Source organism: Solanum verrucosum, unplaced genomic scaffold, assembly GCF_900185275.1.
Source record: "Solanum verrucosum unplaced genomic scaffold, falcon-dt-bn FXZP01000160.1, whole genome shotgun sequence".
Lineage (NCBI taxonomy): Eukaryota > Viridiplantae > Streptophyta > Magnoliopsida > Solanales > Solanaceae > Solanum > Solanum verrucosum.
The window spans coordinates 311724-383812 of NW_026020443.1; the positions used below are offsets into that span (position 1 = coordinate 311724).

Genomic DNA, 72089 nt, shown 5'->3' on the forward strand with positions numbered 1-72089 from the left:
AACTAACATGAAAAAAAACTGTACAAGTGTAACATAAAGAGAAATTAAGAAGAATTGGATTCTTACTTTACATTTTGACGTTTTGTATAATGTAAAGTTATCAACTCAAAGTTGTTGTAAAGTATTAATTGAAGGCTAAAGAGCAACGGCACTAACCAATAAGGTACTGTGATTAATATTTAATATTTATGTATGGATAAAGTAGTAAATTACTACCGTTCTAATGGGTTATTGGTTTACTCAATAACTCAATATTAAAAAATCAAACCCGAATTGATAGTCAAATAATTTTTTTAATATAAAACCATTAAAAAACGTTACCCCAATATTCCAATAACAAAAAATCAATAGCACTTTCTCGATTTAATTTATCGATCGGTTCAATTCTTGCACACCCCTAAATATATACAATAATACTGTATTTATTGTATTGTTATTCTAGGGTTGTACAAGTCAAATCAAACCGACAAATCAAGTCAAACTGGAAAAAAATAATTTGTGATTTGGTTTGGTTGGTTTGGCGTTGAAAAAAAATGACCACTCTTGGTTTGATTTGGTATTAAAAGAAAAAAAGTCAAACAGAACCCAAATCAAAGAATATTATAATAAAATTTTTAAAATAAATTCCTCACCTACCACACTACCACCTACCACACTACCAAAAAATGCCCTCACCTACCAATAAGATGAATTTCGCACCGAAAAATGGTATCAGAGCTATGGATGATAAAAAAAAATATTAATTATAATCTAATTGGTTAATACATTTTTAATTAGTCTATAATTTCAATGTTTAGATATGTTATTTCAAATTTGGGCTTGTATACTTTTGTAAATAATTTATTTTGTATTCAGATCGAAGTTACAATTATACTGTTATAATTTTTCAGATTCGAAGTTAACTATCTACTTTGTAAATATTTTGTTTTGTATTCAGTTTGACTATAACCTTTAATCTTATAAATTTAACATAATGAACATTGATATTTCAATAAAATTATTTTGTACTCATGTGAATTTTACCATTTTTTTTTAAAGATTTATATTCATTTAACATTTTATAATATGTGGCAAAATTTTAAGTCATTTTGCTTTCCTTATCCACCATTCCACGTGAAGGTGGGGGAGCCCACATAATCCAAATTATTTTAATCTAATTATGTTTGTACTTTGATATTAGCCATATATTAATTTTTAAATATATCATAACTAGGTAATTTGTCTGCGCTTCGCGCGGTCATAAATAATAATTGTATTAAACTGGCAAATAGTCATTTAATAATATCCATACATTAAAATTAATGGATAAAATAGGTTCTTAAAAAAATATTAGCAATATTTTGTAATGAATTCATATTGTATTCAAATGGATAATTGGAATTACACGTACAATTATAAGATTTCATCATTCTCAAACTAGTAACCAATACTTCCAAAGGAAGAAGTAGAAATAAAAAGAAAGAATGGGGGAGGTTCCAGATTAACCTAAGAAACTAAGAAATAAGAGACAAGTTCATAGCATAACCCTAATTGAGTATTTCCCTCTTATATATATAGGAATCTTCCTAGGGCCCCAAATGTAATTTGACATCTTCTCACATAGGTCATCCAGCTAAGTTATATTCATAACATATTCCAACATAAATTTGATTATTTGTCATTATTACATAACCCAAGAACCTCTAATGAATGAATTATTCAGAAAATAATAAATCATTGGTTCTTTAATCAACATTAAAAGGAAAATAAAGAAGAAAATAAGAATATATATATATATATATACAAAGGCATTTCGTAAGAAAAAGAACACATTTAAGTTGCATAGATTATACAATTGTGATATATGTCTCAGGAAAAAATTCAAAAATTTGTTAACAGGTTCCAAAAAAAATTACACTTGAATATGAAAGCAATTATAACTTTTGAACTTGCATAATGAATTTCTTCAATTGATAAGTGAGAAACTTCATATCTATGTAAAAATAGATAATATGTAAGTGTATATGTAGTACTTTTAAGTTATAGAATTTTATATAGAATATCAAAACATGAACTTTGAAACTGAGTACTATAATTCTTTTCTACACAATGAATATACCTACTATATGTGTATATGTTTAATATAATCGGAGACAATAACTTTGCAGCAACATAAACAACAGAGTTTAAAACATGTACTCAAAAACAACAATTAATATCTAATGACTGTAAAAAAAAACATACCATGATATGTAAAAGTATAATGAAATAAAACGAAAAAATCGAGTCCATTGAATGCACATTGTCCCCTTAAGAAAATTATTACCCTCTAATGCCTGAGGTTTAAAGAATTAGATCCTCTCAAGATGGAACGATTTTATTCACCAACGTATTGATACAAAAATAATGGTGTCAGTAAGCCACTCAACGGGAGCAATGTACACGAATATTAATTGTGCATAAGAAGAAGAAGAAGAAGAGGTTTTGAAATTTCGTTGTTTTGAAATGAGAGGAAATCCCTCAATTTATAGACAACAATGGGTAGTGTAAACAAATGTCTATTGTGCCTTATCAGAAATGTCACAACTCTTTGGAAAAGTCACAACCCTTCGGAAAGATCACAACCTTTCATAAACGTCACAACATTGCGTAAAAGTCGCAACTCTTCGTAAAAGTCGCAACTTTTCATAAAAGTCACAATTTTTCATGAAAGTCACAACTTTTCATAAAGGGAAGGCTAGTTTTGGAAATAAACAAATTAAAAGGGAATCCTTATTTGTGGTGGCGTCACGTAGACGAGTTTAGGATTCTCTTTTATATATATATATAAAAAAAATATTTAGATTTATTATCTTTCATTAGGATATTCATAATTGATAGAACTCTTATAAAAATAAATTTATCTATAAATACTATATAATCAAAGAATTTTTCAATGAATATTTAAGAAATTTTAAGAAGTAATAAAAATATTTTTATTGCTGGAATTTTTATTTATAACTGATTTTTTATAAAATTTCTAAATTTAGGGTCGTATACCCTTTAACACTAAAAATATCCTTTAGCAGTTATATATAACTTTTTCAATTTTAATTTGTTTATCTTTTTAATATACTATGTATTAAAAAGGAGTATTTATAAATATATTTAATACTCCACTCCCTCCGTCACTTTTATCTTTATATCCGTTTTTTGAAAGTTGATTTGATTAATTTTCAAAATTAAATTAGATTACGTTAGTTTGATATTTTAAATAAAAAATTCATATATTCAAAAATTATACGAAAAATATAATAAATTACAACTTTTTTTATATATATTAATATGATGAGAAAATACATCATAAAATATTAATTAAATTTTTATAATTGACTCTAAAAAAAAAACTATGACAAATAGAAGTGGACCATCGTAAACCAATTTGCCCCTTCCTTATCATTTTACTACTTATATAGAAAGAAAGGTGGTACGACATGTACGCCGACGGGTCAATGTCGGAAATATCCTTACAAGGACTTTCCGGTGACCAGCCAGCAGATTTTCCGGCATCCTTACAGGGATTCTCCGGCAACCAGCCAGTAATTTTCCCGGAATCCTCACAGGGAGTCGCTGGTGACCAGCCAGCAGTTTTTTCAGCATCCTTACAGGGAGTCTCCGGTGACCAGCCAACAGATTTTCCGGCATCCTTACAGGGAGTCTCCGGCAACGCCGATCTTTTGTCGGAGATTCTCCTCCGGCTACCTCCAAAATCCCTTCTCCGATTCCAAGCCGTTTGTAAAGACTGGTTTTCGATCATCTCAAGCCGTACATTCCGGCAACTTCACTGCCGGAGAAAACTCACTTCCGGCAAAGTTGACGGACTATTCTTCTGCTGGTGGGTCTATGGTAATAACTATGTTGACTTTATCCCTCTCAATGGGATACCCAAAAAGCAAAGGGGTATGATTCCTTCAGCACTCAAAAATATTGCTAATTCTACATCATCAAAAATTGAACAATTACATTCCTGTAATGGGTTGTTCTGTATAAGTTTCAATTTGGGTATTGAAAATCTTGATTATTATGTCTATAATCCTAGTACAAATCAGCATAGATTGATTCCACTCCCATATTTAGGTATAAAAGCTTATGAGATTGTTGTAATGAATTTGGCTTTTGATCCTATGGTATCTGATTGTTATAAACTTGTATGTGTGATGAAATTAAATGGGGTATATGAAATTTTTGTATATTCATCAGAAACTGAAGTTTGGAGAGATTGTATGGAGATGGAGATGGAGATGTTGAATCAACATTGTTTAGGTCAGGGTGTTTTCTTGAATGGTTGTATGCATTGGGTTAGTGAAATGTCGTCTTTCTTAAGGTTCGATTTGGATTTGATGTGTTTTAGAGATATGCCTAGTACTGATATTCCTGTTGGAGTGTTGAAAAGGAGTATAAGGTATTTTGGGGAGTCGGGTGGACATTTGCATCTAATTGAGGTACATGGGTTAAGGTCGATGAGTTTTGAAGTTCTTGAGATGGAGATTGATTATTCTAAGTGGTTTGTGAAGTATCGTGTTGATCTTAGTTCGTTGCATACTACTTATCCGTTAATGTTGAGTGAAGAACTTGATTTACTAGATGTGAATGGTCGTACTTGCAATGTTGTATCTTTGGTTGTCAATGATAAGGAAGATACAGCAAGGTTTTTGGTAACCACACCTGATGTTATCATTGAATATGATGCTCATCTTATGACTATCAAGGAGGTTGCGGACATAGAGATAGCAAAGATCCCTGTTATCTGGGAAGATGTTTCGGTGTTTGAATGGTATGATACACATCAATATGTTGAGACAATGGCGCGTGTTTGATATTGCTATGGTTTCTTGTATAGAAGTTTGTTTACTTAAAGAAAGGAAGTGGTGATGGATGAACCATATTCATGTATATAAACGACGTGATCATGGTCACTCTGACTCATCATTGAAGACGCGCTTATGATGTTTGTGGTCTATTTGCTGGAAAGAAATCTTGTTTTTTGCATAAACTTCATCAGAGAATTGTATTTGTGCAGTTTGACTCCATCTCTAGTTGCTTTCTTCATTTGTAAATGTTTTGTAAAATTACTAGTTTCCCATGGATGTAATTGTCGTGTAAACGACTTGTTGTACATTGACAATTCAAGGTGGATGATATATATGATTTTATGATTTGGTGTGCTGCATATTCTGGGAGTTATTTGCTTTGATTGTAATCTTACACTTCTTGATTCACACAAGTTTCATGATGTAATATTGAAGAGAAAATTGAGTTAACTTTTCTTCCCCTTGTACCAACAACATTTGAGTTTTACCATTTCCATTTAATTTTTTCATTACTTTATTGATCTTAACAAGCTTATCTAACATCATATTTACTTGTTTAACAATGAAATAATAAGTTCTATAGAATCATGTGCTCTTGATCTCGTGACAATTTTAACTATATCGATTTTCAGATAAATAACTTAACACTCATCGTGAGGCCAAACCAGTCATGATATGGTTTAACTCAATGCTCTACTTACTCACTTGCTTTGATTTGTTTATTTTTTATAAATAACTTATAACAATTGTGAATAACAACGATGAAAATATGGCACAAGGGTTACTTCCTAATGTTATATTATCCAGGACCAACATTTCGTCATGAGGAACACTTCACCATTCGTTGATTAATGCAAAAAAAAAATGTCGAAATGATACAATGGAACCCGACTTGAAGTATTTAAAATGAACAAGATTTACTTAAGGTATCACCATAAGTGAATGTTGGCAACAACTTCACGATGAATTTTGCCTATTATATTTAACAATAGGATTAAAACTTCCAACCAAGGATAAATAATTCCTGCAAATTCAGCCGTACCAAGCTACCCTATAGACATGATTGTTGAGTTGTCAATGGCCCACTATATATTATTGTGCAGTTCATCATTTTGTCTGGCTTATGAGTTACGTATGGCTATGAGCCTGGCCAACAAAGTACAAAATGTGGCAATGTGAGCATCACAAGTGACAAGAAAATTTAATATTATATAAATAGTTATGTAATGTATCGATATTATATAAATTGTATGTAATTTTATATATATATATATATATATGTGTGATATATAACTATGTATCAGTGATGTATATATATTTATAAATATTGTTTATACAATATTATATATATTGCAACAGTTCATCTTTCTCAATGAATTTTTTTTTTTTCAAATTCCAACCAACTCAAATCTCTTCTAAGCAGTCCTAAAATTTAAACATGATGTCCTCGCGATATTTCAAGTCTTTTGATATGTTATTCACTTGAAACAATTCACGTGGGTGTTTTAACAACAAAAATGATTTATATAATAATAATAAGTAGGAGGACTATTTATAGAAAGAAAATGAAGGGCTTGTAAACATTAAGCCAAATTGGAAACTTCTCCCTTAAATGAAAATTCCGGTGACCGTCAAATGGATTTCCCAACATCAGTTATCAAAGTCACCGGAAACACTGAACTCTTAACGGAGATTCTCCTCGGTCTACCTCCAAAATCTCTTCTCTGTTTCCAAACGGTCTGTAAAGATTGGTTATTCCATATCTCAATCCAAAGATTCCGGCTACTTCATAGCCGGACAAAACAAATGAGTTCCCTCAAAGTTGACGGACTCTTCTTTTGTTGGTGGGTATATAAAAAGAAGTACGTAGACTTTATTCCCATCAATGGAATGTCCGAAAAACAAAAGAGTATGATTTTGAAGCATACTACATCTTCAAAGATTGAACATTTGCATTCATGTGAAGCTCCGGTGATGGAAATGATCAATTGTACTTTGTTTAATTATAATCCGAGTACAAATCAACGTAGGTTGATTCCACCTCCATGTACAATTACAAACCCTAGTCATCATGAAGTGATGGTAATGAATTTGGTTTTTGATCCTATGGTATCTGATCGTTATGAAATTGTGTGTATATATTATGAAATCAGACGGGGATTACAATCAATATTATGTATATTCATCAGAAACTAGAGTTTGGAGAAACTCTACAGCGCGTACATTAAAGCAACAATATTTTTTTTATCTCAGGGTGTGTACGTACTTGAATGGTTGTATGCATTGGGTTAGTGAAATATCGTCTTTCTTAATTAAGGTTCGATTTGGATTCTATGTGTTTTCGAGATATGCCTAGCACCGTCATTCCTATTTGAGTGTTGAAAAGGAATATAAGGTATTTTGGGGAGTCTGGTGGACATTTGCATCTTAATTATTGAGGTACAAGGGTTTAGTTCGATGAGTTTTGAAGTTGTTGAGATGGAGCGAGATTGATTATTCTAAGTGGTTTGTGAAGTATAGTACTGTTGATCTAAGTTCTTTACATGTTACTTATCCGTAGCGAAGATTTTGATTTACTAGATGTGAATCGTTGTACTTGTAATGTTGTATGTGTTGTGGTGGATGATAAGGAAAAGACAACAAGATTTTTGGTGAGCACACCTGAAGTTATCATCGAGTATAATTATCGTTGTACCACAATCAAAGAAATTATGAAAATAGAGAAAGGAAAGATCCCTGTTACGTGGGAACAAGTTTCAGTGTTTGAATGGTATGATGCCCACCAATATATTGAGACAATGGCTTGTGTCTAGTGATATTTTTATGGTTAATAGATCTTCTTTAATAAGTATTTATAGTTGCTCGTTAGGAAGGAAATTAATTCCAGTATGTATTTATATTTGATAGGTATAGATTATGAGTCAATTCATATATTATTTTATTTAGCATAATAATTACATCAATAATTAAATCTTACCTAACTAGTATCCTACAATAACTAATACTAACAAAATGACTATAAAGTAAAATCTAGTGTAATAGATAGACCACATCACATGCCTGTGTTATCATCGAGTATAATTATTGTGGCATGACAATCAAAGAAATTATGAGTAGGGCTGGACGACATAAAATATCAAAAATCAAATTTTCGAATCGAATCGAAATACTTGATAATTTAGTATGCGGTAATTATTGGTATTTGGTATGATATTCAGGAGTAATATGTTAGAATTATGGTATTCGGGTTTGGATTTTGTATGAGATATTAGTACCATTTGATATTCGGTATTTCCTGAATACCGGATTATTTACTTAATAAAGGTCATATATTAAGATGTTCATTGCTAATTAGTATAAGTTCAAAGAGAAAGTTAAATAATATACATAAACAACTCAAAATCACATGTCTTTTAGTTGTATCAATTTGTTTTTTTAATGTCTTCTTACTTGTTGATTTTCTATTATATCGTGTCTTCACATAAAAAATAGAAATAATTGGAGAAAGAGTATTAACTTTGTAATACAATCGGCTACAAGTGTTACCGAATACCGTACTGAACTAAAGTTAATTTACGAATTATCGAATTACGAAATTTAAAATTTTGATATTTAGTATCAAATTTTAACTATCAATTACCGAATTATCAAATTCAAAATTTGAGAATCCCGAAAGAATACGGAACGGCAACCCTAATTATAAGAATAGAGAAAGAAAGGATCCCTATAAAGTGGGAAGATATTTTAGTGTTTGAATGGTGTGCTACCCACCAATATATTGAGACGATGACTTTTGTCTAGTGATATTACTAATTAACGTTAATTTCTTCTTTAATGAATTTATTTAATTGGTTAGGAAGTAAATCAATTATTTAGTAAAATTATCTTAATTAATATTGATAGATATAGATTATGAGTAAATTTATATATATTTTTTTAGCAGAGTACATTGAAATAATAAGTACATTAATAATTAAATCTTTACATAATTAATACCCTACGTTTATCAATAACAAATATCTTTGTAAAAATTTGGTGATAGATGAACCACATCACATGTATGCAAAGGAAAATCTTGTTTTCTCTGCTTAATAATGATAGATGGACCATATCACATGTATGATGTTTTCATCGAATATGATTATTATTGGCTTAAGTCATATACGGACCCTTAAAGTTGTCCTCATATTTCATTTAGCCACTCCAATTTAACCTTTTACCTATTGAACACCTATACTACAATAAACTTGTACCTATTAAACATTTTTTGCTGACATGGCAGCATGTGTGTAATACACACACCAAAAGAGCGTGGAAGACATCATTTACTTTTTAAAAAAAGATTTTTTAGAAAAAAATTAAAGTAACATCTCCTCTTCTTCTTTGACTCAACTCAACCACCATTGCCACCAACTTTCCGCCATCGCCATTCTTTCTCCGGTCATCTTCTTCCCCTTTTATTTTCCAAGCCATCGTTTTCTTCCCCTTCTTTCACCACCCACCACTTACACCACCAATATCTAAATTTATTATCGTCAAAAATAGAATCAAATTGCATCAAAAATAATTTTGAAGGAACTCCATTTTTTTCGACGAATCTGAAATTATTTTCTTCGAAATCGTTAAAAAATTTAAATCCTAAAAAACTCACAACATAGAAGAAAAAAAGTATTAACAAATCTAAATTAATGTTTAAGAAAGTAGTGAGATTGGGAGAAATATCATTTACAATGTTGAATAAGATTCAAGGAGAGGGGTAGGTGGAAAAAAAAATCATATAATTTCGAATTGAAAGAAAAAAAGCTGAATTGCAAATGGCTATCGAAATGTGCTTTGATTTTGTCTCTTTTGATATAGAAAATGGGGAACGGACATCATGGGGTGGGTGGGGTGTTCTGGGTAGAAGAAGAAGAAAAGGGGAAAGAAAGATTTGTTTGTTTTTTTAATTATTATTTTTTTACTGAAAAAATAGTTTTTGTTTATTTTATTTTTTTAATCTATGTTTAACTGTTTTTTATGGGCCCAATGCCATATGTCTCTTTTTGATTAGCTACTATGCCACGTCAGCCGCGAGTGTATGACACACTATCTTTACTTTTAGTTGATTGTCAAAAAAAAAGTGTTCAATTGGAACAAACCTAAGATAAGGTGTCTAAATGAAATATGCGGACAACTTTAAGTGGCTAGAGATGACTTAAGCCATTATTATTTATCGTCGTAGGACAATCAAATAATTAATGATATGAATGAGTTTTTTTTTTCAAAATTACTTTTTTGGAAAATACTTTTGAGAAAAATCGTGTTTGATCAATAAATTCCCCCCAAAATTACTTTTTCAAAAACACTTTTGAGAAAATATACTTAGAAATAATTTTGACTTTGTTACTTTTTTAAACTTCGTAAAGAGGGAATAAGCAATGTGTGTGCTTCACAAAAAGTAATTTTGACTTTAGGTGTATTATTATCATTATTTTTTTTAAAAAAACTTTATTGTTTCTTGATTCATTTATCATCGAGATAGATGGAGAACATATATTATTTAAAAATTACGTAAAAGGTACTATAAATCAAAATAATCAACAATTTCAAATATTTTATAATATATTAGAAATTTATCTAGTCTCAAAATTTCACATGTGTCGCATAAATTGAGACAAAGAGAGTAACATAGTACCATAAATCATAATAATTAACAACTTAAATTATTTTTAAAATATATTTAAAAAATGGACTCTTAAAATTTCACATGCATCACATAAATTGAGACATAGAAAGTAACATATATTATTTGAAAATTACGTTAAAAGTACTATAAATCTCAATAATTAACATAGAATATTTAAAAATCATGCAAACATTTGGCTGACTCTCCTAATTTCATCCGTTCCACATTAAGAAAAACTTAGGATCAGTCGAATAATTAACTGATTTACCCTTCTGCTTCAATATTCTACTCATATTTGGTGCTTTCTCCATTTTATTTATTTTTAATTATGATATGTATTTAAAAAATTACAAAAAAAAAAAGTAGTACCATAAATCAAAATAATCAATAACTTAAATATTTTTTAAAATGTATTAAACAATTGGTTTACTCTCAAAAATTTTACTTGTGTCACATAAATTGTTACAAGATGAGTAATATATATTATTTAAAAATTATATTAAAAGTATTATAAATCACAATAATTAATAACTTAAACTATTTTATAATCATTCAAGAATTTAGTTGACTCTCCTAATTACATATGTGCCACATAAATTAAGACTTATGAAATAACAAAAGGACGAGCTCTTTGTATCTAGTCCAAATAGAAAGAAGACAACAAATTAAAGAAGGGAAATAAACCAAAGGGAGAGAAGCATATCAACTCAGGAGTAAATTTGATTAATATGTAAAGCTAAATTAAATTATATCAACTCAATAGTTCAAACTTCTATGTCTATAACGACCTGACTCGGTCGTTCGGATCGCGGGCCAATAGGAAAAGAAATTAAGTCAATTTTTTTTGAGTAGTAACTTAAATTTTTTTGACTAGGTCAGTTTCAGACAATCTAGGCTAGGTAAGGTGTAGCGTCATCGGGGAATGGGTGGAATGTGATTTCGAGGTTTGGTAGATATTTTCATGTAGCCAAGAAATTAAGGAGTCCATAAAGGCCTTTCAAAATTGAATTCGGGTAAGGAGAACTCCCTGAATTGAACTTGACGTGAAAGGTATGTGTGTCGGGATGTCAAGGGAAGAGTTAGTATTATAAAAATGACCTTTTTCGAAGTTTGATTTTCTGAAGTTTCGTTGAGGCCACTATAGCGAGAGGCATCCCGCTAGCGCAGCGTGTGTAGATCGCTATAGCAGGGAAGTTGTCTCTATAGCGGCAGGGCTAAATCAGGACTTAGTGCAGAAAATAACCCAAAATCCTATTTTTTACACTTTGAGTTCTTGGACTTGGGGGTGGGCAATTTGGGGCAGTACTTAGCACTTGTTTTCCCACGAAATTCATCGGTAAATGTAAGAATTCAACTCCCAACCATTATGAATTGATTCTTAAGCCTTAGTATCTACATTATTGTTATTGGGGAAGGATTTGACATGATTCCACGGTGGAAAAGAGCCCTAAGTTGGGAAACATGATCATATTTTGGTCGGGATTAGGATTTGTTAATAATTCCGGTATACTAATAGGTCATTAGTGATTATTGTTGTTTATAATGTTTGTTTTAGACCAAGAACAAGTCAAGACACTTTGCAAGGTCAGTTATTTAGAGTATTCAATATACTTGATTCAGAGTAGATGATGTGGTTATATGTTTTCGATTTATGTATGTATGCATGCATGTTTACTGGCTTACTGTTTTGTAGTATCATTTGTGCAATGCATGGTAGGAAATGTATGAAATGACATCATGTAGATAATCTCATGCAATGAACTTGAGATTGTATCTTGCATAGTAGGAAATATATGAAATGACATTAACTATGGATGGTTCAGATACCACACCGGTACAATGACTATGGATGACTCGGGTGCCACGCCGGTACACTAACAATTTGAGTTTGAGTTCCGTGAGAGGACCAAATATGTGATTGTAGTTCCATGGGAGGACCATACATTTGCATTGTGATCATATAGGACATGTAGTCATATTATATCAGTATTCAATTTTTTTTATTAATCTAATTAAGTATAGTATTGATTGAAAATTTGAATAGGTACATTTTAATTTAATAAAAATAAAATTTAATTAATAGTTTTATGATAGATATTTAAAATAATCTTAATATTAAAAGTGCATTGATACTTGTCATTTTTCATAATTTGACTCTCAAAACTATTTTTTTTAAAAGTTAGTCAAACACAATCCATTTATCAAAAACCCTTTTCAAGTGAATTAACCTAACACAAATTGTTTTTTTTTTTTTCAAAAGCACTTTTCTGAAAAGCTATTTTAAAAAAATATTCATCAAAATAAATAGTTTTTAGTAGAAATGTCAAACAGACTCGTACAATCATGTACTAGGACTAGTGATATTTGTATCATTTTTGGTTGATTGGTGAGCGGTGTAATTATATTATTAGAAGTTTTAGATTAAATATTGTATAATAATTTTTGAATGATGTATTATCTAATTTATTTGGATAATACATAAATACCTCTCTAAACTGTGATTCAAAATTTTAGCGAAACACCTAAATCTAACTAAAGTCTTACTACCCTTTTAATTTATGTTTAGATGGAATAAACATACCTCAAAAGCTGACATAGCAGAGAGAGTGTACATAATTTTTTGAAAGCAAGTGAAGACCTAAAAAGTTGGACACAAGCCCCTTTTTAATTGGTCTATCTATAATTAGTTAATAGGCATAATTATTTACATTAAAACTTATATATTTAACTATTTTCATTTCTTTCTTTGTAAAATATTTATTTTAATTTTTTCCTCACTTTAAATTTTATATTTTTTTCTCTTTCACTAGTTTCTGATCTTTTCACTTTTACTTATTTTTAAAAAATTATGTGTAATTTTTTAAAACAATTTATCAAAAAGTGTCCTTTAATTTATAACTTTTTTTATGTTTTATTTGATCTTGTTCACTTATTTTGATATCCGATCGAAATTAGCTTATTTTAAATACAATTTTGAATTGAATCAAAAGGAAAGACAAAGAAAATAATAAGAATAAATAAAATCAATAGAAAAAAGAGAAAAAAATAATAAATGAAGGTAAAAACCATGAAGAAAAAAAGGTTTAAATACAAGGCAAAAAATAAAAATAAATTATGTGTATCGACTTAATTTAAATACAAGATAAAAGAAATACAAAGATTGTTTAAAAAAACTAAAAAATAATAATTACATATATGGCGGACGCGTGTGGTACAAATGCAGTCAATTTACTTGGTTGAATGTGCCACATCAATATAAAAGTAGCACGAAAATACAGAAAAAATTGAGTAATATGATTCTGATTAAGTTATGATGCATGCTTTAATTTTGGTCATAATTTAGGGGTACATATGCATTATCTCATGAAATAATAATTTTATACCAAACTTATAAATTATGTTTTTAATAATTTTTAATATTTATAAGTGTATAAATGTTATCATGACTTTAAAAAGGTGAAGTATGATTTTCAAAAAGAATTACAAAACACACTTTAAAACTTCACCACAAAAATATTTGAAAATGTATTCACAAACCTAGCTTAGTGGGAATATATGTCATTTATAAACTTTTCCTCAACCATACTCTCAATCACCAATTGAGTGTACCGTTTTTGTGTTCACTCACAATGGCGGGGACTCTCCAAATTCTATTCCTCAATCCTCCGGTCACCGGGAACTCACTGTCTCGGTGCCGGAGTTCTCATCTTCCGACGACCCACTTCCCGTTTTCTGGCAACTGCCCTTCGATAATCAACTACAGGTTGCATCTTGGTTCGAAATTTAGTTCACCTGTTAGAGCCAGTTCACAACATTCAAATAAGGTGAATTTGCATTCCTTAGTTATTGTATGTTTTCTCCTTCAATGTTGGGGGCTATATTCAGTTTTTTCACAACTATAATTGTTACTATGTCAATTTCAATCCCACAAACATCCACTTATCTTATTCAGTTTTTCACTCACTTTGTAAGTGGCTGCTAGATAGAAAATAATTATCTTTTTTCCTGTATAAATTCAAATATACTGAAATTTTAATGAATTTTTTGTGCTTTTATACTTCAATTCGGTTCTAGGAGAGTTTATGTTTTAACAGTGGCATCAGAGCTCTAGTTGATCTTATAGGATCAAAAAGTTTAACTTACAATGCAAATGACATCCAACAACCTACCTTTTTAACTCCACCTTTTACTTTCATCAATAAAATTATCAAATTTGGTCTGTGAAGCTGCCAACTTTTTTAGAAGCCTATGACTCGGGGAAACTGTGACAGATGATTGATCAGTACCTGTTCTACCGGCAAATCCTACCATGGCTCAAATCAAATTCAACAGTGTAGAGAAGGAAAAGAAATCCAAAGTCAAGTCGCTTATGCAGAATTCTGAGGCATATTCCATGTTCTATAGAACCATTGATTGTAAAACAACAAAGGAGGCTTGGGACAAATTGAAATAGAATATCAAGGTAGCGATCGAACACACGAGTTTGAGTCTGTGAATATGCAAGAGGATGAAACAATCAGTAAGTAAGCAGATCAAATCTCCTTAATTGTTAATAACATTAGGCTTCTTGGTGAAGAAGTTACAGAATACACAGACAAATGGATTGCGTAGAAAGTTCCTGTAACTCTTCCCGAGAGGTTTGAATCTAAGATCTTCTCTCTTGAAGAACCCAAGGAACTAAGCAAAGTCTTATTAGATGAACTAATGAGTGCTCTTCAAGCACAAGAGCAAAGAAGGACTATGAGATAGGACAAGTTCACTTAAGGAACTTTCTCTGTGCAAAAACAATACTCTGGTAAAGGGAAGCATAAGTTCAATTAAAAGAATAAGGGAAAGCAAGATGGTGAAAATAACATTGGAGATGTAAAGGAGAAGTTCCCTCCGTGCAAACATTGCAAAAACTACACATTTGGAAAAGCACTGCTGGTGGTGGATAGTCGATGCTATATGCGATAGCTATAAGAAGATGGGGCACATATCCAATGTTTACAAATAAAAAATAAAGGCCTCTAGAGCTTTGCAAAGATAACTAGCAGAGATTGTTGATGCACATGAGGAGTAACTCTTTGCAGGTTCATACTTTTCAACAAATGAATTCTCCAATTTCTTGGCTTCTCGATAGGGGTTGCACACATCACTTGTGCAATGATGCGGGAATGTTCAGCTTCCTTGATGATACTTACAAATCCAAAGTAAAAGTGGGAATGGTGAGGCCGTAGAAGTCAAAGGTAGAGGCACAATTACTGTCTCAACAATCTCAGGTGTTTTATACACACTTGATATGATTCAAATTTATTGAGTGTTGAACAAATGTTTGAAAAGAATTATTCACTGTATTTTAAGAATTGTGAATGTTGTCTCTGACCCTTTTGGAATAGAATTATTGTGTCAAGATGAGTAACAAAATGTTTTAGTTGATTGGGAGAAATAGCTGAGCATGCTTATACTAGTACTTCACAAACATGTAGAAACATATGGCACAAAAGGTTTGGTCACTTTAATCAGAGAAGCATCACAGGGATGACAAAAGTAGTTAGTGGAAAATATGCTTGAATTTCTTTCTAATGGTCAAGTTTGTGAAACTTGTCAGCAGGGAAAGAAAACAATACAGTCATTTCAAGCAAATCAACAAGCTAACCAAAAACTTTAGCTCATTCATATGGACATTTGTGGCCCAATGAAAACAGATTCCATGAGTGGTAACAAATATTTTCTCCTTAGTATTGATGACTGCACCTGTATGTGTTGGGTTTATTTCATGAAGCTGAAGAGTGAAGTCTTTAATGTTTTTAAACAGTTTAAAGCTTGAGTAGAAACTTATTGTAATCTCACTATTAAAGCTTTAAGGTCTGACAATTGAGGGAGGAGAATATACTTTTGCTCAGTTTGTAGAGTTTTGTAATACCACAAGTATAGAACACCAATTGGCATTACCATACATGCCACAACAAAATGGCGTGCTTGAAAGGAAGAATATGACTGTAATGGAGATGACCAAGTGTTTTTTGCTTGAAAAAAGATCCCAAATCAGTTTTGGACAAAGGCAGTTAATACCTCAGTATATTTGCTGAACATATTGCCCACTAAGGCCTTGCAGGACATGACTCCAGATGAAGCTTGATGTGCGACAAATCATCAATAAACCATCCCTGACTCTTTGGGTGTATATGTTATTATCAAGTTCCTGTACCTAAGAGGAGTAAGCTAGACAACAAGGCTTAGAAGGGCATATTTATGAGCTATGGTTCATCATCCAAAGGCTATAGTATTTTCTGTTTGAAGATAAAAAAACTAGTTCTCAACATAGAAGTGAAGTTTGATGAAGTAGCTACTTAGGATTGGAAAAATCAGGAGACCTTTTTCCTGATTTATTTTTAAAAGAGTAACCTCAAGTTGTAGAAGATGAACTAGTGGATGACGTACCAGTGCAGTGAACCAGAATCTTGAAAGACGTCTATCAGTGGTGTAGTTTGGTTATATCTAAACCAACAAGCTATGGTGAAGCACAATTTTTTCCCAGGCATGGAGGAGAGCTATGCAAGCCGAATTAGACATGATCGAGAAAAATGGAACCTAGCAACTCATTGACTAGCCTAGAAATCTCAAGGTGGTTGGTGTAAAATGGATTTTCATGACAAAACTCAATCATGATGGCTCAATTTGCAAACATAAGACTAGATTGGTGGTGAAGGGACAAGCACAACAGTATAGTGTGGTTTTTCATTTCCTAGAAAAGAGGATTAGGTATATCTCTTAACGAAGGCCTTGTGTGACCTAAAACAAGCTTGGCACGAAAGGATGGACAATCAGCTCATCCAATTTGGCTTCAGTAGAAGTCAAAGTGAGTTACTTTGTATGTGAAGTTCATTGGAGGTGAGTCCTTAGTTCCAATTTATGAGAATGACATGGTTGTGACAGGAAACAAAATTGAACTAATCCAAAGGTTCAAGGATGAAATGGAGAGTCTTTGAAATGATTGATCTTGGAGTCATGAAGTACTTCCTTGGCATATTGCTGCAGTCCAATGATGGATTTCTTATATGCAAGCAGAAATGTATTTCGGATATTCTAAATAGGTTCAAAATGCAAGACTGCAAGCCTGTGAGTACTCCAATTTCTACTGGTGTGAAGCTTGGCAAGGATGAAGATTTTGAAGAAGTGGATGACAATATGTATAGAAGCTTAATTGGCAGCCTTCTATATCCAACCACAAGCCGATCTCACATTCTATTTGTTGTAAGTTTGCTCTCTTGGTTCATGCATTTGCCTAGAGACACATACTTCATAACCGTTAAAAGAGTGTTAAGGTATATAAAAGAAACCATCAAGTTTGGATTTTTTTTTTTCCAGCATCTGCAGAAGTGACTATAAATCTGGTTGGTTACTCTGCTAGTGATTGGGGTGGCTGCATTGATGATTCCGGAAGCACTTCTGGATATCTGTTTTGTTTGGGCACAAGCTGTTTTAGTTGGAGCTCTAGGAAACAAGAAACTACATCTCAATCAATAGCAAAAGCCAAGTACGATGCTGTTGCATCTGCTGTGAACCAAGCTATCTGGCTAAGGAAGACGTTGAAGGACTTGGGCCATGAACAAACAGAAGCTACCAGGATCATATGTGATAACAAGTCAGCAATTTCAATCTAAAAAATATCCAGTATTTCATGGTCGAACTAAGCACATTTCATTTTATTAGAGAAGTCCAACAATTTAAGGAAGTTTCACTAAGTTACTGCCACAGGAAAGGTTTGAAAATCTGAGGTAAAGAATTGGTGTTTGTCACAAAAATGCCAAGGACAATTGACATTTTTACTTCCAACTTATTGTTTTTACTGTTTTTTGCTTATTTCAGTTTACTGCATTCCTATTTTCTAGGAAAAGACTTGGTCAAATTTAGTTGCTTAAATTTCTAAAGAGTGGTCCTTTATGGCTGTTAGTTGTATGTTTTCTTATTCCCTTTTTCATCAACTAATACGTATCTGTCAAAACATAAACTCTTCTAAAACTGAATGAAGTATAAAAGCACAAAGAACTCATTATAATTCCAGCATATCATTTATGAGTTCTTTGTGTTTTTATACTTCATTCAGTTTTAGGAGAGTTTATGTTTTAACAGATACGTATTAGTTGAGAATGTATTTTAGACATGTTAGCTATTTCGTAGTAAGTCCTATGCATTTTACGAGTGTTTTAGCCTTTCAGTGATTTTTAAGTTTAGAAAATATAGACGAACTTCTATCACTTTTCATTTGTGTTTCTATAATATTAGCATGAGATGAGTTTAAATGTAGTAACACGGTCAGTCATATAGCTGACCCCAACTTATTTGGAACCGGGCGTAGTAGTGTATGATCTATATGATAAAAGAGTTGTGTATTTGAAATTAATTTGGTGTTCAAAACTGCAGAAATCAACTTTAGATGGCTAATTTTGAATGAAGGGAGTAGGTTACGTTTCCTTGCTGATAAGATTTATGGTATTTTTCAGGGAAATGGTTGTGGAGACGATCTTCCTCGGGCTACTGCAAAAAACTCTGATTGGTTAAAACCACTTTCTGGTTTTGTATCCAACAATTTTTTGCCTTTAGGTCAGCTTATCCAATCTTCCTTGAGAGAATTTTGATATTGTGGACTGGATTTCAGATTGATATATTGTTTTTCAAGCTAGACGATGATGTGTGGCTTGGATTGAAGGGGAACTTTGGAACATTATATACCTTAATTGTTTAGTCTCGGCAGTGAATTTCGTAACTTTTGACCTGTCAATTGAAGAAACATATCTTGATGGTTTCTTAAGTGTACCAATTTTGCTCTTTGTTTTTTTCTTCCAGTTTCTTACATGAACTTAGAAAGACATGCATTGGAACATTACGTACTTCTTTAGAATAGTTTCTGGGAATTTCGTAACACGGGTTTATGGACTTGGAATGTTGAAGTGTGTGACCATCTCATCCAAAAGCTTAATCTATTAGAGAGAACACACTTTTATTAGTTAATTATATATTCTCAACACGCCCCCTCGCGTGCTGGCTTGATTCTTTTTCATGGGCCAAGCACGTGGAAATTCTTTTTAATTTTGGGTGGCAGTGAGATTCTATCTCAGGACCTCTGCCTTCTCTGATACCATGGAATATTGTGTGTATTATCCAGTTAGTGAATCATAGGTGGTTCATTTACCTTTTTGTGATAATGATTCATAGGTTGTGCTTAAGGGGATATATTTCTGGGAATGAGGTACATTTTAACAATTTGGGTCTATCCGTAGACAGATGATTAAGAGGGTGTTTGGATTGGCTTAAAAGTTGGTCAAACCTATTTTTAAGTCAGTTTTTGACTTTTGGAAGTGTTAGGCAAATATAAACATAACTTAAAAGAAGTCAAAAAATGACTTAAAATAAGTTAGGAAGTGTTTCGCAATGTTAAAAATAACTTAAAATAAGTTTAAAATGGCTTAAAATAAGTTAAAAACTAAAAGTAGGTCTCCCCCTACTTTTTATTTTTTGACTTAAAAAGTCTTAAGTTTGACTTTTTATTTTTGACTTAAAAACTACTTTTTTAAGCCAATCCAAACGGATGTATCAAAGGATTTTTCATTTGTATATATCTTTTAGTCTGAAAATTTTTCGTTTTTCATTTTAATGTTTTTATCTACTTAACAAGTGCCTAGACTTAGGTTAGGAATAATATTTCCGAAGTCAAGAAATTTGACCTTTTACAATTCAGTGGCTCACAAGCTTTCAACATGCTACATTCTAACTCAAGAGGAGGTTTTATCGAGAGAAGCACTAGTCTTAATCGTGCAGTGTCTGTGCATGATGTGCCTTAGTTTCTGGTGTCTTCTAGTGGTTTTCTCCATATCTCCAGCACTACAACAACAACATACCCAATGTAATTCTACAAGCGGGTCAAGGGTGGGTGGATGTACACATATTTCACCTTACCTTTGGTGGGGTAGAGAGATTGTTTTTGTCTTTCCGGTACACCCTCGGGTCAAAAGAGAAGTTTTCGAAGGGTCATAAGAAAAATATGACAGCAAAATAACAAGATACCAAGAACACGAAGCAATGGATAGTAATACACATTGAAGAATAGAAACAACGTGATTACTAAATAATACTACTAATAAGGAGAAGTGTAAGCTGCCTCTCTTGCATAAAGTGCGACTAACACTCAGTTACCTACTAGCCTTCTACCATAAATTCTCGACCTCCATTCCTTCCTATCTAGGGTCATGTACTTAGTAAGTTAAAGCCATGCCACGTCCTGTCTAATCAACTCGTTAACCCTCCCCCATTCTTCTTCGGCCTATCTCTACATCTCCCAACTCCTACTACAACTAACCTCTCACATCTCCTTAATGGCTCCATCCGCACACCTCCTATTCACATGCCCGAACCATTTTAGTCTTGCTTCCTCATCTTGTCCGCTACAAAGGCCACTCCCAACTTTCCCCGTATAACTTCATTCCTAATCATATCTCTACTAGTATGGCCACACATTCATCTGGGCGTTCTTGATTGGCCAACACTCTGCCCCATACACCAATGTTGGTCTAATTACCACTTTATAGAACTTACATTTGGGTCTTTGTGACACATTCTTACCGCACAATATACTAGATGTGAGCCTCCATTTCGTTCATCCCGCTCCAATACGATGGTTTTTGAACCATGAGTTTTGCCCTATTATAACATGTTTTCTTGGTTTGCCAAAAAGAGAAAAGAAAAAGAAAAAGAAAAGAAACAAACCCCTATTATCAAGTTTGCCTGATTGTGGTTTTATTCTATGGAGACACATTAATATCGTTCAATCAACTATTCTTCAATCCCTATTTAGTTAGGATCCATTGTATGAATCTTTTGTATCCAATACACTGTATTTAGGTCTCTTACTATATTCAAAAAGATTTGTAATAGTTTGACTATCTTTACTGTCAACCTAACACAATCATCCTTTTGTTTGTGTTTGGGACTGGTACGCCTGGAGAAAGCTCACATAGAGGAGGTTGCAAGACAGATTAGCAATCAAATAAAATGCTGAAGGAGGTTAGTAATAGTGTAGTGCATATGTGAACAGTAACATAAACTTGTTTATAGCTACATATCCTACACAAATTTTGTATGAGTATTCAGGACGAATAAATGCAGTAGGAATAAGTTAGATTGTTCGTGGTAGGTCTGATTTTTGGATATATATACAAGTGTTACCTTATCAAGAAAATTGTCCAAATGACGAACGGTTTGAACCACTGGAAACTAGACTCAAAAGGACTATAGTTTTTGTTCATAAATCATCTCCAAATTCGTTGTATATTAGGAGATATGCTCTTGTGAAGTCATGCCATGCGTTATTTGAACATTTCTTCGCCCCTAACTCTTTCCAAACCAAATCCAAGATACTTCTCCCCACACCTAACATCCTTATAACCCTCCAAACCACATTGCAACTATATTCTCATATTCAAATGATATTATTCTCATTTGTAGCAATTGTTGGAATGCAAATAAATTCGTTAACGTACTTTAAGGAGTCAAAAGCTTAGGAAATTATTCCAGGTTGTTACACGTCAGGACCTGGAGCATTATCGTTTGCGCAACTCATAATGATATTAGAGGCAACTTGTTCTTCGAATGGTCTCTGTAATAATTTCTTTTCTCTATTTTAGATTGATCTCCCAAACAGTAGCTAGGTCTCCAATCAATTGTTTCTGAATGATGGTTCTTGTAGTAGCTGAGAATTTCCCCTTTTATACTCTTCTATCACCTCATCCTCCACTATCAACTTGCCAATTTGGTCGTACCTTCTGTGTGCATTTGCCATTTTTTTCTTCTGTACTCCTGTCACCCTGTTTCAGCCAATTAATCCTGGATTTTTGTCTCTAATGTATTTACTCATACTTGGAAATATCCCCCAACTCCATTTGTAGCGTGGCCCTCCTTAATAATTATTCTTCCTGCAAAATCCTGCTTTCTTGTTCAAAATCCAACTCCAACACTTAATATCTGGTTTCTTCTTATCAATGTTTCCGTAAGTGTCAGCATTCCACTCCTTCAGTTTGGCCTTTAATAACCCTCTTGGCAAGAACGGAATCTGGTCTGCCCTCAACACAGAAAGAAGTCACCAGTCTTTCACAAGGTCTAGGAATCCATCTACTTCTAGCCACCAATTTTCAAATTTGAAGTAGGACGGTTTTTCCTCTCAATCCCCACAGAGAAGCATAATAGGAGAACGATCTGAGGATATCCTAGTAACTGAATGGGTATTGGGTAGTTGGAATAGAAGAAGAATATGTTTTTTCTTCTTTCCTAGCTCTACTTTTTTCCTTAAATTTTTTTTCTATAAGAATGAAATAGGTGATGTTTCAATCAAAGTAAAACTCAATTTTTCATTAGATGAAAGTTTGTGCTGCAGCTAATAAATTATAATAGAGCAAATACAAATACAAGATGCCTTTAATCTGTATACAGCTGATGCCACATGTACTGTAATTTGGTAAGTGTAATAGCCTCGCACACTTAACACCTCCCCTTGGGGCATCAAGATGAAGCAGATTTCTCTGCATCCATAAACAGCATGTGCAGCTCCAGATCAACAGCATAAAATTGTCTGATTGTGATAAGAATTTATATGTCTATGTTTTGTTGCTTTGTCCGTCTCTATCTGGCTCATTATCTTTTCAAGAGATTGAACATAACTAATTTTCTTTTATTGAAGGCATTATGCCCAATAAGCTGATGCAGGAAGTGTTCCTGCACAGAGTTGGTTGGACTTTATGTGATATTGGAACAGTATTATGTACTATAAGGGTTTAATGTTCTTGTAGTTCTTAACTATACCAATTGTGTTGTAATTTTGGTCACAGTGTCTACATAGCTCTTGAATGTTTTTACCATTTTGAGAAAGAACGAAAATTGAAATGGCTGTCAAAGGCATCAACTTCTGCCAGCCAAAATAACCATGAATCCTTAAGTGTGCACAACAGTAGAGTATACAGGAACTGGGATTGTTGATTACCATGAGTGATACCTGATTACACTAAAGCGTGTTGTTATCATGAAGGTCTTCTTGATATTCTGGAACGTTATTTCTGATGTGGATGTTATTACATATATCCTCTAAAATTCTGAATTATTTTATGCTTACTGATTGAAAGGATTTGTAGTACCAAAACTCATGCGTTCTCAATCACGTTTGCAGCTTTAATTGGTGGAGTAGCATTAGGGCTTGCTAATCCTACCCTTGGTTGTCTGGCTGATAGATATTATCTGTCCAAAATTAGCACCTTTGGCATATTTATAATCTCAGGTAGAGTTCTGGCTTTTCTCTTTGTCAATTTTGGTGCCCAGTAATTATTTGTCTTCTTATGATACAGGGATTACATTGCGTAGTGATGAAGTAGGTGCTGCTGCTGAAGCTTGGCCTGTTGGGCTATTTGGTCTTGTATGAATTCAAACTCTTCTCTATGCCATTTTAAATTTTGTTGGTTCTCCTTGTCATCTCTGTCTTCTTTTTGTGTTCTTATGGCCGAATATAATGATAATGGCACTTGAACTGCTTTCACTGCTATTTTGGATATTGATTTGTACTTCAAAATTCTTCACTATGTATGATGTAAGAAACACCAGATTGAAACTGTCACGACCCAAATCTGAAGGGGTCGCATCGACACCTAGAAGGTTATGTCAATAGGAAAATTGTATCTCTTATGCTACTGTAAAAACTATCACCATAACCTTGAATATAACAAGTACTAGTAAGTGACAAAAAAATCTACCATAAAATCAAAATATACAACTCAATGTGATTTAAATTTAAAATGCACCCACTACTTACTTTATGGAGCATGATATCAATGAAAAATAGCTTAAAATAGTTGACTCTAGCACCCCGAAGAAGCAGTGGGGCTCACCAAACTCTGGTAACACGGGCAGCTACTAACTCATCTGAAGAAGTAACTTCGAGTTTGCATAAAAACATAAGGGGGTGGGTCAATCTACTGACCCAGTGAGATAACCATCCATAACTGTTGGAAAAAAGTTAGAGAATAACATGTATGGAATACTGAATCTGAAAACTGAGTAACAGTAAGTATTTGCTGAAAGTAAATCTATATCACTTCACTGATTTTGTCTCTCTGTTTGTAGCTGAAATATCTTCTGACTCTGTATCTAAGATACACACATCTCAAGTATCTGAAACCACACGCACTAGAAATTCTATCCCGCTGGTCCAACCCCAACTAAGTTTCATATGCCTCGTATGTACATCATGAGGTCTAACACCACCCCCACTCGGATAAGGTTGCTAGCATAATCTGAATTTACCATCTGTGAGTAGCATAATCTAATATCGTCATACCTCTATGTACGTTATGTGATGACGCCTCACGGGGGAAAGTAAACATCTACTCAGACCCTTCGAGCTTTCTCCCAAAATGTCATTTCATCCAAAACATATGTATTTTATGGTGTGGCTTAGAACACTTGAACAATAGTTAGTTAAATAGCGACATGTGTCTAAATTGTTTTTTCAAAAAATCCAAAACATACTTTAAAAAGTAATCATAAAAAATACATTATATGGAGAATCATAATTACAAAATCAAGCTAATCACTTATTAACTAAAGCTGAAAATACTTTGACAAATACATGTAACTGTCCCCACATATGCAAGGTCGCAATACATATACTCAACATTTTTTGAAAAAAACAACTTAATTCATTCTGTCTTAAAACATGAACATTTTTATAAATTATGGAAAAATCAGCAACAGATCTTTCAACTCCTCCTGGCTTGACATTACTATGGTTTGATCTCACAACTTGTCTATAGCAAACCCTTTGAGAATCTATCAAGAATAAAATAAAACAGGTTATTTTTATATTCGATTTATCCTAGTGGTGTCTCTCAAAGACTAGGAAGATCTAAGTCAAGGCTGCTATTATTAAATAGTATTGCTTTATGCTTATATTGCAAGAATAAATAGAAGAATTTGTATGTATCTATGTACATGCATGCATGCAAGCAAGTGTGTTGAGACTTGAGAAAGGTGTTTTTCCAGTAAAAAAAAGTTCAAATTAAGTTAGAAGTAAAGGAGGGGGAGTTGGTGAGTACTGACGGAGGTGTGAACTTGTAACATTACAATTGGGTTTGAGGCGAGGTGGTTTTGGAGAGCTATATCTATTGTCTCTAAATAGGAGACCATAGGTCAGTTGGATTTAATCCAGGAGCATTTTAGTGGCAGGTTGGTGTTTGATTCATTTGAGTCAGTTGCAATGTTGCTTATTTTTAAAAGAATTATGAAGTTTAAGAAATCTTTGGTCACTAGGTAATTGCTATGGCGATCGAGGAGTTTCTAGATTAGGTTCAAATTAAGTATGCTACAACAAAAAATTTTAAGTTTATTTCTAATTTAATTAACACCAAATAGCAATATAATTACTAATTGTTATTAATTACTTTTTACACTTCAATCATAAGTGCCTTGTGAGTTAATAGTTTATTACTTCCCATGTTTCAATTTATGTGAATCTACTTTAGTCCGTTCAAGAAATGCCCCCTTTCTAAATCTAAAAACAGTTTAATATAAACTTTTCATTTTACCCTTAATGAAACACTTCTATTGTCATGCCCCGAAGCTACCCCAGGGCGTAAACACGGGACCTAGGATCACGAGTGACCCCAAGCTAACCCCGAGCTGGCATATCATAAGCATACTTAAAAGAAATACTGTGCGGAAGCTAAATCATGGTAAAACTTAATAGTGATGGGGAATACCCATTCGAAGTCTGAATATATAATAAATACTGAATGAGAGTTTATAACACTGAAGAAAACTCAAATACTAAAGCTGAATCTAAACTATGTCTGAAATATGCCTCTAACTGACTAGAGATGCTGGTACATGCCCCCAGCTAACTCTAGCAAATATTGAAAACTAGAATGAAAAGACTAGCTAGAGAAACATGTTTATTGTCCTCGAAGAATGAGGACTCACCACTGAAGTTGCTGAACTGGAGATCGGGAACCGATCTATGCATGATCTGAATGCTGAGGACCTGAACCTACATCACGAGAAGATGTAGCGCAGAGTATGCGTCAGTACTTGAAAAGTACTGTGCATGCAGGATGGAATAAAGTTGAATAAAACATATAACTGAACAAAGCGATAAAACAATGATAGAATCTGAACATGACATAAATACTGAGTGCTGAGCTAACTGAATACAATGACCAAGTACATGACATGCTGAGACTAAATACCGAACTGTAACTAATAACCTGGTCAATACACTAGAATATGTGGGAGCTACTAATAACCAACATAAAACCACATGAGCTAAATGTGGAGTCTGATGTATACGTCCCATCGAGAGGACCCAATATATCCTGCCAGAGGTATAGAGGCATGACCGGCGTGATCACTAAAATGTAATGCCCACGGAGGGGACTTATAAACCTACGGGGACATGTAGTTCTGGGACTATTTGGGTATGTTGAGCCCTAGTCCACTCGGTCTAAGCCTACTCCCAACTAGAATGTATATATACAATATTATGACTGAAATGCTGAAATTCTGAATAGCTCAAAGTTCTGAATGCTAACTGAAAATGCACATTAATGTACTGATAATGAAACATTCGAAATCTGAGGCATGTGTATCTGTATAAACTGGCCTAGCAAGTGTTATTCATGAACTAAACGAATTTACACAACTAGGGTTCTGAATATCATGCAAGGAACTAAGCAACAATATGACAATTTGATTTGGATCATTCTAACAGCTAAAACCCAATAATTTCTAACATTCAAGAAACCCTAGGTCTAGATAATATTTAGGGAATCAAGATTCTAGCTGAATTCTAGGGACCTAATGGGTGAAAGGAACCCACTAGTGAAATCCCACATACTTGGTGAGGCTGGAACTTAAGAAAACTTGTTGTGTTCTTGAAAAGCTTGGTCGACTCTTTCTCCTTTCTGGTTCTAAGTTTGATCGATTATTTGGAGAATTAATTGACTAGGGTAAGTTCTAATTTAGTTACAAGGCTAAAATTGACTAAAACAACGTAGTTTAGGGGTTCAACACATAGGAAAAAACCAAACGACCCCTGACTTAAAAGCTGTCGGGGCCAACCGACGGATTGATTGACGGTCCATGGACTGACCCACGGTCTGTCGTGTCAACCGTTGACTGGCTTCAGAGAGGGGGTTCTGGGGGTCTTGATCCACGGACAAGGACCACGTGCCGTGGTCTGACCTACGGTCCGTAGGTACGGTTGTGGGTCGACCCTTAAAACCATTTTCTGGACTTTTCTGGGAGGGGCTGCAGGTGGCCATCCACGGACCCCCACCTACGGTCCTTGGGTGGTGTCCGTCAGTGGCACTTGCAACTTCTGAAATCTGCATTCTGGTTTGTCTAGGATACGGGGTGTTACATCTATGTCCATACAAATGTTTTTTTTTTTTTTTTTTTTGGTTAAAACAACAATTTATTATTTAGTATTATGCATCATTAACAAACACAAGTGGTTGCATTCCTGCTAGCACAACACTGTTTTGGCCGAATAAGATAGTTACAACCCAAATTACATAAAGGCTTTATATGCCTAGCAAAAGTAGTTCCATTTTTGTCCGCTTCGTTAGTTTTCAAAACAAACAACCCCGGGGATGGGGAGTCCACAAAAAGTTGGTTCTTTGTTAGCTTTTGGCCTTGTTTGGCTATAGCCAAGTTATCCACCTTGTTCTGCTCTCTAAATTCATGCATGATTAGGAGGTTCCCTAGCTGGTGGAGCAAATCCTTGCATTCATGTTAAACGTTTGACTTTGAGTATTATTTTTCAATTGTAAAAGTTCAATCACCTTTTTTGCGTCTGTAGCAATCTCCAGTTGTTGCACCTGCACCTTATGAGGTAATCTATGGTCATATGAGAAGGAGTATAATTTTGAACCTAAAGCATATTTCATATTAATTCTTGCACTAAAACCTGATATCCATTCTCCTTTTTTTATCACGAAGAGAGACCTCCGATCCTACATTTTTTGTACTATGTGAATAGGAGCAATCGATGTTCAATTTTGGGCCAAATTTCGGAGGCTCCCATTTTCTAGACGCATTGCAATTATCATTTTTCCTATAAACTTCCTCATTCCAAACATAGAATGGAAAAGCCTGTTCCCGGTTAATCAAGTTGTTGATCTTTTTATACTTAATTTTTCGACAACTGTTGAGCCAATCATTATCATTTGAGTCCTTGATATTTTGGATCTCTCTGGCCAGACCTAGTTTCTCCCAATAATTTTTTGCAGCAATGCTTTAAGACCACAAGCTTCAAAAGTCTCATTGTCAGTCAAATGTTATACTAGCATGTTTAAGACCACAAGTTTTGATAGTCTTCATTTCTTTCTTAAACTTTGTGCTCATTCAAATAGGTTCACATAAATTGAAATGGATGAAGTGTTTTTTATACCAATATCCAGGTAAGCTACCGGTCCAAAACAGTTTTTTCTCGCTCCGCATATGTCTCCTAATCTATTCAAATCAATGAATATGAGGGTTGCTTACATCTATTGGACTGATCTTTAAAGTTTATATTTTGGTCAAAGTCAAAGTCAACTCAAAAGGTCAACTATAGGTCAATGAGGTCCAAACCCGAAACAAATTACATGAGTGGATTACCCATAAGCTAGAGAGTTCAAATCAATAATCAAAATATATACTTGACTTAGTTTACTTGGTCAAATCTCAATTTAGGTGACACCCCATGTCCCAAAACATCTTACCAACCTATACAAAGTCTAGAAACGTGAAATGAACGCAAATACTCAAAGCGAGGGGTTGAGTTATTACTTGTTACACCTCATGAATGATCCTTTTGTCTTCTCTCTCCTTGCATAAGCTGATTTATATTGTTGGGTATTCTGGCAATACACTCTCGACACAAGCTTTTTTGCGAAGCCATTTTTTTGCTATGCACCTCACTTGCAATGCAAGAAAGGGTTGTGCTGTCTAAATCCCTTCTTGCGAGGGGGCTTGCGATGGACAATAGGTCATTGTAAATGGCCTTTGCATGCCCCTGCTGATGCTCCCACGCAATAAAGCTCGTGACTAAGATCCTGACTTTCCTCCAAGGCCTCCCCAATATACACGCAAGCGTACGTGGTCACTCAAGTAATATAGTTTCATAAAGAAACGAGTTGTCGTTCCCAAGGGACTTGTGATCAACTTATATTTAACACTTAACTCTACAAATAAAATAAAAGTAACCGTTTAAAGAGATGGTGATGATTGTTAACTACTAATTCTAATTATGCAGTAAATTAAAAGTAACTAATTGTGAACGACTTTAAGATGGTGTTTAAGCAAGTAAAAGGCAATTCCAGGGCTCCAACATGCAATGGATCTCATGTATCATATTTTAGGTAAAGAACTAATTTTGGTTATCAAGTTACTGGTTTACAGGGTTAATTGTATGAGTCGGGTCTCTCGACCTCTAGTCGTCTATTCCAGTTAGCTGTCTAACTACATCGTTGAGCAGGAATAAACAGGCCTAACTGGCGAGCATTTATATTTCATCATGTTTCGTAACCAAGCAAGTTGTTCGTCCGGGCGTCTCTCCTAAACACAAATCAACTCGTAATGGATGATCGAGCTTTCTACATTCTTTGGTCTATCTACCCTCCCCTCTCTCGATTTTAAGAATAGACAATAGATTTATCTAATGATGATCAAGCATAAAATACTAAAACAAGAATATAAAAGTAACTTATAATGATAACCAAGAATTAATTCATAAACCTTAAATAATCAACATTCGATTCGTAGCTACAGCCCTAAAACTAGGGCGTTTAGCCACTCATACTCTTAGAAAACCACAAAATACAATTGTTCATGCGATTTTCGGAAAATAGAAGAGTTAGAAGATTGAAACCTATTACAAAAGATGAAAACTTGCTCTTGCACACCAAAATAATGTCGAACTCCTTACAAATTAGCCCTAGGGGTCTATTTATAATAGTTGGGAACAATAGAGTCGAATTCTACTACAACTAGGATTCCTATTTAATGATATTTTTGCTGGAAAAGTCGGAATAGGGGTCGGGCGTCACGCTTCCCATCGCCCCAGGCCCCCAGGCCTCTGAATTTTTGGTGTTGGCGCGCCGCGCCTGGCAGTGCGCCTCTGAATTTTTGCTCGTGGCGCGTCGCGCCTCTCAGAGCGCCAAGCCATGGCCTCTGAAGTTTTGGCCTTGGCGCGCCGCGCCTTACAGTGCCCCACTCCTTGGTGCTTCCATCCTTAGTTTATTCTTCGCACATCCCTGCCTCTCTTTTCTTTAATTCGACTCCAATCTCCTTGAGAATTCCCGAAACATCTAATCACGTGTATTAGTGCACAATCATCGCATGTTACACAAAATCAAGCTAATAGACTCAAGATCATTCTTTAATTCAATCAAAACATGGGCAAATATCGACAACTTAGGCATATAAATACGCTTAATCACCACCCCACACTTTAACCTTTGTTTGTCCTCAAACAATCTTTAGACTATCAACTCTTTTTCCTATCCCTTGGACTTATCAACCCACCTTAAAATCAACCAAACATATTTAATCATGATCTTGTAGTTCACAATGGATGCAATATTTTAACATTTATACACCAAGTTACAACACATATGCTCAGAGAATGACTTTTATTATTTTCTCGGGCAAACGCACACTCATATGAACACACCAAATAGACAATCCAAACATATGTCATGAATGCCCTCACTCACTTGTGTTTAGTATAGCCTTTCACTGAAGAAATCAAATTATGAACAAGGCCTATTTTCCAAACAATAAACTCACTCTCACAAATGAAGTTCTTACTTCTCTCGACATGCCATAAGCTTGCCCATAGTGTATTTTTACTTTCACATTATACTTCTCAAGGAATCAAGAGGACTTCTATTTGGTTGTAATGTCGGCTTAGGGTAAGGGAGGGAATATTTAGGACTCACTTTAGTGACTATACCTCCCTAATGTACATGTCATTGTTTTGCCAACAAATGTCCTCCTTAGCTTTTCTTTCTTCTTAGTATACACTTCATGAATATTTTCCCCTTTGTTGCTCCATCTTTGCCCATTATTTCTTTCTTTTTATTTTTCTCCTTTTTTCTCCTTTTTTTTTTATTTTTATATATGCCTTTGCAATAGCCACCCTCGATTGAGGTGCACAATATCCTTGGTAGGACTAGGGCCAATGTTTCGAGCATAGTCTGAACTAGCCACCCCCAATAAACTTGAGGTGCACATTGTCCACTAAGGACCGGGGCCACAACAAATTTTCTTTTTAAAAAACTTTTATTCTCCACACCAACTAGCATTTCCACCCTTTTTCACATCAACCAACATTTTCAATCCTTCTTCTTTAACATAGTGCATTATGGATTTCAATGGGATCAAAAGACTTTGGTATCAAGCAAAAGGGTTTCGGCTTATTCATGTGGCTTGACAAACAAACAAGGCTAAAGGCGCAATGGGGCTTCACTAGGGGTAATTTCAATGGTAGACATACAATTAGAGTCAAGAATTAACTTTTTCAAAGAAACGCTTCAATCACAGTCCCTAAGTCATACAAGCTACTCATTTAACACACACCGGGCAAGTTCTAGATATCAATTGAAACAAGAACAAAACAACATCTCACCACACATGACACACATAAGGACATATCACTTAGCATGCTCATACAACTTGCATTATGGTACTACTACACAATTAAGCCCATTTATTTTTATTTAGAGTCAACACTAAGAACACATGCTTGTTTCAAAGTTAACATTCTTTTGCATTTTTCAAATTATGACTACCCATGACGTCTTGCTAACTTTTTCGGACATAGTTTCAAAAGACCACGGTTGGTTTCTCAATTCTACTCCTCTATGTGACTAATTTTCCATTAAGATGGTCGTCATCCATTCATCATCGGGAACTGTCACTCCTATGACAACTCTATGACTCGATAAAGCAGCAAAACTAGTCCTAGTCAGTTCAAAGGGACTATCCTCAGTAAAAGTACCGAAAACAAACACCGAGGAACCCAAAATAAAAAATTTAAAAATTTAGGCATAAAACTAAAAACTAAACTTAAAACTAAAACTAGACTCGATAAGGCATTAAAAAGATATATACAAAAGAGAAGTACCCACCCCACACTTAAAAATAAGCACTGTCCTTAGTGCACAAATAACACAAAGTATAGAGATAGGAATACTGCCTCAGGCCTCATCGTCATCACGACCAGCATCAAAAACCATCAATGCATCCTCATTCACAGAATCTTCATCGTCCTCCTCTTTCGTCTCCTCATCCGCTGTGGCCTCATCATCCAGCGGCTCCAGAAAAATGGGACCAGTCTTGCATAGAAAAGTTGCACTCTTTGTCAACGGGTAGCAATCCGCCAAGGTCTCCATCTCCTCATCCATGACCAGGCGTCGCCCTATCCGCAACTGCAATTTCGCCATGCCGAACATCCTAGCCATGACACTGTCATCTCGGGCTTGCCGCTCTTGGGCTGACAAGACAGGTCAATGGGACGTGTCTAATGCCTTGGTCCGAGTCACATCTACTATTTTGCCTACCAAGTTAGGGTGGTAAGCAACAGTTAGGTCGACCTCTTCTTCCTCGATCCCCTCAGCCCTCAGGAAACGGGTTATTAGCCCTCCATAACAAAATCTCCATCTCAGATTATTTCTAAACTTTATGTTTTGTCTCAAAATTGCCCCAACATTAATGGGCATGCCCTTCATCAACATATATACCAACACTACCCTATCCCGCGTCACATCTAAAAGATGTTTGGCTGGCAACAACACACTACAGACAATTTTCAACCACACCCGAGCTACCTGATTAAAATTGGCATAATGGAGGGTAGAATGCCTCCCAGTATTCTTGCTTCTATCCCACCTAGCAGTTGATTCCACCCCACACAATGTATGCCATATATCCCTATAAGGGGGTTTATCTTTCAACCTATTAAAATCATCAACATCACAGTTCGGGGTACCTAAAAACTCATTTAGTATTCTCGCAGTAAATTTCACATCCCTACCCCTAACTGGCACATACTTATTAGATCGAGTTTCAGTAAGCCAGTTGGCATAGAACTCCCTAACCAACGTCAAGTTACAATCCTCCGGATTTTTCAAATATAAATCGCAGCCCCAGAGCAATCACAAAAACTTGTTGCTCCCCAATATACACGCAAGTGTACGTGGTCGCTCAAGTAATATAGTTTCGTAAATAAAAGAGTTATCATTCCCAAGGGACTTATGATCAACTTATATTTAACACTTAACTCTACAAATAAAATAAAAGTAACCGTTTAAAGAGATGGTGATGATTTTTAACTACTAATTCTAATTATGCAGTAAATTAAAAGTAACTAATTGTGAACGACTTTAAGATTGTGTTTAAGCAAGTAAAAGACAATTCCAGGGCTACAACATGCAATGGATCTCATGTATCATATTTTAGGTAAAGAACTAATTTTGGTTATCAAGTTACTGGTTACAGGGTTAATTGTATGAGTCGGGTCTCTCGACCTCTAGTCGTCTATTCCAGCTAGCTGTCTAACTACATCGTTGAGCAGGGATAAACAGGCCTAATTGGCAAGCATTTATATTTCATCATGTTTCGTAACCAAGCAAGTTGTTCGTCCGGGCGTCTCTCCTAAACACAAATCAACTCGTAATGGATGATCGAGCTTTCTACATTCTTTGGTCTATCTACCCTCCCCTCTCTCGATTTTAAGAATAGACAATAGATTTATCTAATGGTGATCAAGCATAAAATACTAAAACAAGAATATAAAAGTAACTTATAATGATAACCAAGAATTAATTCATAAACCTTAAATAATCAACATTCGATTCGTAGCTACAACCCCAAAACTAGGGCGTTTAGCCACTCATACTCTTAGAAAACCACAAAATACAATTGTTCATGCGATTTTCGGAAAATAGAAGAATTAGAAGATTGAAACCTATTACAAAAGATGAAAACTTGCTCTTGCACACCAAAATAATGTCGAACTCCTTACAAATTAACCCTAGAGGTCTATTTATAATAGTTGGGAACAATAGAGTCGAATTCTACTACAACTAGGATTCCTATTTAATGATACATTTGCTGGAAAAGTCGGAATAGGGGTGGGACGTCGCGCCTCCCATCGCCCTAGGCCCAAGCCTCTGAATTTTTGCTTGTGGCGCATCGCGCCTCTCAGTGCGCCAAGCCAATGCCTCCGAAGTTTTGGCCTTGGCGCGCCGCGCCTTACAGTGCCCCACTCCTTGATGCTTCCATCCTTAGTTTATTCTTCGCACGTCCTTGCCTCTCTTTTCTTTAATACAAATCCAATCTCCTTGAGAATTCCTGAAACATCTAATCACGTGTATTAGTGCACAATCATCGCAAGTTACTCAAAATCAAGCTAATAGACTCAAGATCATTCTTTAATTCAATCAAAACATGGGCAAATATCGACAACTTAGGCATATAAATACGCCTAGATCACTCGTAATGGAGCACACAAAGGACTGGGGTATTCTGTTAGGGGTCATTTGGTAGTTGATTAGAGTTATGTAGGTATTAGTAATACATGGATTAGTTATGAATTTATGTATTATTTTACACAGGGTTTAGTTATTCATTTATTAGCTATTCCATCTTCTATCCTTCATAAAATAATATATTGATTCCCTCATAACTTACACATGTATTAGTTATGCAGGTTTCTAATTTGCAAACCAAACATTGTATTAATTTTATACATAGTAAAAGAAAGCTACCTAACATGCTATGCAGGATTTAATCATGAATAACTTACCAGCTGCCAAATGACCCCTTAATGGTTTGACCACTCTCCTTGCCCAGGTCCTCCTCACTCAATACGAGGTCACCATAAAAGAGGACTGAGAACTGACCTTGGTTTCCGATGTCGGTTTTGCTTCTTTTGGTTACCTTGCCACGTCGAATCACTTCCAATTAATACCATATTCATGTTATCATAACCTAATTCTTCAGTACCCTCATGTCTGTCCATACACATTTTGTGGACACTTAAATCATTTCATGAGGTACATTATTTCCAAATTAATATTATAAATTTGTGGGGCTTTACATTTTCTGTGAATGACTGCATCTGGATGGATCTATACCAATTTTCTTTGGCTCTTTTGGTATTATACTCAGGGAGGCTATATCTTAATTTTGTTTCTGGATCATTTTATGTTTTATATTTAACTATTTCTAGCATATTCTTGTTGATGCAGGTTTCTATTTTGTTCTTCACTCCTCTTTTATCCAAGATTATTTTGCTGCTAAAGCTTCAACCTCAAGAATTTGTCACAGGTTAGACAGCTAAAAATACTCAACCTTTCAATGTGGTATGCATGCAATAACATTCTAAACACGCTGAAGGCGGGATGATATGAGGAAGACGATTATGATAAGTGATTATTATTCATTGACGCTCCTTCAGAGAAAAACCCTGAATGTCCTTAAAATACATCAAGATTAGTTGGTGTAGAGATTTCATTGTTCACTTTAAAGTGTCTCTGTATATATAGGCATACTGGCGTTTCTTATGGAACAGGAGTTGTATTACAAGCCATTACACACACACGTAGACAGCAGGAGAGGGGGGAGGGAGGGAGGGGGAGAGAGAGAGAGAGGCTAATGTTTGTCAGTGTGGTTGAAGGAGGGGGATGATGTTCTCGAAACTCAGTTCTTTTTCGTGTTTATTACAAAGCGGCTTACACAAAGTTGGTGGAGTGCGTAGACGAGGAAGAGAAGCGGACGCTTAAGAAGGTTTATAAGACGACAAAGACAGAAGCTAAGTTAGCAGTTACGAAGGCTAAGACGGCAGCTTTCGAACGCTTGTATGTCGAGCTGGGGGACAAAGGTGGGGATAAGAAATTGTATAGGCTTGCAAAAGCAAGAGAGAGGAAGGCTCGTGACCTGGACCAAGTGAAGTGTATCAAGGATGAGGAAGGCAAAGTATTGGTGGAAGAGACCTCCATCAAGCAAAGATGGCAAAGATACTTTCACAAACTTTTAAATGAAGAAGGGGAAGGAGACATTGTGTTGGGTGAGTTGGCGCACTCTGAAAGACTTCGGAACTTTGGGTACTGTAGGTGTTTTAGGATCGAGGAGGTTATAAATGCTATTAGTAGGATGAGCAGGGGAAGAGCGACCGGACCCGATGAGATCCCGGTGGAATTTTGGAAGAGCACGGACAAGGCAGGTATAGAGTGGTTAACTGGGCTGTTTAATGTTATTTTTAAGACAACAAAGATGCCTGATGAATGGAGGTGGAGTACAATGGTTCCGTTGTATAAAAACAAGGGTGATATCCAAAACTGTAACAACTACAGGGGTATCAAACTGCTAAGCCATACTATGAAGATTTGGGAAAGAGTGGTGGAGATGAGGGTGAGAAGAGGGGTGTCCATCTCTGAGAATCAGTTTGGATTCATGCCGGGTCGATCGACTACCGAAGCCATTCATCTTATGCGAAGACTGGTAGAAAAATATAGAGAAAGGAAGAGAGACCTACATATGGTATTCATTGACCTTGAAAAGGCCTATGACAAAGTACCGAGGAATGTCCTCTGGAGGTGCTTGGAGGCTAAAGGTGTCCCGATGATTTATATTAGGGCGATAAAGGACATGTACGGTGGAGCCAAGACTCGGGTTAGGACGGTTGGAGGAGACTCGAAACATTTCCCAGTTGAGATGGGGCTGCATCAGGGATCAGTCCTTAGCCCTTTTCTATTTGCTGTGGTGATGGATGAGTTGACGCGGTCTATTCAGGAGAAGGTACCATGGTGTATGTTATTTGCGAATGACATAGTACTGACTGATGAGACGCGGGACAGAGTTAATGAGAGGCTGGAGGTGTGGAGACAAACGCTGGAGTCCAAAGGGTTCAAGTTGAGTAGGACCAAAGCTTGAATATTTGGGATGCAAATTCAGTGATGCGGTGGATGAGGCAGATGGGGAAGTGAGACTTGACACACAGATTATTCCTAAGAAAGAAAGTTTTAAGTATCTTGGGGCTGTAATCCAAGGAAGTGGTGACATAGACGGTGATGTCACACATCGCATTGGGGCGGCTTGGATGAAATGGAGGCTTGCCTCTGGAGTCTTGTGTGATAAGAAAGTTCCACCGAAACTTAAAGGTAAGTTCTACAGAGTGGTAGTTAGACCGGCCTTGTTGTATGGAGCGGAGTGTTGGCCAGCCAAGAACTCACATGTTCAAAAACTGCATGTTGCGGAGATGAGGATGTTGAGATGGATGTGTGGGCACACTAGGAGCGATAAGATTAGGAATGAGGTTATCCGAGAGAAGGTGGGAGTGGCCTCTGTGGTGGACAAGCTGAGGGAAGCGAGACTGAGATGGTTTGGGCATGTGAAGAGATGGTGCACAGACGCCCCAGTGAGGAGGTGCGAGGGGCTGGTTGTAGAGGGTACGCGGAGGGGTAGAGGTAGACCTAAGAAGTATTGGGAAGAGGTGATTAGACAGGACTTGGCTCAACTTCGCATTACCGAGGACATGACTCTAGATAGGAAGGAGTGGAGGTCGCGTATTAAGGTTGAAGGTTAGTAGGGCTAGCGTGTTGTCTTTCCGTGCGAGGGTTTCGGTGGGTAGCGTTTGTAGTAGTCCTAGCCTTGCTCTTGTAGTTCTTGTCTGTGATCCTATAGCCAGTTGTCGTTTACTGCGTTTCACCTCTCACAGTATTTTCTTGATGTTATTGTCTCCTTTGTTGATTATGCACTTTTCTCTTATTGGATACTATGTCTTATATAATGTTTCCTCTTCTTTTACTTGGGTTGTCGTACTTGAGCTGAGGGTCCTCCGGAAACAGCCTCTCTACCTCCACGAGGTAGTGGTAAGGTCTGCGTACACTCTACCCTCCCCAGACCCCACTTAGTGGGATTTCACTGGGTATGTTGTTGTTGTTGTTGTTGGTAACTTTTATATTATATCGCAGCAGTACATGGGTAGTACTTAACCTTATATACAGATGAACTCCAAACTCCACTGTTCTAAGTCTATATTGAGTCTAAAACATCAATTATAGAGACTGTTTTATGTAAGTATAATTGATTAAACCAAAAACATAACAACAAAATGCAGTTAAGTTTAACTTTCTGCATACTATTCTCTATGCTCTCAAAATACCTAGAATTCCTCTCTTTCCAGTTGCCCACCATATTGAAGTAGGGATACTTCTCCATCTAGTTCTGTCTTTTGCTAGCACAGCTGCCTCCTCCCAGGTTTTTAGCGCTTCAGTAATTCTCGTAGGCATAGTCCAGGATATGCCTTTGAGACTCTAGAACACCCTCCATAACTGTTGAGTAAATTTGCAGTGTAGAAATAAATGGTTAACAGTTTCTGATGTTTCCCCACATAGAACACACCTAGAACATAAGGTTATCCCCCTTTTCATTACATTATCCTGTGTCAGAGCTGCATCCTTAGCTAGCAACCATATAAAACATGAGACTTTATAAGGAATTCTGCATTTCCAAATTTGTCTCCATGGCCAGGTAGGAATCTGTTGACTTGGTTGCTCCATCAACATGTAGGCTGCACCTACTTTAAATGTACCTTTGCTGCTTCCTTTCCATCCTAATACATCCTCTTCTGCCAAGAGTCCATTGAAACTCTTCCCAGTCATGAGTGGTCTCCTGAAATGGAAATTCCAACCTTGTGTGGTCCAAATCTCTGCTATGGCTCTTTGTTGTGAGAGAAATAGGTTATATATGTCTGCGAAAAAGAGTTCCACATTACCCAACTCATGCCATTCTTCCTTCCAAAATTTGGTCTTGTTCCCATTCCCCACTTTCACCTTGGAGTTGAGTTTGATTTCCTCCAATAAATCTCTTATGTATCTCATAAGCTGACTCCATAAGGTGAAGTCACATCCTTGGTCATCCAGCTATCTTCAGCCTCATATTTGGCACCTACCACTCTTTTCCACAGTAACTGATCTTCAATTGAGTACTTCCACAGCCACTTCATTCTGAGTGCTTTACATTGAAATTTCACTTTATTCTCAATCCCCCATTTTTCTTCCCAGTTGTCACAGATTTCCATTTTACTAGGTGAAATCTCTTCTTATCTTTGTTACCTTGCCTCAGGAACTTCCTTCTCATCCGCCAAACTTTTGATGATACATGCTGGAATAGCAAATAGTGACATCATGTATGTTTGCAGAGCATCAAGGACTGAGTTGATGAGGGTCAATCTCCGTCCCATAGATAGGTATTGTGTAGTCCGTCTAGCCAATTTTTGTCGTACTTCTTTATCACACCATTCCAAATTTCAATACTTGGACTTTGCTCCCAAAGGCATCCCCAAGTAAGTTGTTGGCGAAGTGCCAACTTCACCACCAAGTATTGAGGCTATACAGTTCCTATGATTGACTTCATTAATGGGATACATGAAGCTTTTCCTCCAATTAATGTGCAAGCCAGATACCCCTTCAAATAAGACCAGAATCACCCTTAAATATTTCAATTGATCTTCCTCAGCTCCACAGAAGATGAGTGTATCAGCATATTGAATGTGTGTCACTTCCAAGCTTTCTGTTCCATCTCTGGACACATCAAAACCTTTCAACCATGAGTTACTTTTGGTTTTGGTACCTTCTTGGTACTTTGTCAATAAACCTTTACCTTATCAAAAAAGAACTCAGAAGGAGTTACATTGATCTTTATTCTAACTGTAAATGCATGTCTTTTAATCTACGGTTCTTATGAATAACCCTTTCTATTTGACCATAAAGAAAACTGAGTTCAGCATAAATTTCAGTGCATTTTAGTTTTTCCTCGTTGCACTATGGACCTGTTGATTATGGTTATAATTTTTTGGTTCCTCAGGGTTGGCCATATTTAGCTGTATGCCCACAACATTATCTAGTGGAGTGGCACTAACTCGTGTAAGTTGAATGTCCTATGTTATGCATGGTACTCCCTATGCAGAACCAAACATGGAAAATAGTTGGTTGTTAAATTTGACTGCAGGTTTCACTTAAATACAGTTAGCAGGAGGAAACTCTGCTCTTGCGCTTGCGATGACTTTAATATCAAATCTTCTAGGTATTCTGATTGTAAGTTTTCCGAGCTATGAATCTGAATGCTGTAAATCCTTTCCATGCTATTAAGTTTCATGTCAATTTTCATTATCTCCTTCACTTTATCTGTACATAACACTATCAAAGTTGGCTGTCTTATTTTGTGGCATGTTTTTTTCTGTCCAATCGTACTCATGCAACTTTGATGGAAGTTTTGGACTATTGTTCCATGAAATGCTTGGATTTCTGTGAAAGAAGATGATTCTTTATTAAAGCTTCAAGAATTCATCTTTTGTGGTGTATATGCTGAGTTGCTTAAATTAATACCAAGTTTCCTGCAAGTCACGTCTTCCTTTTGCATTTTATAATTATAGATTCTTTCTTAAGGAAATCTGTAGTATTTGGGTTCCTTATAATTGTTGAACCATTTATCTTCATGTTTCTCACCACTCCTTGAAGTTTTCTCCTAGAAACACAAATTTGGAATAAGTATATCCTAGAACGTTCAGGTGTCAACTGGTATTAGGTGTTCTTCCTTTTTCATAAAATCTTTGTCGTTATATGTATATGTTTCTTGAAAGTAGTCAATGTCACCTTCTTGTGCAAGGGAATTAACTTGTTGTGTTAATACCATATTGAAACATCCTTTACCTTTTGAAATGAACCAGCTGAGTTGAAACCAACATGGCAATCAAGATTTATTTTTTGATTATTTATTTTTATTTACAGTAGAGCAATTGATGGTGACTGTTGAAACTAAAGGATTGATATACTCACCTGCTCCATTTGATACGCATAAGATAAATTCCACTTAATTCCATATTTAAGCTTGGACTATTTTTGCCTCACTACTTTCTGCACTTTTAACTATTCTTTTTATCCTCAATGTCGTTCTAGGTACCTTTTTCGATCTCCAAGCTCATAGCTTCTGGTGTTGGTGTGTCTGTTCCAGCTGAGCAGTTGTTCAGAAGCCTTGTTGTCACACTTCTAGTTCCTCTTATCATAGGGAAGGTATTAACAGAAATCATACCATTCATCATACCCTGTTGAAAAAATTAGAAGTTCTTTTATGACTCCACAAGTTCTTGATAGACAATCTTTATTGCAACCATCTTTTAAAGGTTAAGCAACAAGTAGTCTAGTCTAGCCACTACAATGTTGTAGTTTCTTTACTCTCATCAGTGTCGCATTGATTTTATTTTCTAGGAATTTCTAGTATAATTTATTTTCAATTGGCACGAACCATACTCAATAGTCATCATTCTCTGACCATATATGATCATTATATGGGTGATGGTTTGGGGAGGGGGTTGTTCATATCTTAGTTTACTTCTAATTCAGCTTGTATCTTGTTGGACAAGTTCTAGACTATGGCTAACCATCTGACTTCCCCCATCTCTCCTGAGTTTCCCTTTTTTTGTTTTTCGAAATCGGCTACTTTAAAATCTTTTCTTCTTATATGCATTGTTTCAATGATGTCTTCACTTCTACATTTACTATGGACAATCCAATATGATGAGATATGAATGTTTGGTTAATCAAGTTGGTTTGTTCCGGAAAGCTAGGGAGAGACTATAACGCTTTAGAAAGATGAGAAATATTTCCAAGAATACATAACATTTCTCATAATATTTATGCACTTCATCTCCAAATACTGGAGACATGCTGCAGGAATCCAATGTGTAGGTGACAAATGGACCAGTTTCAATCTGCTTTCAATTTCCTGTTAGCAGCTTTAGCTAAACATTTTCTTATTGTGGAGAGAATATAGTTCTCCTGTGAAAGAATAAAGATAGTGTAGTATCTTTTCCTTGGTTTGGTGTTTTGTGCTGGTTAAAGGGAGATCAAGAGGACCGGCATGTGCTTACCTCTTGTGATTGTGATATTTGATTTTCTTCATAAGATGTCGAAGAGAATCCCCACAGGCCGCTTTATAGAGCGATCCGCCCTTTGCAACCTCATCGGAGTGGGTTTAGGATCTCCTAGACCCAACTTTTTGAAAATCACAAGGGGCATCAAGTTGATACTTGCCCTGAGGTCACACAATGCTTTGTTGTACAAGTAAACCCTGATGGTGCACGGAATCATCTTTCTTTTGTAAAGCAGAAGATCCATAAGGATTGCTAAGAGTCATCTTGTTATCTTCAAAGCTTCTTTTCCTGGTACAAAAATATTAATCAGTTTTGAGAAGTACATATAACTTGGTTGAATTGAAGCCATCCTCCATATTTGGTTTAATTCAGTGCTCAAAAGGCCCAAGTCTAAACAAAGGGCAGAGATAACTGAAAAGGTTCTATCTTATTCATTTATTGAAGGGTTTTCTTTTTGTTGGAACTATTTTACACCAAGATATATCTGGAGTATCCAACTTAAAACATTTCATTTGGACAGACTTCCTTTAATTGATAGCATCAAGATGTTTCTTTTTCTTCTTGTACCTTTAATTGATAGCATCAAGATGTTTCTTTTTCTTCTTGTACCTTTGAAGTTTCTACAACTGATTAACGCCTTCTCTTTTCTCCCTTGTTTTCCTCCCTTTACAGGCTTTACGAGAATGTTGCAAGGGTAAGTGATCTGCACTCATCGAAAAAGTTAGATGCTGTATCTGAACTATCTCATAGCTTGAATGGTTTCAAACCTGCCTTTTCCCATGAATGCGTTAATACCCAATCTGGACCACCATCCTAAGTGCTCTCAACTATTGTTTATAATGGTTTAGCTGTTTATACTAAGGAATTTGACTTCCCTCTTCCTTACAAGAGCTTGTGGAGGGTATGTAAAAAGATCATTAATGTAATTACACGAGGCAGTCGGATTAGGAGAGGGAAGGACCTAGGCTGTTTTCCCTGTCCAAGGCTCCAAGCCCATCTGACATGCACAGGTTAAGGTTTTTGGCACTCTTTTTCTCTGGTTGTTGGTCAAACTCAGTGTTCAGGGGCTGAGATCACAGTTACCATTCTACTTTGCTTCTTTATTCTGAAAATCACTTCGATTGAAGTATTGCCTTACCATTGATGATGCAAGTTGTGTTAAACAATAGATACATTATCTTAATTGACTTCAAATTGCAAAATTTGATCTTTTAACATCGAGTATTTGAATGCGTGAAGCGTCTCATTGCTAGAACAAGACTTCCCATTGAGAAATTCCATACCATTTAATAATGTATTGGATATGTGGTATGAAGTAGTCACGACCCAAATTCTGTAGGATCGGTGACTGACACCCGACTTCCCCCTTGCTGTGCAAACCGAAATCAGTTATATCTAAATCATTCAACCTCAATAGCATTAAGGCTAACATAAGCAAATCACCAAATAAAGCATAAACTTCGTAATACAAATATGTATCCGAAATACGTAACTGCAACACATGTCTAAGCCCCAACCACAGAATATCAAAATATTCATATTAGTCATAACATAGTTCTAGCATATACAATATGCAGAAACGGCCAAATAAAGCATGTCTCATATCATACACATAAACCATAGCATTTATTCTATCAACCCAGTATAATATTGTTAGAGTGGGTAAAAGTCCCACATTGGTTGGGGAATGGACTAGTGGTCTCCTTATATGGACTTGAGCAATCCTCCCCTCATGAGGTAGCTTTTGAGGTTGAGTTAGGCCCAGGTGTCATATCTTTACATGGTATCAGAGTCGGGTCCATCCCTTTTGGGCTCCCGGTCCATGCTCCAGTCGGGCCTGGGCGTGAAGGGGGGTGTTAGAGTGGGTAAAAGTACCACATTGGTTGGAGAATGGACTGGTGGTCTCCTTATATGGACTTGAGAAATCCTCCCCTCATGAGCTAGCTTTTGAGGTTGAGTTAGGCCCAGGTGTCATATCTTTACAGATATCCTAATTCTTCTGTATATGCTTGTCGCACTCACTTCATATTCACAGACATAACGTGTAGCTCAAGATAGATAGTATGCTTATTCTTTGGGGAAAAAAACTCTTAGAGGTCAAAATCTGTACTTACCTCGGTTCGAGATAAGCTAACTGCTCCAAAACTGTTTTACCCCGTCCAATATCCTCGAGACGACTCTGATCTATACAATGGTTTCAATGTGGTTGGACAAACCCATTGGACTTAGTTATTGAAAATAACCTTGGTAAAGCCAAGGTGACCCGAAAAGTCAACCATTGGTCAACAAACTCAATTCCGCAATTTTGGTATTCCACCAGATACATCAGAAACAGTTCTACACCTGGTTTAAGTTTTCAACTTATCTGAACCCCTTGGGTCTCATCCTAAACCATCCAACCAAGTAATAATTAACAATAACAACCTAAATGTATGCTATGCTCAAAACATAGTCTGGAACATAAATACATAATACTCAATACGAGGGATCTGGTTGTTGCATCAAACTGCCTAATGTATTACTAATTTTTTTAAATAATTTCTATTGCAGGTGTGGCTGAGTTTTCTGATCGAAATCGTAAGCTTTTATCAATGATGAGTGCTCTCCTCCTCAGTCTAGTAAGATCCAGATTTTAATTTACTATATCCTAGTCTATTATTGATGCGTTTATCGGGAAACAATATTCCAGACGTGAAGTTATTAGGACAGATGATGATTAATATTTTTGTTGGTCGAATAAAACTTATCTGAGTGGATTAGGACTCTTGTTAATTCAGTTTTATAGGACTTTTGCCATTTCTAGTTTGTTAGGACTCTTGCTACTGGAAACCTCTATTTAACAGAGTTGACGTTATTAATAAAACAAGTTGGATTTTATCACGTCACAGAGCTTCAGAACTTTCTCAAACGAATTCCCAGGTCTGCGGATCCTGAATGAAGTGCGAAATTCGGCAATCATAGGCAGGTCAAAGAACAAGAACAAGAGCTTGGACCTGAGTGTTGGGCCTGAATTTCCAGTTAATCGTCCAGTGACTCTGATCCAAAATTAGCAACCTTAACAATTTGGTACCAGAGCTTGCCACCATGGACGAAAACACCGTAGAAACAAAGTCGGGAAGTCTTCTATAGGAAGCCCAAACTCAAATCGAAGAAAATAGTAGTTGTAGAAGCAAGGGTGGATTCCAAATTCCAGCAACTATCGCAACGAATTGAAATGTTATTCTGCACCCGGACACGTGCAATCGAAACGTTAATCTGCACCACGACACGTGTAAAGGGAGTTGAAGTTGGAGACAATAACACTGCTTCTGTCCAATGAACCAGTAACACAGGTGAACAACTAGGTGTGCATGTAGGAGGAAGAAACAACAACAATAACTTTGGTACTGATGACAACAGCAGGAAGAGGTATAGTTCCTAGATACACTAAATTAGACTTTCCTACTTATGATGGAAGTGAAGATCCTCTTATTTGGCTTCACCATTGTGAGAAATTCTTCACTAACCAACGCACAACCAACCAAGAAAAAGTAGGCTTAGCTTCTTTTCACATGGTAGGGGAGACACAATTTGTGGGTTTATCAACTGGAACAAGAGGAACCCAATTTAACATGGTGTGTCTTCAAAGAATATTATACTCTTTGTTTTGCCCCAATAATGAAAAGCAATCCACTAGGGGAATTGATCAACTTGAGACAAACTAGTTATGTTGAAGATTATCAGAGGAACTTCCAAAACATGTTGGCTCGTGCACCAGCTGTACGTATGTACCGGCAAGTAGATATGTTTACAGCAGGATTAGTTGATTTGATTCATCTCGATGTTGAATTGCATAAAACATCTAACCTAGTCGAAGCAATGAGTTTGGAGAGAGCAATTGAGAAGAAGATACGAAATTTCTTCTTTAGTGCAAGAGCTGCTGCTACAACAGTAACTCCGAGTGCTAAGGTAACTGCTTTTAATCCTTTTGTGAAAAAGTTGACCGGCACCAAGATGGCTGCCCGAAGGGCAAAGGGGTTGTGCTACAACTGTGATGATCCTTATGGTCAAGATGATCAGTGAAAAAAGTTATTTTGGTGGGAGATAGAGGATGGGGAATCCAAAGAGCATAACAATGGATAGTGGAGAGGCTGCCATCTCACTCCATGCTATTACCGACAAACGACATGAATAATATGCAGTTGCAAGTTGTAATTGATAAGAAGTTGTTGCTTAGCTTAGCAGATTCAACAGTGCAAACAATTCTATTAACTCAACGGCGGGCCAACATTTAAACTTGCCTATTTAACATCGAGGAAATCTCTATGTATCAGTGGCAAATGGCAAGAAGATTTCCAATTCGGGCCTTTGCACAATAGTGCAATTTTGTGTAGCTAACCATTCCTTCAGTGTTGATATATATGCGATTCCTTTGGATGCTTTTGATATTGTCCTAGGTATCAAGTGGCTGCAAACACTAGGGTTATCTTGTGGGATTTCGCCTTATTGACCATGAGCTTTCAAGTAAAAGGGAAGCAGATTATTTTATATGGACAACAATTATTTTAGGTTTCTTGGACCATCACATATGTTTACTACCAGGAACTGGTCTGGTGGTAGTTTGTCCCTATCTCTACCCCCACTTTCAGAAAAAATAAGATTGAGAAACAGTGTGATCAAATGCTTCAGCAAGGCATTATTCGACCCAGTCGTTCTCCATTTTCATCACCTGTACTGCTAGTCTGGAAACGTGATGAAACATGGCGCTTTTGCATGAATTATAGGGAGCTAAATGGCAAAACAGTAAAAGAGAAATTCCCTATTCCAATAATGGAGGAATTACTTAAAGAATTGCATGGAACACAATTTTCCACCAAGCTTGATCTTCACTCTAGCTAGTATCAAGTCTGCATGGATTCTATGGATGTTGAGAAGATGACTTTCAGAACACATCATGGGCATTTTGAGTTCCTTGTCATGCCATTCTAATTGACTAATGCTCCTTCTACCTTTCAAGCAATGATCATGAATGAGGTATTTCGGAAGTACTTATGGTATTTGTACTTGTATTCTTTTATGACATTCTTGTGTATGGCAAGACCTGGAAGGAACACTTTTCACATATGTGAATCATCTTTGAGTTTGCTGCAAGCTCATTGCCTTTATTTTAAAAAAAATCTAAATGTCAGCTGATGTTAGCAAAATTGAGGCCGTGGTGGACTGGCCTCAACCGCAATCAACATCAGTGTTGCATGGATTCTTAGGATTGGCAGCATATTACTGTAAATTTTAACCAGAATTATGGTCTGATTTTTGTCCCTTAACAAGTATGCTTAAGCGACATTCTTTCAAGTAGAACTATGATGCACTTGCTTCTTTTAATGCTCTTAAAAAGGCATTAGTTGCTTCCCTGGTGTTACAGTTGCCAAACTTTGAAGAAGACTTTGTTGTTGAGTTTGATGCTTCGGGTGTTGGATTAGGAGCAAACCTTCAACAACAAGGACATCCAATTTCTTATTTTAGTCGTAAGCTAGCTGACCGACACTTGAAACTATCATCTTATGAACATGAATTGATAGGCTTGACAAAGGTAGTTCAACATTGGAGGTTTTATTTCTTGGGTCGAGCCTTTATTATTCGAATGGATCACTACAGCTTTATATATTTGTTAGATCAACGCCTTACTACTTCTCCTCAACAACATCGGCTTAGCAATTCGATGGGGCTTGATTTTCCGGTGGAATACAAGGCTGGGAGATTGAATACTGTTCGAGATGCATTATCGCGGCAAGAAGAGGCTGAAGATATATGTTATTTGTTACTTCTCAGCCGGAAAGTTTGATATTTGAGGAAGTCTGAGCAGAAGTCAAGCAGTCACCAATTGTGGAATTTCAAGTTAAAATTGAACAAGAGAAGGATGGCGATTGGATGTTTTACTATGGGCTATTGTTCTTCAAAGACAGGATCTATCTCTTGCCAAGCTCACCATTGGTAAGTTCTGTCTTGTACGGATTCATTATAGCACACATGAAGGTGTTCAGAAGACCATGCAACGTATTCACAAGGATTTCTATTAGCCAGCCATGAAGAGTGAAGACAACTATCAAGGATTACATTGCTGCCTGTTCAGTTTGCCAGCGTAATAAGACTGTTAATTTGAGTCCAGCAGGAAGGTTACAACCTTTACAACTACCTAATCAAATCTGGTCAGATATCTCAATGGATTTTATAGATGGCCTTCCAGAATCAGTAGGTAAAATAGTGTTATTGGTGGTTGTGGACATGTTCTTAAAATATGCACATTTTATTTCTCTTGCTCATCCATATAATGCATCTTCTGTAGCAAGGATTTTCTTTATGAATATTGTTCGTTCGCATGGTATACCAAAGTCAATAGTCTATGATCGAGATGCCCTCTTCACTACTAAGTTCTGGAAAAGATTGTTTCGTTTATGTGGATTAAACTTTTTATCTGCTTCTTCCACAATCGTACGGTCAAACTGAGGTTGTTAATCGCACGATCAAGATGTATTTGCAATGCTTGGTGGGTGATCGTCCTACGAAATGGGTAGAATGGATTCCCTGGGCTGGATTTTGCTACTACACTTCTTACCATTCAGCACTTCACGCATCTCCATTTCAAGTTGTTTATGGCTGTGAGCCTCCCTGGTTGCAATCGTACATGGCTGGGTCATCTCAAGTTGATGCAGTAGACCGGGCATTAATAGAACGAGATGTTGCCTTACAAGATATTCGAGCTAAGCTCCAACAGGCGCAACACAAGATGAAAACAGTTTATGATAAAGGACATCGCGATGTGGAATTATCTCGAGGATCTTATGTATGGTTACATCTACATCCATATTGCCAAAAAACTCTAGCTAGTCATGCCTATCATAAGCTTGCACCAAATTATTATGGCGCTTTTGCGGTCCTGAAGCACATCAGATCTGTTATGCTTGATTTATTAAGTATTTGGAACTGGCTACATATGCTTGATTTTTGATACGCTTTACTTGATATTAGAAACAACCTATCTACCTTCACAAGGTAGGGGTAAGGCTGCATACACACCACCCTCCATGACCACACTTGTGGGTTTACACAGGATATGTTGTTGTTTTAGTCTGAATGTGGAAACAACAACTGCCTCAGAGTCCATCCCTCTCCCACCCCAAAAAGGACCATATGATGCACCAAGAAAGGGAGATATGAAAGTATTGAACGTTATATTATCATTGCAACACTTTTTGATTGTTGACTCTACATCAAACTAGATAAGCAGAAAGTTTGTGCATTGCTCTTTATTGAGTTACATGTTAGTAAACCCCATAATACAATTAAGTAATCCAGTCTAAGTTTGTTATCACAGAGCTTTGCTAAGTTTGGGGAGTTTTTCGGACGTGATATTTAAATCCTAATTACTGATCCCGTCTCATTTTGGGAGCATCAGAGATCTCCTTTCTATAAATGCATACTTTCGCTCTCCCAATCACGTGAACTATATTAATATGGAGATTAGGTAAATACAGTTAAAGCTTTATATACTAGAGATATGAAGTGTATTAAACTGAATATTTTTGGGATTAACAAGTCAGGTCAAGGAAGCAGTAATATGAAGGAGTTATTTTTTACAATCTAATTGTTGGAGCTGAGAGGTTTTCAGACAGGTAACTGCCCACATACACTGGTCTTAGGAAGGAGGGAGTAAACTTTTAACCATGATCCCCGTTTCACATGCTTTGAAGATGCAAAGATGTACTCAAAATCGTCTTCCATTCTTTGACATTAAGTCACGTTAGTCTTCAAATATTTTCTGAAATGACCATGGGGGTTCTCATATTTTTGTGTGTTTTTTGTTATGGAATAGGAAAGCAGGTTTGTAATTTTATGTTATGAGCTGTTTATGCTCCCCCTGCCCATGCATTTAATTCATGTTAACTTCTGAAGTCGAGGAAGTGTCTTTGACTGAACTGACTGCCAGAATGTTTATATGGACAAAAAAAATTGTTCCCATCATACTTTAGCTTTAGTTTTTGTTTTGTTTTGTTAAAAAAATTTAAAAAGCACTGCCTGATGAGTAGTTTTTTTATTCAGGCCCCTTTTATACAAGTCAGCAGATCGAGGTCACTGCTTTTATTGGTTAAGCCAGCGGTATTTCTTCTGGCTGTTGTGTTAGGAGTGTATGCTTTCACCTCTCCTTTCTCTTCGTCTTTGTTAACTTTTGATGTTTAATTTGATTCATTTTTATGGCATAGTGGATTGATGTAATCAATGCAAAATGAATTCTGGCTTACATAGGTATATGTTTGGGAAACTTTTTTGTGGACTAACAAGTTGGCACAACATGACTTTTATATCTGAGATTTTTTTCTTGGCTCAAGTGTCTTTTGTTGCACTTATACATGTAGCACCTTTTGAAGAACCAAGTAAATCCTTTTTGTCTTTGTCAATGATCTCTCTATAGCTTTGTTGGCATTTGTGCTAATACAATTAGTTGATATGGAAATATTACTATAATTAAGTAAGCCGTATGCTTTTATTCTTTCACCTTCATCGATCACAATATTTGGTGGGATTTTCATGCGCTGACTTTACCTAATCACCTTACTCAACAAAATAGATGGAATAGCATGTCTATTCCTAATTGACCCATGGTATAAGCAGATAGCTTGCTTCAGTTTCGGAGAATCACTGACTGATAAGATTTTCTTGCAGGCTTCTACATCTCAGCCTCTTTGCTTTCAATGCTCTGGCAATATCATTACTCTCCACTGTTTCAGGGGGTAGTGAATCATCGTTTTCAAAGAAGCAAAATATTAGTGCTGTTTTACTTGTTGCAAGCCAGGTAAACGACATCTTATCTTTCTGCTCATAACTTGCTTCAAAGTGCATCAGTCTAGAAAGCTTGATGCCGAGATTAGAGAAACCCACAATTCCATAATTTTCTTTTTTTTACCTCTTTCATGACATCATCCAAGTGTCCTAATTTCCTTCGTTTTATTATTACAAGAAAACTCTGCCTGTAATGGTAGCAGTAGTAGAACAGCTTGGTGGTGCTCTTGGTGAATCTGGTTTACTGGTTCTTCCATGCATAGCGGCACATTTGAACCAGGTTATTCTTGATTTCTTCAACTTTTTGAGTTTGCATTTCCAGTTTGCTAACACGAAATATCATTTGCTTCAGATCATCTTTGACTCTTTTTTGGTGAATGTTTGGTTTCAAAAAGAGCATGAGTTGAAGAGTGCTTAGATCACATTGTCAGTCAAGGATTATAGTTTCGTTTCCAGTTTGTGCACGACGAGCTTTTTTAAAGTTATCCTTTCATATGTTGGCTCAATTTTGAGAATACTATCATCCGAATTTAATAGCCTTTTTTCTTGAAGAATAATAATAATGCATCTACTTAGACTATAAATGATGTTGCAAGGTAATTGTTCTATAACTCAAACAGATGTATTTTCTATGTACGTACTTATTCTCTTTCTACTTTCATTTACTTCATTTATCCCTAATTTGTATAATTGAGCTCAAATTTACTGTAACTATTGACAGTGGCTTCTTTGTCAAAATCTAGGTTGAATGATATACTTAACTCTCAAAGTTTATACAATTAGAAGCACATATTACTTGCACTAGATTTAGATGTGAGGGAGTATTCACAGTTTGTACACCAAATAAATAGTTTAGGAGTCATCTAATTATGTGTTTGTTAAGTTCCTTATATTTCTAGACCAACTATACTTTTTGCAGCTTAATGATCACATTAATGTAGAGCAGATGTTGAAAAAGGATGTTCCTAATTGCTTAGTTATTCATTTTTCAGTTGGGATTTGGACCTAACTCTACCTCGAAAGTTATAGCTTAAGAGGGAAATATTGTCGAACTCCATGATATAATGGTATAGTGGGATGGATCACACTCTTTCACTTTCAATCAGAAGTCTCACACGTTATAACTCTAGAGGGAAAGATTGTAGAAGTCAAATATAAGCAAAACATCAGTGTATTCCTAAACAAATGTGAGATTTTAATCCACTCTAACACCCCTTTCACTAGAGCTGTCAAAATGGGCCGATCCAACCCAACCCAACCCAAACGGGTTAGAGAGTTAAATGGGTTGGGACGGGCTGGCCCTTTTATAATTAAAGTGCCTATAAAATAGCAGCCCAACCCAGCCCTAAGCGGGCCACGGGTTGGAACGGATTGGCCCTTCAACCAAAAAACGGACAACATTTTCCTCTTAGAAAGGATACGAACGTTGATGTCCAATGAACACGACATCAATACATACATAAATTCATTTATGAATTAAACATACTTCAGTGAATATTTACAAAACAAATACATAATAGCCAAGATACAACATTCATAAGATTCATCGGAGCAAAAAAAATTACATGATCACTATTTTCATAAACAAGGCAATAAAGGAGAAGTGAAAAATTAGGCATAAAAACAAATGTGAAAAAGGTCAAAGATTCATAGTTATGATGGAGTAATGGACTTGAGCTAATAAGAAAATTTAGTGGACTAATGACCCTAAAGTGTAAAAGATATGTAAAAAATAGTCTTGATTTTATATTGATACTTTAAAAATATTTATTGACAAAATTTTAACAAGTAAAACACTACTTAAAATATATATATAATAAATATTTTTAAAATTCACAGCCCGTGGGCTGGCTTCTGAGGCTTGCGGGTTGGCCCTACAAGGCCAGCGGGCCAAATGAGGCTGGGCTAAAAAGCCTCGTTCCTAAATGGGCTGAAAAAATTGAGCCTAACCCCATTTAATTCAAGGGTTGGGTTGGGCCGGCCTAGTGGGCCAAGCCCATTTTGACAGCTCTACCTTTCACACTCAGGCACCCAGGTCCAATTGAAACATGGATCGGGAGCCCAAATCTGGCTCTGATACCATGAGAGATATGACATTTGAGTCTAACTCAACTCCAAAAGTTATCCCATGAAGGGAAGATTACCCAAGCCCATAAAAGCAAACTGCCAATCCATTCTCCAACCAATGTGGATATTTAATCCACTCTAACACCTCCTTCATGCTCAGGCACAACTGAAGCGTGGACCGAAAGCCCAAACGAAGATAGACATAGCTCTGATACCACGTAAAAATATGATACTAGGATCTAACTCAACCCCATAAAATTCGGCAATCCTTCACTCACAAGCTAACTTTTAGGATTGAGTTAGATCCATATGTCATATCTTTACCATTCATAAGAAACAAGATAAACTCTTTTATCTTCTCTTTTCTTAAACATGATAATTGTTTGGTCATAGTTACTAATTTATGACAAATTCTTAATGCAAAAATGGGCTAAGATTGTGTAGCATGTAGGGGTTGGCAGTTTGGCCCATTATTATAATTTCTACATTATGTTAACTGAAGTAAAATATAATGTCTATATTCGACGTTGTACTTAATTAAAATTTAATTTTGTATTTGCTTTGTCAAAGTTGTAAAAGAAAAGCAAATGTATGGGGTTGACTATTTTAGATTTACATCTCATTACTCAATCTGATTGAACTTTAAAATTACCAAACAATGCACCCTATATCTTGCATATATCTTACCTATCAACATTACTAGAAAATAGAAATAAAGATTCTCATCGGGAATCAGTGAAACTTTGTGTTATAAAATATGATTTTTCTATCAAAATAGAATCTCATTAAAATAACAGAAAGCTTCCTTATTTTTTCATATGAAATAATTACTATTTCCTTCACACCGAATTCAATTAAAATATAAGTCGGAATAGCCACTGAGCATTTTTCAAAAAGGAAAATGGTGATTTGTTTTTAGTATGCCCCTCTTAGAGTTGTTTAACAAGCAATTGAAACCAAATTTCTAAGACAAATGAAGCATTATATACGATACATCTAGACATTTAATTTGGTCCCCATAGAAATTTCAAGCACAATGATAACAACAATTTTCTTCAAATGTAAAAAAAAAAAAAAAGTTAGAAAAATTAAAAATGGTTTTAAAAATACTATGGTTTCTTGAAAATTTTCCCAGCAGCAACAGCAGCATCAATAACATCAGTGATTACTCTAACAACAGTAGTAATTGAACATGTATTTTCTTTGAATGTTGGAGATCCTGATTTTGTGAACTTAGCTACACAACTCAAGAAGTTCTCATTGCACTCCAAATTTAGATAATTATCTGTCAAATAAAAAATAACAAAAATAGCTAAGAACAATGAATCCAGAATTTAGAATCAATAAGTTTGTAATGAATAAATACTCGCTAGTATATACATATACACACACATATATATAGTCTATGTTTAAATTTATGTAATGTAGTTTGACTTGACACAGAGTTTAAGAAAGAAAAATGTTTATGTAGCTATAAATTATTTCATTAAAGGTAAAGTTGGGATTTTAAAGTTAAATGGTTATTAAATATAAAAATGTGTCATTGTTTTTTAGACTAACTAAACAAGAAAGTGAATCATATAAATTGGGACAAAAAAGTACTCTGTCCGTCCACTTTAAATTGTCATAGTTTCCTTTTTTAGAGTCAAACTATAAAAACTTTGACTTACATTTTACGATGTATTTTTTTATCATATTGACATGCAAAAACATTGCAAGTTATAATATTTTTCTTATAGTTTTTTAATATCTAAGTTTTTGCTTAAAATATCAAATTAATGTTATCTAATTTAACTTTCAAAATTAGCCAAATTAACTTTCGAAAAACATACATGACAATTAAAAATGGGCGAAGAGAGACTTTTTTTTTTGGGTAATTATATCTTTCTGGACCATCCTAAAAAATAATAATCGACATATGTATTTGCTTTGTATATTAAGAATAATAAATATACATTATCAGCATACACATTTTGTATCATAATGTAAACGCCTTTTTTTTAATTATATATATTTACATAGTTGGAGCCAAAAAATAATTAAAGTAAGATTCATTTATGCCAACAAACTATCACTAAAAATTATTTTTAAACCCTACTTGTGGATATGAAACAAGTTATAATAATTAAAGTAACATAGCATCTAAATAATATCCACTACTAAAAAAACATACAATTACCTCTAAAATATATCGATAATTCCTAGTTAATTCATCGTTAAATAGTTTTTAGCTAGTTAAATTTTCATATAATTCATCGCTAATTTATAAATAAATAAGATTAGCATGAAATTTTTACTGTTTAGCTATGAAATTTTATCACTCGCTAACTTGAATTTTGGCCAATCAAAGCTTCTCCATAATTTGAGTATGATAAACACCAACTTTGATGTGTCAACACATGCATTATTGACTACAACTATCTCCCATAATTCAAATATATTATTTTCTCTAGTTAGGTGTCTTGCAAAGCAACTTCCTCAGTAAAACCTTCTTTGTTACTTGTCACTCATTAATTTATTACTCCTCTGTCTCAATTTACGTGATACTTTTCGGATTTTGAAATTCAAAAAAAATTATTTTTTATCGTAAAACTTTTATATATCTTTTAAATACTTTAAATTGTCAATTATTGTGATTTATAGTACTTTTACGTAGTTTACAAATCTATAAATTTCATTTTTAAAAACTTGAAAGATTTCATATGCAAATTTCCGATCAAACTTAAATTGTTTGACTCTCAAAAAATGAAAAATACCACATAAATTGAGGTAGAGGGAGTATTTTTACGAATTCACATAAATTGAGGTAGAGGGAGTATTTTTACGAATTGGACAAGTGAAGTTTTAGAATATATCTAGACATCTACGAAAAAATAAAGTAGAATTTAACTTTTATTTATTGGGGGTTGTAAGAAGATGTTTACATAATTAAGTCAATTAAAAATAAATGCAATTTATATTATAAAATATATTTTATTAATAAATTTCACAGGTAATATCCCACATAAATTATGTTATCTTCGACACCTCATCTTCACCCTTTCCCCTACAACTCTCAACCCCACCGCCCCACACCTCCAGCCCCACCTCGCTTGATATTTGTGTCACATTCTATACAAATATCTTTTAATTTAATTACGAATATAAAATTAAAAAAAAAACTCACTTATTTTTTTAAAAGATATTTTTCTCTAGAAAACATTTTCCATCATGCATGCTGAACACTCCTTATTTATCAACCCTTAACGCCATATCGTTAAAATTGAACTCCATATATAAGGGAAATGTGAATAATGCTTTTGTATTTTTACCATCATTATAAAATTGAGAACTCTTAAAGTAAATAACTTACTGTCTTTGTGTTGTATACATAGATCATGTTTCATACAACAAGCATCAAGTCCATCACATGGTTGTTCCCCTGGACATCCACTATACATAATTCCACAATACTTGCCATATCTTAGGAATGGAGGAACTGCAACAAAATCATTTTTAAAAATTTATTAAATATATAGAAATTATATAATTAAAAGTAGAAGTAGTTTTAAATATAGAAAAAGAGTGTACCTGCACAAAACTTTGATTCACATGTTCTACTGCATTCTTTTTCCTAAAAAAAAGAAAGAATTAAAATAGAAAAAGAAAAAGAAAACAAAAAAAAATTGATTAGGGTAAGGTTTGTGAATAATTAAGATGAAATTGGTATAATGGGATAGATAACAATATTCCTTTACTTTCAACCAGAATTTTCAAGTTCAAGCCCTGTTTTAAAAATATCTATTAATTTGGGTCCATCCCTACCTTACATATAAGGGTACTAATTAGCCCATTAGTTTGTACCCCTCCGGTCCTAAATCTTAGCCTACAATGTATAAAAATAATCATTATTGGTGTTAGAAGAACGAGAATTTTCCACATTAGTTGACGGTTAGGATTATACAATAGAGAAAAACACTATGCATCACCTTCTTAAAGGATATCTAGGCTATATATGGACAAAAGAAATTCATTTGCTTTGTAAGAATTTTCTACGATCGCTGACACGAATCGTGGTTATTGTAAATCCACTCAATGGATTAGGGTAGCCTCATTTTGCCTTACCAACCTTAGGGAAACTCCAAATACATGCCTAGATCGTTTGTACATACAGATCTTAGGTGCTAAGATCCAAAGACAAGAGGGAAACAATCCAGATCGTACGCTAAGGTCCTAAGAAAATTACTTAGTGGAAAAAGAAGTGATCGGGCGATGACAACCAGGAGGTGGGCTTGAAAGCAGCCGCTATGGAGAAGCACGTAATTAAGTTTCCTAAGTATTATTTTACAATTGAAGTACTACACTAAAGAATGGAAAAATACGAAGCTTCTCTACTCTAATGAGCAAATATATCACACAAATTTGAATTAGTCGAATTACTGAATTTGGAATATCATGAATATCAGTGGTGGAATCAGAATTTGCACTAAAAAAATTCAAAATATGAAGAAGTAAAACACACGAAAAAATTGATAAAGGTTCAACATCATAATATTCGTATGTATAAACAATATAATATCCGTTTATCCTACCTAGCTCCGCCTCCGAACATGATTATAGAAAAGCATGAGATGAGAGAGATATAGAAAGAAAAGTTTACCAAGGAGAGGCCAGCATTAGTTTCAACACCAACATTAAGTGCATGAATTGAAATTGGAGAATTAATTAAATTGGTGAAAATTGCTATGATGCAAAATACAAGAAAGTGTAGAGATAATTTCAATGACTGAAAAGAAGAAGCCATTTGAACTAAGCACAGAGAAAGAGAAAAAAAAAGCACTGAATTATAAGACAAAGTTTTTTTTAATTTAATTTAATAGAAAGGCTCTGATTTATAGGGAAAAATGGTTGGTGACAAAACAAAAATAAATGTGTATAGAAACTGAAGCCTTTCTGGCTGAGTAGATGAGATGAAATTTGTCTTGTAACGTCTCGTGACATGTTTTTGGCACTATTTGGGCATGATATAAACACTATCAATTTTTATTTTATTTTTTAACAGTGAGAAGGATGTGAACCTCAATTATTTGATTCAATATTTACTAGGAGGGATATTTTAAAAAATATACGGTCCAGTATAAAATATTACGCTATGTAAAATATTCTTACGTAATTCAATATAATAGAGGAAGAGGTTAATTTGAATTATTTCTAATAAGTTAAGTACATTTTTTACTCAATAGATGAAAGGATGGGCGAATTTGATCCAATAGATAGAAGGGGAATAACTTTTAGATCATTTCTAATACATTAAAGGATATTTGTATAACTTTTTCCATTTAAATTATATCCTTCCTTTGTACAAAAAGTTACTATAGACATTGAAATTTTGCGAGAGTCTACCAGACGTGTTCAATTTTAGTTAAGACTTTTGGAGACTACTCATCAATCCTAAACCTTAGTTCATGTTTATATAGAGACTATTATATTCACTTGAAATGGTATCTCGAATATCCCATAAATTTTTGGATATTCACAAAGAGATCATAAAGATAGCTAATATTGTCTTTCTCAAAGGCATCTCGAATATCCCATTAGCTCTTGGGTATTCTAAAGATCAATATCTTGAATATCTCATAACTCTTTGGATATTAGCTATCAAGTTCAAGAATTCAAGCACTCAAGCATTCAAGTTGAAGAACGACTCAAGATCAAGAGCACCAGATTCAAGAACAAGCTCAAAAGCCCTTGAATTTAAGTACAACTCAAGATCAAATTCAAGTTCATCAAGATTATATTCAAGGTAAAACGCCGCGGATTTCTCTACAAGCTACAAATTCAAGAATTCAAACACTCAAAAATTCAAGTTCAAGAACGACTCAAGATCAAGACCACCAGATTCAAGAACAAGCTCAAAAGCCCTTGAACTTAAGTAAGTACAAGTCAAGATCAAATTCAAGTTCATCAAGAATATATTCAAGATCAAGCTAGAAGGCCCTTGAATTCAAGTACAAGTCAAGATCAAGTTCATGAAGATTATATTCAATATTAACCTCAGAGGTCCTTGAATCCAAATACAAGTCAAGAACAAGTTGAAGATTCAAGAACAAGTTCAAGAGCCCTTGATTTATATTTGAAAAAATGAACCAAAGGATTCATCGAGATTGTAAACACTCATATTTTGAATAAAATATCACTACAATCATAGTGTTTGATTTCAAAATATGAGCATTACAATCTCTATGAATCTTCTGGTTCGTCTTTTCGAATATAAATTCAAGAGATCTTGACCTGTTAAATCTTGAACTTGTTCTTGACTTGTACTTGGATTTAAGGGCCTTCAAGCTTGATCTTGAATATAATCTTAATAAACTTGATCTTGACTTGTACTTGAATTCAAGGGTCTTCGAGCTTGATCTTGAATATAATAATCTTGATGAATTTAAACTTGAATTTAGGGCTTTTGAGCTTGTTGTTGAATTTGGTGGTCTTGATCTTGAGTCATTCTTGAACTTGAATGTTTGAGTGCTTGAATTCATGAACTTGTAGCTTGTAAAGAAATTTGCGGTATTTGATCCACAAACTCTCTCTAACTTCTTGTTAGAATTCTGGCCTTTTCATGACCTCTTTGTGAATACCCACGAGTTATGGGATACTTGATAGATATTGATTTTGATAAATATCCAAGAGCTTATGGGATATTTGAGATTGCTTTTTGAGAAAGACAAAATACAATATTCGATGTCTTTATGATCTCTTTCTGAATACCTAAGAATTTATGGGATATTCAAGATTTATTTGAGGAAAACTAAGAATTTATGGGATATTCAAGATTTATTTGAGAAAAACTAAGAATTTATGGGATATTCAAGATTTATTTGAGAAAAACTAAGAATTTATGGGTTATTCAAGATTTATTTGAGAAAGACAATATTTGATGTCTTCGTGATCTCTTTGTGAATATCCAAGAATTTATGGAATATTTGAGATGCCTCCCTAAGAGAATATAGAATAATCTTTATATACACATGAACTAGAGTTTATGATTGAGTAGTCTCCCAGAATCTTAACTGAAATTGAATACGTCTTGTAGAGTCCCAACTGAAATTGGACACATCGTGTAGAGTCCAATAAAATTTTGATGTCTACAAATGTCTCCTACTTCAAGTCCCATCAAAATTTCGATGTCTACTGTTACAAAATTATACTCCCTCTGTCCAACAATACTTGTCCACTATTGACTTTGCACACTTCTTAAGGAACTATAAATAGAATGGTAATTTTACTATATCACACTTTGAATATAATAAGCATAATGTCTTGAAAAATGTAATTGGGAAATGACTATAATTAATGATAAGGGTAAATTAGGAACTAAGTATAAAATTATCCATTGATTTCATAAAATGGACAAATATTATCGGACATCCCAAAATAGTATAATGGATAACTATTATTAGACGGATGGAATATTCAACAACGTGGTTAAAATTTACTACCACATTCTAGTGACTTGTGAAGTATAAATGTATCTCGAAATCGAGAAATTTCACATTCTTTTTTTTCTTCTTTCAATTTTGATATTGCGCTTGTAAACAAGCTCCCAAATAAGTGGATTTTTGGACTAGGGGTTAGGTATTAATCTTGTAATTCACTAATCAAAGCAATAAGAGTAATTAGTTTTTAAAAATAGAGTAACTAATTATACTAAATGCTACTTATTGTTTTTGAATGTCAAATATTTTAAAATAAATTAATTTAGTTTGATAAAAAGACTTATATTTGGGGCAGCACAGATTTTAAAATGTAAATATTATAATTTATTTGATTGAACTTCTAATATCGATTTACTTTAAAACAAAAAACTCAAACTATACTTTTGATGAGCATCAATTTTACTTGACTACTAATCAATTTTTAAAAGTATCTTTGAATTGCAATTAGTATTTGATCAAAAAAATATTTTTGATTGCATTTTATATGATTTTTTATTTATTTTTCACTCAGTGTTAGATATCTGTATTGAAGTTTGACTAATCTAAATTCATGTCAAATTAGATCCTATTCAAAGATAGCGCTCAAATTTAAAACCTCTTATTAAGAAAGGAGGGTGGTGAATTGATCTTTACTCTCCTCCCACAATCATCTATTTACATAAATTAACGAAACATTATCCTAATTTGACGGATATTTGTATATACCAAATAGCTTCTAAATTCTAATTAAATATAAATATTGTTGCTTGTAGTTGCCTTGTTGTAACTTGTGGGGACATATATGTCCAAGAATTCACGTGCCAATATGACAGAAATTCAAATATTCAATTATACAAATGTATGTTATTTCCCTTCCAATTAGTATTTATTATGCACAATATTCTCCTCTTAATTTTTACTTGTCTATTATTTTAAAAGTATACTTTTACTTTTATATATAAAAAAATAATTGATTTTTCTTCACGTATACACTATTTTTTTAAGATTAAATACTAAAACATTAATTAATATGAATATTTTAATAACTCATATAAATCATTATTACTTAAAAGGAACATTTAAAAGGACAAGTAAAAGTAAACAAAGAAAATATTAAATATAGCATTAATTGAAGAAAGAGATTTGCTCGCTTTGTTTTATTTTACTTGACTATTTTAATACTCTCTTTAAAAAAAGTATTTATCAGGAAATTATTTACTAAATTGACTTTATTAATACAAATAATATTGAAAGAAAATGATTTTAAAAAATTGCTAACATAGACCTCTAATAAGAAATTTTATTTTTTTAATATAAAAACCAAGTAAAATAAAACGATTCGGAGGGAAACTGGTATAAACGAATTATTATTAAAGTTATGGTGGAGGGTTGTACTCATGATTTATACATGTTACCTTTCCTTACTATAATATAATTGTTAGAAGTTTTAAAAGTTTTATATCTCTAAATATATATATACTTTATGTAGATTGAATAGGTCCTTATACCTCTTAATTAGGCACATTAATTATTATGTTATTAACTCCATTATTACGGAAATTGTAAATCTAAAAATTCATACTCCCTCCATTTTATATTAATTAAATTGTTGAGGTGTTTCACATCGTTTAAGAAAAGTAGATTAAGACATAAATTGAACATAGTTTTCCATTTTTAACTTATCAATTACTCCCTCTGTCCCTAATTACTTGTCCACTTTTCCTTTTACAGTTGTCCCTAATTACTTGTCCATTTTGATAAATCAAGAAGGACAATTTTTTTTAAACCTATTATACCCTCAATTAAATGACTAATTACTTTAAAAAATGTAGAACTTTTCATCCACTTCATAATTAATAGGGGTAAAATGGTAAACTCACTATGTCATTAATTGTTTTCTTAATATGTGTGTCAATTCAAAAGTAGACAAGTAATTAGGGACAGAGGGAGTATTGTCAAATTTATTGAAGTCATCACATTGAAAATCCAAATGAAGGGTAAAATAGGAAGAACACTCTAAAAGTAGCCTTGAAAACTGAACAATTAAGTTAATTTGAAAAATAAAAAATGCCTCAAAAATTCAATTAATATGGAATGGAGGGAGTAGTGTTTAATTAAATACTCCATCTTTCCAACAATACCTGTCCACTATTGACTTTGCACATGTCTTTAGAAACTATAAACAAAAGCATAATTTTACTATATCACCTTTTAAATATAATAAATATAATGTTTAGAAAACTGTAATAGAGAAATTACTATAATTAATTATAAGGGTAAATTAGGAACTATATAAAATTATCCATTAATTTCATAAAGTGAACAAATATTGTTGGACATTCCAAAATAATATAGTGGACAACTATTTTTGGAAAGGAATAGTTAGCCGAACATAAAAAGGTTTTAAGCTAAAACGTATGAGTTGGGAATTGGGATTGTTTAACTTAGGTCCTTGAGTTGCTTTGGTTTGAAAACAGTCAAACACTAAATTAAAAAAAATAAATAAAAAAACTTATTTAACCAGCTTTTATATTCACCCAAAACACAAATTAAAATTGATCAGTCCGGTCTGGTCCGCTTTTTTATATATAGATTCGATTTATTAATTTGTAAACACACAAAATTAATAAATAAATTAATGAAATATGCGTTATCGATATACTCATACTAAAGAGTAAAGAATATAATCTAGCTATGGTCTCAACTTATAAATTCAAGCTCAAATATTATAATGTAAGAGGAGAAAATTAATTTCAAGTCTATATCTTGAACCTAATTATACTATGATTTTCTTTAGATTTTCAGTTAAGCAACAATCTCAAATACAAAAGAGATTGCAGAGAAATATCACTTGAACCATTTTTTTTTAGTGATAATAAGCACCAATATATAATTAGAGATAAAAATATAATTTTATTATTATTTTAATTTATCAAATTATCAATTTAATTATTACTAAAATCTAAAAATTGATAGTCCAATAAAAAAAATATAAAAATCGTTGAAATTTATCAACATAATAATTCGCTACAAATAATCAATAATACTTAAGAGACTATTTCCGTTTGGTGATGATATGAATCATGCAACTTACACGGTCAATTGGCCGACTATTTAATTTAGTACTTTTCCGTTTCAAAATAAGTAAATTATTAAGGTAATGCACACCCGTTAAGAAAAGAAATTAGGACATAAAATAAACACTTTTTCCACTTTTGCCCTTTTAGTATTTTCAAACTATTCTTGAAAATATAGATATTTTAAAGTAAAATCATAAATATGAGCAATTAACTCTCTTGTTTATATCACCTAGAAGACATATATGAGGGGCCAAAATGAAAAAAAAATCCAAAAACTTTCTTGAACTTTGAACAGTTTACTTATTTTGAGCTAAAAAAACGACTCAACAATTCACTTCTTTGAAATAGAGGAAATATGATATGTTTTTTTTAAAAAAAAATGATGTCATGTCTACGATTAGGCTGAGTCATAATCCAATAAAGTTTAGTTAAATGTTGATTAGGGATGATTGTTTGGTAATTGGTAATTTTTAATACAAGTGGAAGAAGGTAAAATTGAAAATATCTTCTTCTTTTTTCTTTTGTTTCTTTTTGTTAGAAAATTGAAAATATCTTCTTTCTGTTGGGGTAAAAAATTGAAAATATCTTATACATTAGTTGGTGGACTCCAATCCAAAAAAATAATAATCTTGTGAGGTTGTTCTTATTAGGCTCTTTCCAAGTTACATGACAGTCTTTTGTTTTATTTTGTTTTTGCTAATTTTGTTTTTATTCTTCTTTTTAAAGTTTCACCTTGAAAATTATGAAGCTTGCTTGGATTTAATGGAAATTCAACATCGTTCTAGAATAAGAGATATATTGACTTCACCAGCCACTATGAAGAGGTATACAGTTTGCTCTAATTTTGTTAGCATAACTAGATAGTGATGGTATGTGCCAACACGAGCTCAATATGTAGAGGTGGACCCATATATAGATGGGACACATGTGTATCCGTTAACTTTGAAAAAAACTATGTATATATATGTATATCGATTTGAGAAACATAAACTAAATATAACTACCAGTATCTCCATAAAAAAGCATAGAAGGGACTTGGTGCTGCTTGTACAAGCCAAGGCATCCATCCACGCAACTAGACGACTAGGGCGATCCCAGCTAGAAGCTTATATATAATATTGAAATTGCAAGTACTACTGATACAAGACAAAACATCCATCCGCGCAACTAGGCGACTAGGGTTCAATCTCAACTAGAAGCTTATTATAACATTAAAATTGCAAGGGATTCAAATTCATGATCATTCCGTAGAACTAATCCATCTTGATCATTGAACTATGACACTCAAGAAAGTTAAAGTCGATTGGTGTATATGCATTTTAATATTAAAATTAAAATTTTAAATGCATATGTTAGTGGGTATAAGTTGACAAGAATGTGGTCATTATTTTGGTGCAACTCTTGTAACCACAATTGTCATGATCAACCACTAATTCCACCTATTATTCTACTTCACTATACCTTGTAATTTATGTAACTTTTAGGATATTCATTTACCTAATTTACTACCTGTTTTATTTAAAAAAGAAAAGTAAAAGGGAAATGACTGGGCTTTCGAAAAATTGATTAAACTTATGGCCTAAGAGAAATCGAATTTTCAAAAGAACAGAGTCGCCACTTAATTTTTAGTAAAAAATCAAGAAAAAATACAAGATTTTTCAAAAGACTTAAACAGATAAAATCAATTGAAAAAGGGTTCGAGTTCAAATGTACATTCCGAGAAGGTGTTAGGCCCTCGGAATGCCCGCTAACTTGCGGTTGACCGACGATTTGACTAAAAAAGTGATTTTGACTAATTTTGAAATTTTAACTAAGTAAATGAACTCCTAACGACTTTGAATAATTTTAAAATTTTAATTAAGTAAAGAACTCAATTTATTTTAACTAACTATTTTTAAAATTTAACTAAGTAAAGAACACACAACTTTGACTTATTTATTTTTAACTAAGTAAATGAACTTATTTATTTATTACTATGATTATTATTTTATTACTATTATTATTATCATCATTTTAATTATCTTAAGGGAAATGAGACTAAAACGGGGTTTTTCTAAGCACATTATAAAAATATAACTTTTAATCTAAGTATGTAAAAATAATGAGAAATGGCCATCTTTGGGAATTTAATTAAATTAAACCAAATCAAATAAAAGGTTAGAGGTAAAGTAAACAAAAGTAGATACAATCAAAATAATAGAGAGAAAGAGAAAATAATTTGGGCCTTTTGGGCCTGTTGCTGCCTCCTTTTCCACACTTAAATCTGTGTATACATCAAACGTATATGGCTGTATACGACATGTATTTCGACCCATTCTCGTGTATATTAGGCTATATACCAAATGTATATAACCTAAATCAGCTTTTGAACCCCTATAAATCGGTTTAGGACCTGTATTTGCTGCATTCAACCCGTATATCAGTGTATACGGGCTGCACATCAGCTTGTTTTCAGCTTTTCAGGACTTGATTCTGCTTCCAGAACCTGTATATCAGTTTCCCTTTCGCCCTCGAACACCAAAGGCTGACTCGATACTCGAAAATGCAAGGAGATGATGAAAGGAGTCCGATTTAGACTCCGCGAAGCATCACATGTAAAGCAAGTGGAATGAAAGAATTAACATGGATAATTCAAGACTATCGTTCAACAATTTTGTCAATAAAGAGGCAATAAGCAGACACATATTCATCAAATAATATGCAAGTAAGATAAGAATCACATGCATCAAATGAAATAACAACCTTTATCTTCAACACAAAAGGTAAAAAATAAAATAAAATTTGCATTTAGATTAATGAGATATAAGTGTATTCAAAAGACGAATTATAGAGCTAATTTGATCATTTTTGGGAAGAAAACTTATTTGTAAATATGAAAAGAGATCATTCATGACAAATACATAAATCCAAAAGTGACCAAAATGCAATCAGCCAACGACGAACTAATGATAAGCATGCTAATGGTTAAGAGCTTTAAAGCAAAATGACTACTAATTCCAACATTTTGGAAGGCCATAAAGCCAACTAAACATCACAGCAAACTCATCATCTAATCATCATCATAATGACATTTAGCTAGACGAATCAAGTCATAAATACGAGAACCTAATTACTGAACAAACCAACGATCCTTGTAACTAAACTACTCAATTGGAAACTTAGAAAAGTATGATAATTAAGCACAAACGGAAACTACAGCCTAGGAATCATTAAACTAACAAATTCACATGTACACCAAGCAAAGAGAAGTATACATCAGTTTAAACTCAAAAGCCAACTAACCAAACAGTTCATTGCTAGCTTATAACAACAGGATATAAAGAGCTGAAGGCAGAACAATCACATCAGAAACGAAGTGCTTGCCAGACTTAGGCTAAAATATCTTATTCGGAACTGAACATGTGGGACAACAAATGATTCAAATGAGACTAAACTTGTAAACTAGTTAGTGCACAAAAATAGGATAAAACTTAGACACATAAAACAATATGAACTTCAATATAATCTTAAGAACACACAAACTGATCCTGTAACCTCATCCCAAATACAATAATGACAATCGAATGCAATGACCATCTTCACATAGAGATACCTCATTTAAGAAATTGGAATGGATTCCTATCCAAAAGAGTGGAAATTGATATTCATTGAACGAAAATAAGGCGAGTTTATTACCTCTTGTAGTGCAGCAAATCTGGGACAGACGAGAAGAGCACAACTCCCACCACGACTACGAGCTTAACTTCGCCGGAAACGAAACGAGAACAATACGAACAGTGATTTTTAGTTCCCAAAATGTCTGGGATTTGAATAGCTTTTAATTTCTCTAGCCAAAAAATTATTTTTCTGATGAGCAGTTGTATATATTTCTTTTTTTTTTTCCCCCCTCCGATTCAATGAAAAAGAGGATAGTCTTTATAGAGGGGTTCTAGGGTTCCAATCCTTTTGGGGGGGAAGCAGATAGAATTCAAATTCAAGGGCCCATTTTGATTTCAAATTCAAAAAATAATAATTTTGCCATTAAGGAAAGACACCTTTTCTGAAGATTTTGCTCCATTCCGGAAGAGGAAAGGGAGAATGGACGACTTGGATCGATTCCAACGTCTCTCTTGTGCTACGTGGAGCGATCTCACAGCCGAAAAGGACGAAAACGCGTGATTTGCTGCTGCTGGAACAGTGCTACGTTCTGGGTTTCTGGTATTTGCGAAGAAGAAGGCACTGGTACAGGGGTGGGGTCGGGCACATGGGTTTGATATTTGTGTTGTTATATTATTTGGATATATTGTTGGTATTGTATGTATATGGATTTGGTAGGGATTAGTATTGTTAGTGGGCTGCTGTACGTTATTGTTGGTTGAAGGGATTGGCAAATGTTGATGGGTTTTGTGGGCTGAATGGGTCTGGGAATGGGCTGGAAAATGATGGGGGTGGGTTGGAATTAATTGGTTGGCTAGGAATTATTGTGGTAGGCAATTTAAATTTAAGGCTTAGCCAACTTGATCAAATTTGATAAATTTGGCTAATAATTAAATAAGATGAATTAATATTAATTAATTAACGAGCTTCTTAATCTTAACGAAATAAAATAATTAATTTAATTATAAACTAATAAATTTAACAATAAGCTATTATACAACTAAAAATGATTAACCAAATATTTAATTAAAATAAAATATTTTTGAGATGATTTTCGAATATTTATAGAATATACTAATTAGACACATATTTATATAGAACATATGCGCTATCTAAAAAAATATAAGACGACAAACTATTTGAAATAAGTTGCAAACTACATTACATCTTGTTATTATTATTATTATTTTTGAAATTTTATAAGACTAATTATTTTAAATCGTTTGAAATTGAAGAAGCTCGGTGATTAATATATAATGTGGAGGTCCAAAATTGGGTGTCAACAACTGTCCCTCGTTTGACTTGGATTGATGAAAGAAATTCGAGGCAAATGAAATTGACAAATCCAATTTTGACCGACTACATCATCTTTAGGAAAGGGATTTTGATATGGACTTTAGGAATTATGGCCGAACCTCGTTATCAGGTTTCCTACAAATCTAAGGTTATATGAGAATTCAGGCCACTTGTAACTCGATACGCTTGATTTGACGCACGATTATGAAAAAATTCAAAAGTTATCCCGATATCGAATTATGAAGAGACCGGAATGCTTGAGAATAAGATTTGAGAGAGGATGTCGGAATACAGCCGAGTTTTCAACATTGATCCCGCCTACATATCCTTAGACCTTAGGAATCAAGTTGTTTGTAGTTCGACTCGATCGGTTGAAAAGGAGATCTATTATGCTAGATCACATTTGGTTCTGAAAAAGCGACAAAGTAAGTCGAGTATGAAAAAGAAGCTTGCAACCTCTTAGCCATGAATGTGGCGCGCTTCACATCCATAATTAAGAACTTACATGAGCATAATTTCTAGAGCTCTTGGTGCATTGTCACTCAGATTGGAAAATTGATTTCGGTGAACCCAAAATTTTTCGGATGCAAAACAAAAAACTGATAAATCTAAGAAAAACCCACATGCCTTCTGATAGGGGTGTGGTTTGATTGTGGTGGAAGTCGCTCCTCTGCTCGCGTCCTAAGAGTTTGACACTCCTCTTTGGACTATGTCCCAGTTCGCTGCTAAGAAAAATTTCCACGTTGTGCTGCATCCTAATTGATGTCGTTCGCACCATGTGGTTTATTTTAGAGATTCATCCTTTCGGATGCTCTCGACAAAGACTGAGATAAAACTCATTAGCATAAAAAATGTAATTCAAATGGAGAGATAATGTCTTCTACCGTGTTGACACTTAATTGCTCTTTTTGAACATTTGACGTCAGTTTCCTCCATTCTGACGTAAAGTGAATAAAGCTCATATTTCATATTTGTAATATAATCTTCAATGTATTCTTTCTTTGATATCGAAGAAATAAAATATAGACTGATGTAATACGCTAATGGATATCTTAATGACGTTCTTGCAAATGAAAATAATAACGATGATTCTCCATGGGTAAGATGATGATAATTCATTGGTAGGATGATTCTGATCTATCGGTAGGATAATTCTGCTACATAATAGGATAATGATGATGCTCCATCGATAGGATGATGATGATGCTGATGCTCCCTTGGTAGGATAATGATTCTTCGTTGATAGGATGACGATAATGATATGATGATGATGTTGCTCCATCGATAGGATGATGATGTTGATGCTACTCCATCGATAGGATGGTTAATAATAATCCACTGATAAGATACTATTGATGAAGATCCATTGGTAGGATGATGATAATAGAGATCCGTTGGGAGGATAATGATGATGAAGATCCGTCGGTAGGATAATGTTGATCCATGGTAGGATAATGTTGATCCATTGGTATGATAATGTCGATGATTCATCGGTAGGATAATGATGATCCATTGATAGAGTGATGTTGATCCATTGGTAGGATGATGATGCTCTATCGATATGATGATAATACTCAATCGATAAAATGATGATTGACAATGATCTGTTGATAGGATAATACTGATGAAGGTCCACTGGTAGGATAATGATAATGAAGATCCGTCGATAGGACAATATTGATCCATTGGTAGGATGATGTTAATGATCCATTAGAAGGATAATGTTGATCCATTAGTAGGATAACGTTTATGATCCATTGACAGGATAATGATGATCCATCGATAGGATAATGATGATCCATCGGTAGGATAATGTTGATGATCTATTGGTAGGATAATGTCGATCCATTGGTAGGATAATGATAATGAAGATCTGTCGATAGGATGATGTTGATCCATTGATAGGACAATGTTGATTAATATGAAGATCCGTTGGTAGGATAATGTTGATCCATTAGTAGGATAATGCTCATCCATTGATAGGATAATGATAATGAAGATCTGTCGATAGGATGATGTTGATCCATTGATAGGACAATACTGATTAGGATGAAGATCCGTTGGTAGGATAATGTTGATCCATTGGTAGGATAATGCTCATCCATTGATAGGATAATGATAGTGAAGATCCGTCGATAGGATATTGATAAAATAACGATGATGTCCCTCTAGGTGATGGTATTATCTCATTTGATAATACTCTAGGAATGTCCACCCGGGTGGTAAAGACGATGTCTCTTTGGGTATTTCACATTACCGCGTCTGACATTTACGAAATTCGTGAATATTCTTCAAACTTTTATAATGCTGAAAATGTAATCTCATGTCATCGAACATGCTTGTATATGTTGAGAGTGAACACATTATTTTCATTGTGACTCATGTTGTACTGGGAGTTTAAATGAGGTGTTGTTGCTCATATTCTAAACTCTTTCTTTTTCTTTCGAAAAACTCCAATGACTTTCCTGCATCCATAGAAAAGTTGTCAATTTTGGGGAGCACCTCGCCCTTTTGACTTCTCCATATTCGTTGAATGGAGAAATATAAGAACTTGAGGCAATCTTATAGACCTGCATCCACAGAAAAATTGTTAGTTTTTTTTTTTAAAAAATAAACTGATCTGTGTTGACTTCTTCAATTGCTTGCTCCTTGTCTTGCTATCTTCAGTTTATCGCTCTGATTTCTTACTTCTCGATAGATAAGACAAAAAAATTAATGCAAAAAAATTTGAAATATGGATAAATCTTTAAGAAAAGGTTTTCAAAAGCTGTAATTGAAAAAAGGTCACTGTCAAGTGTCATGTCACGTTAAGCTTAAATGAACGTCATTGGTTTGAAACTTCGGTGTATTCGATAGTTTGTTCTGGAGAACTAAAAAATCATTAAAGCTTGGGAAATTTCTGACATTGTTCTCCCGAAATCTACTATAATGGGAAAGTTTTGTAGTTGACTCTGAAATTCAAAGTTGTTGGAGATTGCTGCAGTTGACTATGAACTTTAACGATTCCAGAGATCATTTGAAGCCAGCTTTAAACTTCTAATATGATCGAAATATTCGAAATTGACTACAAACTTCTAGTGATGCTTGAACAAGTTCTTAGGGTCATCCTCAAAAATTAATGTCCAGTTAGATGTCTTGGGGTATCTCTAGCTGTTGATATATGACTTGTAGAATTTTTGAGACTCTCTCAAAAATTCTGTCCCAGTTGCAACTCGCAATGTGTCTTCAATCTTGACTTGTTGGAGAAAATAT

At 34.4% G+C, this 72089-nt stretch overlaps 3 protein-coding genes and 1 pseudogene across 3 annotated transcripts; 3 read left to right on the forward strand and 1 right to left on the reverse strand.

Moving 5' to 3' along the window:
• Positions 1-3470: 3470 nt before the first annotated feature.
• LOC125808544 (F-box protein At5g07610-like) lies at positions 3471-5160 on the forward strand. Its single transcript, XM_049488226.1, has one exon. It carries the CDS (start codon positions 3471-3473, stop codon positions 4833-4835), a length of 1365 nt encoding a protein of 454 aa, XP_049344183.1. The 3' UTR covers positions 4836-5160.
• Positions 5161-6464: 1304 nt separating this feature from the next.
• LOC125808556 (uncharacterized) lies at positions 6465-7642 on the forward strand (annotated as a pseudogene).
• A 6415-nt stretch (positions 7643-14057) lies between these two features.
• Positions 14058-51936, forward strand: LOC125808547 (probable sodium/metabolite cotransporter BASS4, chloroplastic). Its single transcript, XM_049488231.1, has 14 exons — positions 14058-14318; positions 18981-19080; positions 23690-23797; positions 23865-23932; positions 35808-35886; positions 40426-40484; positions 40587-40655; positions 41517-41630; positions 43163-43184; positions 45041-45108; positions 50567-50652; positions 51188-51317; positions 51483-51584; positions 51657-51936. Exons 1-14 carry the CDS (start codon positions 14124-14126, stop codon positions 51720-51722), a joined length of 1266 nt encoding a protein of 421 aa, XP_049344188.1. The 5' UTR covers positions 14058-14123; the 3' UTR covers positions 51723-51936.
• Positions 51937-54362: 2426 nt separating this feature from the next.
• LOC125808549 (phospholipase A2-alpha-like) lies at positions 54363-58185 on the reverse strand. Its single transcript, XM_049488236.1, has 4 exons — positions 58011-58185; positions 56942-56984; positions 56724-56849; positions 54363-54656 (listed from the first exon to the last, which is right to left on the reverse strand). Exons 1-4 carry the CDS (start codon positions 58152-58154, stop codon positions 54481-54483), a joined length of 489 nt encoding a protein of 162 aa, XP_049344193.1. The 5' UTR covers positions 58155-58185; the 3' UTR covers positions 54363-54480.
• Positions 58186-72089: the final 13904 nt, after the last annotated feature.

Coding starts and splice junctions, on each gene's coding strand:
- LOC125808544 (XM_049488226.1), top strand. CDS start 3,471: ATGTCGGAAATATCCTTACAAGGACTTTCCGGTGACCAGCCAGCAGAT.
- LOC125808547 (XM_049488231.1), top strand. CDS start 14,124: ATGGCGGGGACTCTCCAAATTCTATTCCTCAATCCTCCGGTCACCGGG. Junction 14,319..18,980: donor GTTCACAACATTCAAATAAG/GTGAATTTGCAT, acceptor GGTATTTTTCAG/GGAAATGGTTGTGGAGACGA. Junction 51,585..51,656: donor TAGCGGCACATTTGAACCAG/GTTATTCTTGAT, acceptor CATTTGCTTCAG/ATCATCTTTGACTCTTTTTT.
- LOC125808549 (XM_049488236.1), bottom strand. CDS start 58,154: ATGGCTTCTTCTTTTCAGTCATTGAAATTATCTCTACACTTTCTTGTA. Junction 56,985..58,010: donor CTAATGCTGGCCTCTCCTTG/GTAAACTTTTCT, acceptor TCTTTTTTTTAG/GAAAAAGAATGCAGTAGAAC. Junction 56,850..56,941: donor TGAATCAAAGTTTTGTGCAG/GTACACTCTTTT, acceptor ATTTTGTTGCAG/TTCCTCCATTCCTAAGATAT.